The 53,287-nt window shown below is 50.4% G+C and overlaps 3 protein-coding genes across 5 annotated transcripts; 1 reads left to right on the top strand and 2 right to left on the bottom strand.

The window, feature by feature from the left end:
* Window positions 1-3,008: 3,008 nt before the first annotated feature.
* PPCS (phosphopantothenoylcysteine synthetase) lies at window positions 3,009-6,961 on the bottom strand. 2 transcript variants are annotated; one of them, XM_066563937.1, is made up of 3 exons: window positions 6,418-6,961; window positions 5,419-5,522; window positions 3,009-3,615 (listed from the first exon to the last, which is right to left on the bottom strand). In XM_066563937.1, the coding sequence occupies exons 1-3, from the start codon at window positions 6,938-6,940 to the stop codon at window positions 3,292-3,294; spliced, it is 951 nt and encodes a 316-aa protein (XP_066420034.1). In that variant the 5' UTR covers window positions 6,941-6,961; the 3' UTR covers window positions 3,009-3,291. The 2 variants fall into 2 exon arrangements, with proteins under 2 accessions (XP_066420034.1, XP_066420035.1); XM_066563938.1 differs by having other exon boundaries at window positions 6,857-6,957.
* Window positions 6,962-7,081: 120 nt separating this feature from the next.
* ZMYND12 (zinc finger MYND-type containing 12) lies at window positions 7,082-25,343 on the top strand. Its single transcript, XM_066564089.1, has 8 exons — window positions 7,082-7,187; window positions 9,107-9,248; window positions 16,573-16,744; window positions 18,041-18,210; window positions 20,314-20,436; window positions 21,861-21,981; window positions 23,735-23,880; window positions 25,135-25,343. The coding sequence occupies exons 1-8, from the start codon at window positions 7,105-7,107 to the stop codon at window positions 25,252-25,254; spliced, it is 1,077 nt and encodes a 358-aa protein (XP_066420186.1). The 5' UTR covers window positions 7,082-7,104; the 3' UTR covers window positions 25,255-25,343.
* A 2,014-nt stretch (window positions 25,344-27,357) lies between these two features.
* On the bottom strand, window positions 27,358-41,540 carry SLC2A1 (solute carrier family 2 member 1). Of its 2 annotated transcripts, XM_066563942.1 has the most exons (11): window positions 41,423-41,540; window positions 36,118-36,210; window positions 32,096-32,256; window positions 31,702-31,942; window positions 31,201-31,363; window positions 30,934-31,121; window positions 30,738-30,842; window positions 30,540-30,641; window positions 30,108-30,311; window positions 28,916-29,107; window positions 27,358-28,180 (listed from the first exon to the last, which is right to left on the bottom strand). In XM_066563942.1, exons 1-11 carry the CDS (start codon window positions 41,438-41,440, stop codon window positions 28,178-28,180), a joined length of 1,470 nt encoding a protein of 489 aa, XP_066420039.1. In that variant the 5' UTR covers window positions 41,441-41,540; the 3' UTR covers window positions 27,358-28,177. The 2 variants fall into 2 exon arrangements, with proteins under 2 accessions (XP_066420039.1, XP_066420038.1); XM_066563941.1 differs by having other exon boundaries at window positions 27,358-29,107.
* Window positions 41,541-53,287: the final 11,747 nt, after the last annotated feature.

Raw genomic sequence — 53,287 nt, 5'->3', positions numbered from 1 at the left:
CAGCCGGCCCCGCCGCCCCCCGGGCCGGTCCCGGGTATAGACCCAGCCCCGCCGCTCCCCGGGCCGGTCCCGGGGACACACCCGGCCCCGCCGTCCCCGGGCACCCACCGGGGCCGCGTCCATGCGGCGGGACGGGCCCGCGGCGCCATGGCAACAGGCCACGCCCCCAGCAGCCGCCTACTGAATGGGCCATGAGGCCACGCCCCCAACGCGTCAGGTGGTGTTGGGGAGGCCGCGTCCCCGCCACGCCCCCTGTCCGCTCAGTGGCGCCCCCTTGTGGCCGAGAGTGGGCACAGCGCCCCCAGGGTCATCCGAAGGGAAGGGAAAAAAGGGAAAAAAGGGAAAAAAGGGAAAAAAGGGAAAAAAGGGAAAAAAGGGAAAAAAGGGAAAAAAGGGAAAAAAGGGAAAAAAGGGAAAAAAGGGAAAAAAGGGAAAAAAGGGAAAAAAGGGAAAAAAGGGAAAAAAGGGAAAGGGAGAGGAAAGGAGAGATCTTTAGGAAGACCTTAGAGAGGTCTCAGAATTCTTTAGGGAGACCTTAGAGACAATGTCAGTTCCTACAAGGGACTCCAAGAGAGCTGGAGATGGACTTTACATGAGGACATGGCGTGCCAGGACAAGATGGGATGGTTTCCCACTGCCAGGGGACAGGGTTAGGTGGGATATTGGGAAGAAATTCTTCTCGGTGAGGGGGGAGGCCCTGGCACAGGCTGCCCAGAGAAGCTGTGGCTGCCCCATCCCTGGAAGTGTCCAAGAACAGGCTGGACAGGGCTTGGAGCAACCTCGGCCAGTGGAAGGTAGAATGAGATGACCTTTAAAGCCCCTTGAAACCCAAAGGTGACTCCATGAGATTGAGGAACTGAAGAGCTAAGTAGGTCCACCCTGCAGAAGCAACTCCCTGGCTGAAGACAGCTCACAAGGGGATGGCAGAGAAAGGAGACCAGGACATGGCAGAGTGCAGGGAGGACCTTCCCCTGAGCCCTCTGAGATCCTCAGAAAGCAATGGACAGATCCTGGACTTGCAGGAGCCACTTCCAACTTGGGTACCACAGCCAGCATTCCCAGAGTGCTGGTGCCCAAACAGTGCCAGGGTGGGGGCACTGCTGGGCTGGGTTTAAGCTCCCACAGGAACAGGAGCATCCCTGATCCCATGGGATGGGGATGGCTGTGCCTCAGTTGGAGCCTGGGGAATCTCCCCACCCAGCACTTCACACAGAGGGGCAGACACAATGCTGGAAGCCCACAGTGTGCTCTCAAGTCCAATGAAACCCCAAGATTCTCTGGGCCCACTGCCCCAGTGTGCTCCTCAAAAAGCTCAGATTATTCCTCACCTTCCCAACCAGCTCTGAGGAACTCCAGGACACTCTGAAGACAGCGTTGGTGGCATTTCTCCCAACCCTTGTCCCAACTCCTGCAAGGCCATGTCCAACTTACACAAGTTTTATATTCCCACCCCTGCTGGCCCATCCATGCTGTCTACAGAGGCTCCAAACCAACACAAGAGAACTCCCAGACTGGACATTCCCTACTGGCAGATGAAGACAGGCACTTCTTGGAGCTTATTCACCTTCTTTAGCAGTCCTGGCCACAGGTAAGTTGTGCCTTCCTTCTCCTGACTCAGTTTCCAGCTGGATCTCTCCCCTCCTGACCAACCTGGATTTCTACCATCACTGATGGCATCACTGATCCCATCCTTGTGCTCTTTCCTTGCTCTTCTGGCTTTATTCTCCTTGTTTGCTGAGCACCACCCACTTCCAGAGCATTGGTGCCTCCTGAACACTCCATGGTTTTACCCAGAGCACAGCCTCACCTCTGGAAATATTTCCAGCATTCCCATGTGCTGCTGTCCTTTCCAGGACCCCAGAGAATTTATTTGGAGGACAGAGGGCAAATTTTATTTGTCTCTGCCCATGAGCAGACACACAGTGGACAGCAGAGGAGCTGCTGTTAAATTTCTTGCAGGCATGAGGAACACACACTTTGAAGTTGATAAATTGAAGTTGGTAACTTGAGCCTCGATTGGTTCAAAGGTTTAGATAAAATCAGGAACATTCCAGTTCTAAATTCCAGTTCTAAATCCACACAGCCAAGAGGAAGCTTCCCCTTCCAGGGGCAATCAGAGAATCATGGAATCACTAAGGCTGGAAAAGCCCTCCAAGATCATTGAGTCCAACCATTCCTCCAGCAGTGCCATGTTCACCCTACACCCTGTCCCCAGGTGCCACATCCACGCTTGTTTTGAACACTTCCAGGGATGGGGACTCCACCACCATCCTGCACAGCTGTGCCAACACTTGAACACCTTTCCATGAAGGATTTTCCCAATATCCAACCCTGAACCTCCCCTGGCACAGCCTGGGGCTGTTTCCTCATCATCTCCTTTTCTCCCTGAGAGCAAACTCCAATCCCCCCTGGCTGTCCCCTCCTGTCAGGAGCTGTGCAGAGCCAGAAGGGCCCCCCTGAGCCTCCTCTTCTCCAGGCTGAGCCCCTTCCCAGCTCCCTCAGCTGCTCCTGGTGCTCCAGGCCCTTCCTTCTCCAGCTCTGTTCCCTTGCCAGGACACCACCCTGCTCAGTGCCCACTCCCCCTCTCCAACCTTGGCCTCAAGCCTGGATCCATCCTCTGTGGCCTGTGCCAAATGAGGCCTTGCCTTTGTTTACAGAGCTCTGCAGTGACACTTGAGCCTTGGAACCAAACGCTGCCTTGGAAAACTTTCTGGTGTAAACAGAATATGAAGCAAAGCAACCTTCAAATACCTGGGATGGAAGGAAAACCTTTGGAACAGAAGCTTTAGGGACACTGCTGCAGCACCTGAAATGCAGGAACATGGGATCTCTCCCAGGATCTCTCCTGGCACAAGAGCTGCTTCCCCAAAGCTGCTGTCACCTCATTCTCCTCTTTGCTACCCTGGTTTCACAATCCACTCTCAACACCAGAGACTCCCCACTCCAGTCACAAAACCAGCACATCCCCATTCCTTCCTCCTGCCATTCTAAAAGAAAATTCAAAGAGGGAGATTCAAGAAATTCTTTATATACAGAGACTTTCACCATTTCTCGTCCTCCCAGCTCTCCCAGCCCACGGGACAGAAACAAGCTTCTTTCCTCTTTGGAATGGTTTCACTTCCTTGCATTTCTCTTTTAAAAAGCCACAACAGCTGTGGCCAAGCTGTGTGAAGGTGACAGAGTTGGATGGGCCTCCTTGTGCTCGGCGGGGATCGCTTTATTCACCTGCACAGGCTCCAGCCCCACTCCCTCTGCAGCACCACTCCCTCCTTTCCTCCCAGATTCTCCTCCTCAGCCTTTCCTCTCTATAAAGGCTGTGTGCTGGCCCTGCAGGTAACTCACAATCTTCTCCTCTATTTCCATGCCTTGTGCTATCTCCTGGTCAGACAGGGACAAGGGAGTCTGTGAGTCCCTGGTGACAATGATGACAGAGGTTCTGCGGGACTCCAGGACGTTGGCCACCACCACCTGGTGCCGGTACTTCTCCAGAGCCTGCCGAGATTTATCCAGCAGGATCTGGGCATCTGTCTCCAGTTTGAAGGAAATCACAAAGGCCTCAGGGGCCCAGTCTCTGACCAGGGGTGACAGCATTTTTGGCACCATCTTCATTGTGATCTGCAGTGGGGAAAGAGAAATAGAAAAAAAAAAATCAGTCAAAACATTGCAGGGATGTCACGGACATGTTTTATGAAAAAATCCTTTCCTTAGGATTTGTCCTTCTGAGAAGCTGAGAGGCCTCAGGAACAAAATGCAAACAATGGTTATCTGCTGCTGTGGAATGCAACAGGTGCATCTGGGATTGGGCTCATGTGGTTGTTTCTAATTAATAACGAATCACAGTCAGCTGGCTCAGACTCTGTCCGAGCCACAAACCTTTGTTATCATTCTTCTTCTTCTATTCTTAGCCAGCCTTCTGATGAAATCCTTTCTTCTATTCTTTTAGTATAGTTTTAATGTAATATATATCATAAAATAATAAATCCTTCTGAGACATGGAGTCAGATCCTCATCTCTTCCCTCATCCTCAGACCCCTGTGAACACGGTCACACAGGGAGTTGTAATAAGAGATGGGATGGGAAAGAGGGAAATTCCAGCTTTGTTTCATATTCCATTTGCTGCAGGAAGTTTTTCAAGGCAGCGCTCACCAAACAAGGTTCAAATGACACCAAGTTTAAATTAAATGATCCATGTGGTGCTCACAGTCAAGGGGTTCTGAGGCCAGGCCACAGGAACCTTGCATTCCCAGAGCCAACCACACTGGGGGAATACAAACATGAGGAGAAGAGATTTAAAAGAGCATTGTAACTGCACAAATCTGAATTTCCACCTCTCCAGAATTTGAGTAGTTTATCCCATCTTCACCATATAAAAGTGCTAAAGCATAGAGAAAAACAGTGGGAGTCTGTTCTCCAGCTTCCCAACCTCTGGATCCACCACTGGCAATCAGGCCAGGTCTCACCTTTCCAATGTTTATGTTAAAGAATGAAGCCCAGCAACTTCTTAGAAAGTAATTAATGAAATAAATGTGGTATTTGTTATAGAAAGAATTCCAGAGACACCTGCTCTGAGAGGGCAGCACCTCAGTGTTGTTCTGTCATTCGTACAAGCAAGATGGATCCCAGAGTCATGGAATGGTTTGGGGTTGGGAGGAACCTTAAATCCCATCTCATTCCACCCCTGCCATGGCAGGGACACCTTCCACTGTCCCAGGTTGCTCCCAGCCCTGTCCAGCCTGGCCTTGGACACTGCCAGGGATCCAGGGGCAGCCCCAGCTGCTCTGGGCACCTGTGCCAGGGCCTGCCCACCCTCACAGGGAGCAATTCCTGCCCAATATCCAACCTAAATCCATTCTGTCAGTTTGAAACCATTCCCCCCTAGTCCCAGCACTCCAGGCCCTTCTCCAAAGCCTCTCTCCAGACAAAAGGCAGCAACTCAAGCACTCCAGGAGCTATTCTTGGAGCACTTCAGCTCTCTGAGACCCACCCTCTCCTCATCTCCATGGAAGCATGGGCAGCTTTAAAGGACAAAGCCAGAAAGGCAGGAGGCACCTCAGGGGGCCCTCTTCATGTGCCACACCACAAGTGCAGACGTGTTGAAGCTGCTCCATATCAGACAGAGCAGCACTGACCTCCCTGCAGATAACCCATGGGACCCCTCACCCCTTCATCCCAGCCTAAAAATAAACCTGGATCAAAGGAGAGCAGGGCTGATCCTGCCCTGCCCTCTTATCTGGGCCCCTCAGTGCAAGATAAAACAATGCAACTCCAGGATTTCCAGAGGGTTCTGTCCCTGCGGGATCTCACCCTCTCACAACACAGCTTTTATCCACAGCCAGCTCTCAGGAGAAGGACCCTGGAAGCAAGGAGGGCATGGCTGAGGGGGCTGGCACAGGGGGCCATGCCCAGGGGGGGCCTCACCTGCAGGGGTCCCTCTGAGGACTGGATCTTGTGCTCTGGCATCTCAGAGACCGGGATGTAGAAATCCGACACGGCGGCTGCCAGGTAGAACATGGCACTGGAGCCTGTGGGAGGGAACACAGCTGCTGTCCCCTGCTGCCACCCCAGAGCCAGCTGAGCTGCCACCACCCACACCCAACAGGGGACACCATGGGGGATCCCCCAGCACAACCCTGAGCAGGGCAGCACTGCCCCCAACACCCAACAGGGGACACCAGGGGGATCCCCCAGCACAACCCTGAGCAGGGCAGCACTGCCCCCACCCTGGGCTCTGTGCTGTGCCCTCCTCCTCCTGTCCCTGGAGCCCCAGCAGCCTCCAGGGACAGCCCAGACCCTCATGGCAGGATGCAGGAGCCCTCCAAGCAAGGAGGCCTCCTTGTACCCTCACAACAGAGCCCCCCAGGTCCCGGGATCACCTCACACCTGGGGCCACCGTGAGGGGGTTCTATCATCTACCCCATGCTGGGGACCCCACAACATCTCCTCGTTCCTGCTCTGCCTGTCCCCTCATGCTGGAGACCCCCACGAGAGCCTCATCCCTTCTCACCCCGAACCTTCACACAGGACCACCCTGTCCCCTCACACTGGAGACTTCAACGAGGGGCTCCATCCTCCCTCACCCCAAAGCTTGCACAGGACCACCCCATTCCCTCACACTGGAGCCCCCACGAGAGCCTCATCCTCTCTCATCCCGAACCTTGGCACAGGATCACCTGAGACACCCCGGGAGGCTCCATCTTTCCTCACCCCGACCCTTCACCCAGGACCACCCCGTTCCCTCACACTGAGACACCCTGGGGGGCTCTATCCCCTCTCACCCCGAACCTTGGCCCAGGACCACCCTGTCCCCTCACACCCCAGGGGGGCTCCATCCTCTCCTGCCTTGTGCCCCACGAGCCGGTGCCCGTCTCGTCCCTCACTCCCGATCCTCCGTTTCCCCCCATCCCCTCACGGCCGTACCGAGGGGCGCCAGCGCTCTGGCGGCGGCGCGCAGCAGCGCCAGGTACTCCACGAGCCCGGTGAACTCGATGGCGAGCAGCGCTCCCTCCTCGGTGGCGCGCTGGTAGTCGCGGAGCGCGGGCAGCAGCGCGGGCAGCGCGGCGGGGGCGGCGGCCACGCCGGGCGGCGGCCCCGGGGTGAGGCGGAGCGCGTCCAGCAGCGCGGGCCCGTGCGGCGGCAGGGCGCGGGCCCAGGGGAAGGCGGAGCGGGCGCGGTGCAGGAAGCAGACCCCGTAGCCGGCCCGCACCAGCCGCTCGGCCGAGGCCGCCCCGCGCCGCCCGCTGCTGAAGTTCTCCAGGAAGCGCACGGCGCGCGCCTCCAGCGGCACCTGCGTCCCGCCCGACGTCACCAGCGCCACGCGCCGCCCGCGCGCCGCCTGCGCCGCCGCCCAAGCCCGCACCCGGTCCTCGGTCGCCGCCGTATCCACAGCGTTGTCCTCCTCATCGTCCTTGTCCTTCTCCTCCTCCTTCACCGCCGCCGCCATGACCGGCACCGGCCCGCCGGAAATCACGTGTGGCGCCTTCTCCGCGCCGGAAGTGTTGTCTCGGCAACAGAACGGCCGTTAGTGCCGGCCGGAAGTGATGGCACCGGTCCCACCGGAAGTGTCGCCCCGGCAACCGGGAACGCGTCGAGGGTTCAGGGCCCGGCATGGCGGGGCTGCCGCGCTGCGAACTGTGCGGGGCCCGATCGGCGCCGCTGCGCTGCCCCGGCTGCCGCCTCACCTACTACTGGTGAGACTGCCCGGGAGGAGGCCCGGGGCACCGGGACAGGGCAGGAGGAGGCAGGGATTAGCTCCAGGGTGAGGCTGAGGCACGGGCAGAAAGCTTGGGATGAGGATTCAGGATGAGGCCCAGGAAGGAGGAGGCAGGGATTACCTCCAGGGTGAGGCTGAGGCACAGGCAGCAAGCTTGGGATGAGGCTTGGCGTTCAGGATGAGGCAAGGACAGACTCGGGGCACGACGAGAGGCACAAAAAGCTCAGGACACGAGGCCCAGGGCATGGGAAGAAGGGCCAGGGTGAAACATCAACTTTAAGGAATTTAGAGAGTTTAGAGGAGCCGAGGTTTTTGGTTAGAGATAAGCTTTATTGGAGTTAATCAAAATAAATGGGTAGGCCTTGATGAAGTTAAGAGTTAATAGTTAACTAATAATTGATTGCTTGTCAACATATTGTTTGGTTAGCTGGGTTTATAATGATTTTTCATTATAGAAACTGATAAATAGCTTTTAGGAACATAAGATAATTGTTTTTAGGAACATGAGACAATTGTTTTTAGGAGCATAAGACAATTATAGGCCTCCTCTGTTCTGAAACCAAGAAGATGGGGAATGGGAGTTCTACCAAGGGTTCATTTGTCATATTTGCATTGAAAAGGCAGAAAGGTCAGAACGAGGAAGACTTCATTTACTTCCTCATTTTGGGACCCCTCTCCATGAAAGGGACCACCAACTCCTTTCGAGGAACAAACTACTCATGCTTAATAGCTTTTGAACTAATTATCATACAAAGTGGGGAATGGCATGTACCAAAGTTATGAATATGCATTTGTATTTTGGGTATTCAATACTTGTATAGATAAAAGGACTCTGTGATCACCTGTAAATCACAGTGTGTATCCGGGAGTTATCTCACAATAAACACACACTTTCTAACTTTAAACTGTCTGAGAGTTTTTGGATATTGGTACTAGATCAATATCCATATTGGTAATGGGATGTACCAAAGTTATGAATATGTATTTTGTATAGCTAAAAGGACTCTGTAATCACCTGTAAATTGCAGTGTGAATTTGGGAGTTATCCCACAATAAACATAAACATTCACTTTCTAACTTTAAACTGTTAGAGAGGCTTTGTCCGTCACAGTTGGATATCGGTACTAGATCAATATCCATATTAAATAATGGATAAATAATAAATAAATCAAGGGTGAGGCCCAGGAAGCAGGAACCAGCCACAGGATGAGTCTGAGGACATGTGGAGAAGGCCCAGGGTGAAATGTAGGAGGCAGGAACAGGCCCAGAAAAGGACAGAGAGGCAGGGACAAAGCCTGGGGTGTGGTCTGGGACACAAGGAAGAGGCAGAGATTGTTCCTGGGATGAGGCTCAGAACACACAGACACAGGGATGACATGTGGGACAAGGCTCAGCAGGCAGGGAGCAGAGCCAGGATGGAGCCTGGAGCTCAGGCAGCAGGAGCTGGAGCAGGCACACTCACCTGAAGTGCTCCTGCTGCCTCCAGCAGCTCCTGCACCAGGCAGGGAGCAGAGCTCAGGGAGTTCTGGAGTGTCACACAAACATCCCTCACACGCCCTCAGAGCAGCCACTGAGCTCCAGAACATTCCCTGTTCCCACAGGCGTGGGTTGGTTTGGTGGTTTTTGTTTTTCCAGTGTTGGATTTGTTCAAACTCAGCTGTATCAGGAGTTCAGGAGTGATGTAAATAAAGATTTTAGCACAGAGAGCTGTGGGGATGGGGCAGGAGGGTGCTGTGAAATGCAGACTTTTGGGAATATCATGTTTTGGATACCCTGCAGGCAGCCCAGGGGCTCTGGGTAAATGTTGTGGAGAAATCCTGAAAGACAGCAGGGAATAATCTCCCTTTACATCAAATCCCAGCAAATCCCAGCATCTTTCTCCCCTCCTTTTGCCAGTGATGTCTCCCACCAGAAAACTGACTGGGTCAGCATCCACAGCCAAATCTGCCACCTGCTCAGCCCAGTCCTCAGGCCCCAGCCCTGTTTCCATTCTGAAAAGGACAGAAAACAAGGCAAGGAGCAGCTGCTGAGGAAGCAGGTGGGTGCAGGAGCAACAAGCACAACTCCAAAGGGCTTCCAGGGATGGAATTGCAGCTCCTCTCCCCACCCTGGCTGTCCATGGTGGGACACAGCTGGGGCAGACTGGGCTCACCTGGAATTTTCAGCCACCCTGGAGTCTCCAAAGAAGACTTGGCTGTCACTGCTCAATCCCTATAAAACAGAAAGGAGTTTCTTGCCTCAAACCAAGCAAGGCTTTTGCCTTCACAGGATTCACCCCTTTAGAATTCCTCCCTCTGGATGCTCCCAAGGGAGAGGATGGCACCTCCTTGGTTGATCTGGGACTTGGTTGCAGAGGTTTGGGGGTTGTTTTTGTAAACAAAACCTCAAAAATAAGGGGAGTGGGAGCATCCTCTCTGTCATTCCTTGTGGCATTCACATTCTCTGGAAAAATCCCTTTGCCCAGGATTTTTCTCTTGGGAAGCTGAGAAGCCTCAGAGAAAAAGGAAAACAATTCTTATCTCATTTGCTTCTCCTGTGTTGTGCTCATGTGGAATGTGTTTGGAAATTGTTTATCCACAGGTGATTGTTTCATTGGATTCTGTGAATTGTTTTGACTTTTTGGCCAATTGGGGCCAATCTGTGTGAAGACTCTGGAAAGAGTCACAAGTTTTCATTATTATCTTTTTAGCCTTCTGTAAGTATCCATTCTGTATTCTTTAGTACAGTTAGTGTATCATAATATAATATAATATAATATAATATAATATAATATAATATAATATAATATAATATAATATAATATAATATAATATAATATAATATAATATAATATAATATAATATAATATAATATAATATAATATAATATAATATAATATAATATAATATAATATAATGCCTTCTGAGAACATGGAGTCAGATTCATCTTTCCTCCTTGCCAGGGGGTTGCTCCATCAACCCCTATTCTGGGATCCAGCTGAGATTTCTTCTTTCAGGCTGTTTGATGGGAGGGTATCCCCTTTTCTAGAGTAAAGAAAACAAGTCCCCTCCCTTTGTTTTCCTAGCCAGCTTGGAGCACACTTTCCCACTAAATGCAGCCTTTTTTCTCCACCAGGCCTCAGGGACTTGCAGATGTGCAGCTCCTTTCCAGCCCCAGTGGTTTGCAGCTCCTTCTGTTTCTGTTTATGGAGTGCAGGAGCTGCTGTTCCACACTGTTGCTAAAATAACCCACCCAGGTGCATCTGCTCCTGAAAATCCTCCCTGTGGAAATAAATTTTCCCTCTATAACAGCTCCCAGACACAGAATAATAGGGCAGCACACAGTGGGTTTAGAACAATGCAATGGTTCCACTGAGGAGAACATCCCTAATCTTTTGAATTTTCCATGAATTATTATTTCATGAATTTTCCATGAATTATTATTTCTAAGGTGTTTCTGGCCCAGCTCATTGCTGTTCACCTTTCCTGGGAGCTTCCAGAAAGGTGAAGTCCAAAGGTAAAAGTCCTGTTTGGTGAGAGCTTGTGACAGGCTTCAGGCAGCAGATTCCTTTTGGTTTTACAGGAACTGGGCAATGACATCACAGGCTGGTTTGGAAACTCCTGTCTGGCTGAAAATTCCAGGTGAGACTGTTGAGCAAAGTCCACAGAAGGTGTGTCAGGCCAGTGTGTCCCAAAGGGAAAATGCAAAACTTCCTTAACTCCGGGTTCTGTTTAAGTTTGTTCTTTATAAAACCTGCAAGGAAGGTTAAAATGGGTGTCATGGGGGTGTGGCAGGATTCTGCATCTAGCAGTGCTTGAAGCTGTTCCAAGAAACTCCCCTGCTATTGAACACTGGTGTTGACACTGATTACATCACTGACTTTATTGTAACTAAAATTATGCCCATACATTCCAGCAGGCCACGTGGCTGCCAGCTGAGGGAAGTGCTCCTTCATTAGCTGGAAGTTAATCTGCTGGTTTAATTAGGTGAAGGGAAAGACAGCAGGAAGGCTGGTGGAGAGAAAGTCACTCTTGATTGGGGTTCACACTGGGTGAGCAAACAGCAGTGTGGAGCTGGGAATGGGCAAGGCAGGGAGAGAAGACTCTGGGGTTGTTGTTTTTTTTGAAATGGAGATATTTATAAACTCCTTAACAACCCTTAACATCATCTGCTCTCTGACCTTTGTCTCCAGCCTATTTAAATGAAATAGATTTTGAGACTGGTCTGTGCTGGGACACTTTGCTTTCCTTCTCTCCAAAGAAAGGAGGGAGACAGTGGAAATCCCTCAGTTACCTGCAAGAGGGAAAAGTTTCTTTGTGTCCAGCAGGATTTGGAGCAGCCAAGTTGGGCCTGGGCTGGCTCAGAGGTGTTGGGAGAGGGGGAGGTTATTTAGTGCATCACATTCCTATTCCAGATCCAACAAAAGTGCTTAAAAAGTTCTTCCCTGTGAGGGTGGGGAGGCTCTGGAATGCTTGCCCAGAGCAGCTGTGGCTGCCCCTGGATCCTGGGAAGTGTCCCAGGCCAGGCTGGACAGGCTTTGGAGCAGCCTGGGATAATGGAAGGTGTCCCTGTCCATGGCAGGAGGCAGAATGAGCTGGGCCTAGGCTTCCTTCAACCCAAACCAGTCTGGGATTTGATGCAAAAAAGTCCTTTGGAGTCGAAGGAAAAGCTCTGCAGACTCATGATAACCAGAGAAAAAAACCTTCTGCCCAAAGCCTGCCTTGGTTTTGGTGCTTTTTGAACATTTCTGCTGTACTTCACCCACTCCTGCCCTGTGTTTGTTTAGCAAACACAGAGCTGCAGCCTCAGTCAGGACACAGGGAAAGCTGGGCACATCCAAATGCCCTGTGGTCCAAGGAGCAGGGAGCTGGGAGCCAGGAGGTTTTATGAGTTTCATTCCTTGTCTGTGCTCCAAAGCTTTGTTGATAGAAATCTGCTTCTGTCAACATAGCCAGGGGGGTGCCTGCAGACAGCACCTCCAAACCAACAGAACTCCAAGTTTCTGTTTGGAGATGAGCTTCACCTGCCTGTGTGATGTCAGCTCCCCACAGCTCCTGGGCATGGGAAAAGATCCAGCCCTGCTCTGCTGCAGCTCACTGGAGCCTTCCCTCTCCCCGAAATCCTCATTTCTCCATCCACACCATAGATTTTGGTGCCTGACAGTGAATAAAGGATGTGGCACTGAGCCCTGAGTGTGTTCCCACCCCCTGCTCCCACCTGGAGCACAGCTGGGGTCCTCAGCCCCCTCAAACCCCAAAAACTGTGTGGGGGCATCTTCAGAGAAACCTCAAATTGCAACACACATGGAGAGAGAGCCCAGAGTGGCAGGGCCAGGGGCGAGGGGGAAACCAGGGCAGGGCCAAAGGGAACCATCCCCCCAGGGCTCTTCAGGGCCAAAGGGAGCCTTGCTCCAAGGCTTGCAACTGTGGGTGGAAATATTCACTGCTCCAGGGCTCCTCCTGCTCTTCCTTCTCCTCCTGGAAGCTGTGCCAGGGTCCAACCCCCAGCTTTGTCCTCGCTGCAGATGTTTCAGGCCATGGGAAGCAGTGATGATAGCATTGACAAGGAGTAAAAAAAGAATGATCCCAATCTCCAGCACCTCCCAGATGCCAATCTGGGCCATGCCCACGCACACTGGGGCCTGCACTGGTTGCACCAGACTGGCACAGACAGAAAAAGCAGCCTGAGAAACAACCAGCTTTTCCTGCTGCTGCCCCAAGCTTGTGCTGGTTTTCTCCTGGGCACCACCTGCTCCCTGGACACAGTTTGTGTTTCACAGAATCCCAAACTGGTTTGGCGTGGAAGAAACCCTAAAGTCCATTTCATTCCACCCTCTGCCATGGGCAGGAGCACTTTCCACTATCCCAGGTTGCTTCAAGCCCTGTCCAACCCTTCCAGGGATGCCAGAGCTGCTCTGGAGAACCTGCCTTTGCCCTCTCCATGTTCTGCTAGCTCAGGAATGGGTGCTGTGTTTTCTGGCTCTTGGCTCTCCTCACTGGAGCAGGGGCTGTTGCTCTGGGCTGTGTTCTTTGGTGATCTCATTTATCCCAAATTGTCTCTTTACCTCAGCCAGGATCTCCAGGAAACATTCCCAGGCTATCCTGGAGCTCTCTATCCTGGAGCTGCTCCTTCAATGGCACAACTCTGCCTCACCCCAAGCAGTTCAAGCTCAGCAAAATGCCCAAGCCTGGCCTCCAGGAGCTCTGAGATTGGTGTCTGTGCCCAGCTCAGCCCCAGCTGGAGGCAGAGGGTGATAAAGGGGTGAACTGGTGTTTCCTCAGTGTCTCACTGAGAAAACCAGGGTAGAACCAGCAGTTCTGTGCTCTCCAGCAGCACCACTGATTCCCAGGCAGCTTTCCTGCTGCACCACTGCTGGGAAAAGCTGATGGACGAGTGTTAGTATGGCTGGATGGGCTCTGAGCAACCTGGTCTAGAGGAATGTGTCCCTTCCCATGACAGGGAGTGAAAAAGATGAGCTTTAAGGCCCCTCCCAACCCAAACCTTTCTGGAATTCTGTCATTCTGCAAGGACCCTGGTGCTTTTTCCTTGGCATCCCTGTAAGGACACAGTATGCACAGCTCCTGGCAGGGAGCAGGAATTGGGATGGAGAGCTCTTTGTGGAGCTGGGGGTGACATCAGCTGCTGCTAACGTTGGAGAGGCCAAATGCTGTGGACTGGTAGGAGCAGCAAAAGGCAGGGAGCAGCTATATATGGATAAGTACAGGATAAGTTTTGGATTCTGACAAACCCAAACACTGCAGGAGCTGCTGCACCACCAACCCTGGCTAGGGATGGATTTACTAAGTGAAACACATTCTGATTCTGACCAGTTTTCAGACTCTGCACACCAAATCCCAGTGCAGGAGCAGCCAGGAGAGGGTGGATGAAGCTGCAGTTCCCTGTGAGGAGCTCTCTCCTCACTCCCTGGCCGTGTCTCCAGCAGCTGGAGCTGTGCCATGGATATATGGATAAGTACAGGATAAGTTTTGGATTCTGACAAACCCAAACACTGCAGCATCCCCAGCTGGGGATGGATTTGCTAAGTGTAACACATTCTGATTCTGACCAGTTTTCAGACCCTGCACACCAAATCCCAGTCCAGGAGAGCCAGGAAGAACAATACATTCTGATTTGGACCAGTTTTCAGACTCTGCACACCAAATCCCAGTGCAGGAGCAGCCAGGAGAGGGTGGGATGAAGCTGCAGTTCCCTGTGAGGAGCTCTCTCCAGCAGCTGGAGCTGTGCCATGCTGGCACCACGGGGCTTGGCTGGCTCTGAGTCACACCAGAGCCCCTGGCTCTAATCTCCTTTCTGGTCTTGTGATGATCATTTTCTGTGCTTCACAGCTTTTATTGCTGCAGCCTTATGAGACCTTGTCAGGAGGCGTAAAGGATTCTTCATCCAGGAAGACACCACATGACCAAAGCTGTTCCTGCTCAGAGCAGGAATGGAGCCAGACTCTAATACCTTCTAATATGAAAGCTTTAATGTCTGCCTATTAATTACAGCCACAAACTACATTACAATTGCTGCTTTTTCATTTGAAAACCCAATTTTAAAAAGAGCCTGTGCATCTGTAACCACCTGTGTGGGGGTGTTTGCAGGGGTCCCAGCACAAGAGAAGAGATGAGAATCTTGACTCCATGTTTCAGAAGGCTGATTTATTATTTTATTATATATATTATATTAAAATAAAATGCTATATTAAAACTCTACTAAAAGAATAGAAGAAAGGATTTCATCAGAAGGCTTGAAAGGAATAGAAAGGAATGATGATAAAATCTTGTGTCTGCTCACAGCCTCGACACAGGTGGCTGTCATTGGTCATCAAGTAAAAACAATTTCACATGCTGGGTAAACAATTCTCCAAATCACATTCCAAAGCAGCAAAATGTGGAGAAGCTGAAGCTTCTCAGCTTCTCAGGAGAAAAGATCCTGGCAAAAGGATTTTTCATAAAATGTCTGTGACACACCTGGTCTAGTGAAAGGTGTCCCATGGCAGGGGATGTGATGAGATGGGCTTTAAGGTCTCTCCAACCCAAACCATTGTGGGGTTCTGTTGGGAAGGATGAAAGTTTGACAAGAAAGTCTCACAGATATGTGTGCTTGCCAGAAAGATTTTTAAATGTAGAGGCTGATGAAGGACTAGAGATGGAAGCAAGTTTTGATAGAGAAGAAAAGAATTGCTGAGCCAGTCTCACTGGATAACTAAGAAGGCAAAGGATATGTTACTTAGAAGGGGTTTTTATGGCTTAGAGCAAAGGATAAACCCACCCCAAACAAGAAAATGTTTTTACCAAGCAGAAAGAGAGCACAGGCAAACAAGTCAGCAAATGTTGCAAGTAGAAAAAAGGTCTCAGAATTTTCCACTGCAAGAAAACTGAAAAACAACTTCTAGCTTAAACTGTAATGCACTAACTTTCAGTGATTGGAGAACAGTAACATGAATATGGTAATTATAGTAGTTATGATGAGCTATAGATAATAGTTAAAGTATAGATTGGTTCTACTGTATTAAGATGCTCAGCAAAGAAAAGTATATAATGCAATGTAACCAAAAAGAAAAGTCTAGAATGCATTGTAACCTAAACCAAAGGGTCTCCAGGCCTGCCTGCAGCTGGAGCTGATTGCTGTAGGCAGAGGCTTTGTCACTGTAACACCTTGGATGTAATAAACTGCATTTTGAAGAGCCTCCTGGAGTCCCACATCTCTCATTCAGGCTCTCACAGTGGTGCCCAACGTGGGGCACCATTAGTAAGAGCCTCAACGAGGGATGCAGGACTCCTGGCCTGCCTGCAGCTGGAGCTGAGAGCTGTAGGCACAGGCTCTGTCACCCACGGCCCTGGGCTGCTGTAACATCTTGGACACAATAAACTGCATTTTGGAGAGCCCCTGGAGTCCCACATCCCTCATTCAGGCTCTTACAGTGGCGCCCAACATGGAGCCCCATTAGTAAGAGAGATTAATAAGACCCTGAATGAGGGATGTGGGTCTCCAGGCCTGCAGCTGGAGCTGACAGCTGTAGGCACAGGCTCTGTCACCCACGGCCCTGGGCTGCTGTAACACCTTGGATACAATAAACTGCATTTTGAAGAGCCTCCTGGAGCCCCACATCTCTCATTCAGGCTCTTACAGTGGTGCCCAACGTGGGGCACCATTAGTAGGAGCCTCAATGAGGAATGCAGGACTCCCAGCCTGCCTGCAGCTGGAGCTGACACAGGCTCTGTCATCCATGACCCTGGACCGCTGTAACTCTTGGATACAATAAACTGCATTTTGTATACAATAAACTGCATTTTGGAGAGCTGCTGGGTAATCCCACATCCCTCATTTCAGCTCTCACAGGGTTCTGTGATATCTTTCTCCCTGTTTCTCCCCTGCAGGAGTCCCTGATTGCGGTGGCGCTGAGCAGGGCGCAGGGGTTTGTGTGGGCAGGGCAGCCCCTGGAAGCCATTCCTGCGGCACTGCAGGCCCTGCGCTCCAGCTCCCGCCTGCTGGGCCCGGCCTCCCTGCAGCTCCTGCCCATCTGTCTGCTCCTGGCCGAGGCCTCCACGGGTGAGCATTGTCAACACGGGAATGCTGGCAAGGGCAGGGCCTCCCGGCTCAGGTTTCTGCTTTCCTTTTGCCGTTTATCTGGGCAGGAGCAGTTGTGGGCCCTGCTGTGCCTCAAGGGCATTGCAGAGATGTGAGCTGTCACACACACACACCCCCCTCACACCCCCTTTTCTGAATCCCTCAGCACTCGGGAGATCAATGAAATCAAATGAAATGTTTTCAAATGAAATGTTTTCAAATGAAATGTTTTCTCCCTCTCCACCAATTCCCCCAGGAGAAGCTGTATGAAAGCCTGTTCTTTACCTCCATAGCCTCGGATGACTCCCCAAAGCATTAAATTCCAGAGAGTGCTTAGTTGTGCTCTTATCTCAGCAAACATTTCAGAGGCCATTGCACCCAAAGAACTCCCGGTTCATTCACAAATCTTGGTCTGCCTGAGCAGAGCTTTTTCTCATTGTTTGCTTTGGAAAACATGGCAAATAAGGGCGTGGGAGCTGCTCTCCCTGTAAATCACTGCCATTCCAGGAGCTCACACAATGCTCTCCTGGCACAGTGGGGCTGACTCAGGGCTGTGGTGAGAGCAGGGAGAAAAAAACCCTGTGAGTAATTCCAGTGTGATAAAGTGAGAGACAGCAGTGCCTGCCTGCAGTGAACCTGTTTAGGCCACGTGTTCCAGAGAGGTTGTGTGCAGTGTGTCCTCTGCCATGGAGCCAGGCTGGGAGAGCTGGGGGTGCTCACCTGGAGAAGGCTCCAGGGAAACCTCAGAGCCCCTTTCAGTGCCTAAAGAGACTCCAGGAGAGCTGGAGAGGGACTTTGGACAAGGTTCTGGAGTGCCAGGACAAGAGGGCAGATATTGGGATGGGATATTGGGAAGAAATCCTTCCCTGTGAGAGTGCTGAGGCCCTGGCACAGTTTCCCCAGAGCAGCTGTGGCTGCCCCATCCCTAGAAGTGTCCAAGACCAGGTTGGATGGGGCTTGGAGCAGCCTGGGATAGAGGAAGGTGTCCCTGCCCATGGCAGGGGCTGGAACTAGATGAGCTTGAAGGTCCCCTTCAATCCAAATCAGTCTGGAATTCTGTGGTTTCTGGCTCCTTTTGGAGCTCTCTACACATTCACCTGTCTGTAAATGAGTTACCAGGGTAACTCAGAAGCACTTGGGAAAGAAGTGGGGAATCCCCAAAATGCATCTCCATATGAAGCTCCCTCAGGCCAGCCAGTAGTATTCTCTGACTTTCCAGATTAAAAAATGCTCCTTTATCTCCCTTATTCCCCTGATTATCCCTCCATGTCACTCCAGGTGCTGGCCGTCCCCGACAGGCAGCCAAATACCTCTCCCAAGCCCAGTGGATCGTCCTCCAAAGCCCAGACTGCAGTGCTGCTCTCCAGTCCAAGCTACACCGAGGGCTGGGGCTTTTCTCTATTGCTGAAGGAAACCTGGACCAGGCTTTGTATCACCTGGCCAATGATGTAAGTCCTTTGGAACACAGGACTTTTCCATTTTAATTCATTCTCTCCTCCCAGATCAATACGGAAATGGCAACAGGCAGATTTGGGATCTTGAGAGGGCTCACATCACAGACACCCAAACTGGAGAGATCTGAGACACCTGGGGAGCTAAAGATGTGTTTTGCCAGTTATCCCTAGTGCTGTGAAGTGACAGAGAATCATGGAATCACCAGGGCTGGAAAAGCCCTCCATGACCATCAAGTTCTAATCATCCCCCCAGCACTGCCAGCTCCACCACTAACCCAGGTCTTGTTTCCTGAACACCTCCAGGGATGGTGATTCCACCACTGCCCTGTGCAGCCTGTTCCAATCCTTGAACACCCTTCCCATGAAGGATTTTCCCCAATATCCAATCTAAATCTCCCCTGACCCAGCCTGAGGCCGTTCCCTCTCCTCCTGTCCCTGTTCCCTGGGAGCAGAGCCTGTCCCCTCCTGTCAGGAGCTGTGCAGAGCCACAAGGGCCCCCCTGAGCCTCCTTTGCTCCAGGCTGAGCCTCCCTCAGACACTCCTCATATGTTCCTCACATTCCTTGTCTCTATGGCTTCTCCCTATACATTTCTCCATCAGCTTCATTTCAGTGCAGAGATGCCCAGACATTCCTGCCCCAAGCTGATGGAGTTGCCTTTATTCCACAGATAATTTAAATTTTGGCTGTTATTTCCCTCAATACTTTCCCAGATCTCTCACCCATTATTTAATTAATGCCTTATTTCCCTATTTCAGTATTGGTTCAATGACATTTTCTCAAATTCCACCTCTTCAGCCATGAAAACTGTTTGGAATTGTCCATTGCCACCTGTGTTCCTGTGGATGCTTTGCCTGTCATTTGATCCTCCAAAGTCAGATGAACTTCTCCACCTCCTATTTCTGTCCCATGTGGACTAAATTTATCCAGTGACCCGGTGCTGAGTGATGTATTCCCACTCCTGTGGAATTTGATAGTGGCTTTGTGTGGGTGTAAATGATGACATAAAGGGAGAAGAGTTAGACCCTTTCTATTATAACACACAACCATGTCTCTGCTTGGTCTAGAAGCCCTTTGGGCATTTGAGAGTCCCACAAAGGAATCTCCCAAAACTCTTTGGAGACTTCCAAAATCCTCCCTTTCTTTTCTTTTGTTGTTAATTCCCTAAATGTGGTGCCTGCAAAGGCACCAGGTAAGAAGTTTTTAGCTCTTAGCAAGTTCAGGACCTGCCTGGACCTTGGCTGCGTGTCTAGGATCTGCTGAGAGTCACACAGCAGCTCAGAATAGCTGGAATGCTGCTCTGGGGGAGAGCAGGATTGCCTGGGAGCTGGGAAAGCAGCAGCAGGATGGGCTCTGGGAGAGGTGGGACAGATGGACAGGGGCCACAGGGACAGGGGGACAGGTGAGAAACCTGCCCTGGACTTTATAGGATCAACCAAGAGGTGCCTCTGCCCCAGCCAGGGGGGGTTTAGGGTGTTGCATTCCCATGGATCAAGCCCAAAATACAGATTTTTAGTATGTTCCTATGGATAAACTCTGTGAACTAGGTATATTCCTATGGACAACCCCCAAAATACAATTCTTTAGTACCTCATTCCCATGAATTACCACAAAATATAGAGGTTTTACACCTTATACCTTTACATAAGCCTAAAATACAGCTTTTTAGTAGGTTCCTATGGATAAACTCTGTGAACTGGGTATATTCCTATGGATCCAATGGAAAACCCCCAAAATACAATTCTTTAGTACCTCATTCCCATGGATAACCACAAAATATAGAGAGTTTATACATTATTCCTTTACATAACCCCCCAAAATACAGCTTAATACCTCATTCCTATGGATAACCCCCCAAAATACAGCTTAATACCTCATTTCTATGGATAACCCCCAAACAGAGATTTTAGTGTGTCATTCCTTTACATAACCCCCGAAAACAACTTTTAAGTACCACATTTTCCAAACACTGTCAGGCATAATTTACACATAAACCCCCCCCCAAGCATTTGCAATATTCATCCACAATGAAAAACTCCCCAGGTTTGACGTGAACATGAACCTTCTGGGGCTTATTTTTTATTTAATATTGATTTCAGGTTTACTTGGCAACTGCTGAGTTTGGACTAAATTCTGTTGAGGTCTCTGGAGGGTACTTCCACATGGCCAATATTTTCTTCCATCAGAATAAAATGGATGCAGCAAACTCACTCTATACTGAGGTTGGTAGAACCAAAACTTATCCTCTGAGTTTTTCTCAGCTTTTTTTGATGCTCTTTTCAAAGTTTTTTTCCATTTCCTTTCAATGGGATGGTGACCATATCAAGTATCAGTGTTGCCTTTTAGGATCAGTCCCAGAAACTAAATAATTATCTGAGTTAATAAAAAATAAAATAAAATAAAATAAAAATAATAAATTATATAAATAATAGAATAATAAAATTATAAAATGTAATATGAATATAAAATATGAATATAAAATATAAATTATATAATGATATAAATTATAATATTGATAATATAAATATAAATAATAATATATAAATAATATATAAATATATAAATAATATATAAATAATATATAAATAATAATAATAGATAATGTAATAATAAATATAAATAATATATAAATAACAATAAAATAAATAATTATCTGAGTTAAAACCATGAGATATTGTTCCTGTAATCAGTTCAAAATTCTTCAGTTTGAGCAGCCAAACCTTGTTAAAAAACAGCTTTGCTACCAAATTTCCTGTGTCAGGGGTTAGAGTCCCACCAGTACAGAGGAGTTCCTAAATCCAGGGAAGAGTGGGATACAAACAAACCACCTGGAATTTACATTGAGAACCAGTAAAAAGCCACACTGATAAAAGATTTTCAGAATGGATTGATCAAGCAAGGAAAGTAATAATTATCTAATTTATTTAATAACTGAAAAAAATGAACTTTTATTTGTTTAAGTCAATTTTTGTGGAAATAAGGTGCTGGTAGCTGCAAATTCCAGTCCCAAACTTCAACTCCACTAGCTTTTGGTGAAGATTTTGGTTAGATTTGTTGAAATTGGGTGAAAATCAGCTGGAGAAGGGAGGGATCCTGTGACTGTCCACAGGGGTTCTTGGATGAGGGAAGAGACGAGGATCTGACTCCATGTTTCAGAAGGCTTGATTTATTATTTTATGATATATATTATATTAAAACTATACTAAAAGAATAGAAGAAAAGGTTTCATCAGAAGGCTGGCTAAGAATAGAATAGCCAAGAAGAATGATAACAAAGGTTTGTGGCTCAGGCTCTGTGTCTGAGCCAGCTGGGCTGTGATTGGCCATTAATTAGAAACAACCACATGAGCCCAATCCCAGATGCACCTGTTGCATTCCACAGCAGCAGATAACCATTGGTTACATTTTGTTCCTGAGGCCTCTCAGCTTCTCAGGAGGCCAAATCCTAAGGAAAGGATTTCTCATAAAAGATGCCAGTGCCAGGATCCCAGCTGGGGCTGTGTGGGAGAGGAGCGGGGCGATCCCTTTGGGAACACCCAGCCCCGCTCAGTGACCCGCAGGGGACGGGCTGTGCAGGGGCATTGTCTGGAGAACAAGTGAATACCAGGGATCCACAGGAGTGCAATAATTGCCGTGCTTCCTGCCAGGTGAGCAGCCTGTGGCATGCCTGGCTGCTGAGCTCCCTGCAGCGGCACCAGCGAGCGCTCCAGGCGCGGGCAGAGGCGTCGCCGTTCTCCGAAGAGGAGGAAGGCAGCGAGGATGGCACGAGTAAGAGCTGCTGTTGCTCCTAAACCTTTGGCAAGGGGGGGTTTGAGAGTCCCTGCACCCTACAGATCATGTTGGCGTGGTGTTTCCAGAGGCTGGGTTGAATGGCAATGCCAATTCTTCAGGAATGAGGGTGTTCCGTGGAATCCCAGCTTTGCATTCTCCGTTTCACGGCTCCCTTGGCACTGACTGGAGCAAAGCAAAATTTGATTCATGAACTCGTGGAATCATCACTTTAAAATCAAGTCCAGCCATTCCTCCAGCACTGTCCTGTTCACCACTAACCCGCATCCCAAATGCCACATCCATGTGCTTCCTGAACACTTCCAGGCATGGGGACTCCACCATCTCCCTAGGCAGCCTGTTCCAATGCCTTTCAGCAAAAAAAATCTTCCTAATATTGCAAGTAAACCTCCCCTGGTGCAATTTGATACTCAAATATTCTCAAATATTCTCTTTAATAATGGATGTGACATCTCAGCTCACTGAGGTGGGGGCACAGCTCCCTCCTGGAGCAGCAGGACATGATGGAATAGCCTGTACAGATAATTGGATGTATTAATCAGGAGAGCACTCTTGGCAGAAAGGCTGGGGAGTCTCTCATTGGCACATAAAGGTGCAGGAAGCATCAGTGTGCCCCTGGTACCACCTCAGGCTTCCCTGGAACCAGACCAGACTCTGGTTCTTGGCTCCTTTCTACCATCTGTGCTAATAAGGACATTGTCAGAAAAGGGAATAAAAATTTCTCTCCCTGAAATGTTCAAGGTCAGGTTGGACAGGGTTTGGAGCAACTTGGTCTAGTGGAAGGTGTCCCTGCCCATTGCCAGGGATTGGAATGAGATGGTCTTTAAGATCCTTCCAAACCAAAGCAGTCTGGGATTCTGTGATTTGAAGAGAAACATTTCTGAAAATCCCATTTCCTGGCACAACCTGCATCAGGAGTTCCCAGAGTAGGAAGAACACTAAGGCAGAGCTACAGGAGACCATCTTTGCTGTGACAGGAGTAGAAAAACAGTTCTTTTCCTGCAGCTGTTGTGACTCCACATCCTGCCTGAAGGCTGATAACACAAGCACTTGTCACTCTTGCACTGGGGTTGGGGCAGGAACAGGTGAGAGGCAGGATCATAGAAAAGGCAAAGAAGGATTTATTCAAAAGAACCATGAGGTTTTTATAGAGTGCTACAACAGATTCTATTCTATTGGCTAACTAACAGAAACATCTTTCTCATGCACTGTTCTTGAGAGGAACGGAAAAATAAAGTAGAAAAACATTACCTGCAATTTGTTTATAGTCAACAAGTTATCACATCTTTCTAGCTCCCTAAAACTTCTCCCAAGCCACTGTGAGAAGCGCTGGCTGTTTCTCTCTCTCTGTCCCATGGCACCCACAAGCACTGACTGGATGAAAGGAGTCCTGTTCATGGGCATGGAATTTGCATGAAGCTGGGATCATAGACACCCACACTGGTTTGGATGGGAAGGACCTTGAAGTTCACCTAATTCCACCCCCTGCCATGGCAGGGACACCTTCCCCTATCCCAGGTTTCTCCAAGCCCTGTCCAGCCTGGCCTTGGGCACTGCCAGGGATGGAGCAGCCACAGCTGCTCTGGGCACCTGTGCCAGGGCCTGCCCACCCTCAGACCACGTTGATATTTGTAATAGAAATTCTTTGCTGTCTAGAAGAGCCCCTTGGGCAGTTTTGAATCTCCTCCCTTGCACAAATGCACCCCTCAGGCCCGTTTGTGTCTCTGTGCAGCCGAGGCGCAGCGCGAGAGGGGAGTGCGGATGCTGAGCGCGGTGCTGGAGCTCCGGGAGCAGGGACCCCTGCAGCACCCGGGGGAAACAGCCCAAATCCTGCACTCCCTGGCCATCATCCACTACCTGGGCCTGGATTTAGCCAAGGTAGGTTGGCTCTGAAAGGGTTCAGGAGGACTGGCCAGCTGCTCTGGGGTCATCCTGGTCCTCTTGTTCCCCAGCGCCTCTCCTGAGCCCACAGTGCTGGTGACCAGGAGCAAAGTGCCTCATAGTGCTCAAACCAAGGGCTTGGGTGGGACAGTGGGATAAATCCTTCCCTGGGAGGGTGGGGAGGCCCTGGATCCCTGGAATTGTCCAAGGTTGGATGGGGCTTGGAGCAGCCTGGTCTTGTAGAAGATGTCCCTGCCATGGGGTCTGAGATCACCTTTAAAGTCCCTTGCTAGCCAAACTATTCCATGATTCTGTGATCTGCACTCTGTAAAGGGTGACAGTCCTGGGGGATGTGTTTTGGTCTCTGCCAGGCCAGGAGATCCTGCAGTTTTCCACACTTTCTGGGTTCTTCCTTTATCTGGACTATCTTGGCAGTGCAGCTGCCTTTAGACCTGAGCTCAAGGGTTACACAGAGCAAGATCTGGGGCTCACAGACCTATCCTTGAGCCAGACTCTTCTGAGTTCAAGGTTCAGTCTATTGGGGTCTGTAATTCCGGTTTGGAATCTGCACTCCTGTGTCTTTATGGCTTAAAAATTCAGGTGATTAGTAATTTCTGTGCTTTACCAAGAATTGATTTTGAGGAAGTGCTGAGCAGATACCATCTGGAAATCAGGCCCTTGTGTTTGGGATCAGAGCTCAAAACCCTGAGTTTCTTCAGCCTGGGTTTTGAGGAGTGAAAATACAGAAGTTGAAAAATACTGCATTGAAATATTAATGGTCTCTTCATTGTATTATAGAAAGCCATAACTTGGGAGTGTTTGGGACACACAAACAAATTTGAATTTGTCTGAAAAATTAAAAAGACAAAGCTTTATAATTGTGAGAGTTTCTAACCCCTGCAAGAGCTACCAAGGGAGATTATTTTGTTCCTTATCAAGAGAAATGAAGAGTCAGTACAGCTGTTTTTTTTTTCCCTGACATGGCTTTGGGATTGTTCAGAGGAGCTGTGCTAGACAGGAGGTGATGTCCAGCACGGGGGGCTGGGGTCAGTAATCTTCTGTCTGCACCACTGGATCCTAAATATGGGATCTGCTGGCAGCTTTAGGCTCTCCTGTAAAGCAGCTTGTACAGGTCACCTCGGAAAGAGAGCCTGGATCTGCTCCAGGCTGAGCCTCAGCAGGTATTTAACTATCCCATGAGAAAATCCAGATTCCTGACCATTGCTGGGCGTTTCTTCTGTCCCATTCCAGGCCCAGGAGCTGGGGATGAAAGCCTTCGACCTGGCCAAGCAGCTGCCCCAGCAAGACTCTCTAGAAACCATTGGTCACCTGCTGGAGCTGATTAATGCCCAGTTTTCCCACACCACATGAAAACTGGCTCTGCCAGACCCAGTTTGTTTGGCCAGGTTCTCTCTTATCCAGGTTCCTGGACACCACCAGCGTCACAAGCCCTTGGTCCTTCCTGTTGCTGCCTCTTTCCAGCTGCATCTGTGGCTGTCTCAAACTGTTTGGAAAATAAACATTTTGGTCTGAGTTAGTCTTCATGTGCTGCTCCACTTCTGTAACCTCTCAGGGAGGGTGAGAAACAAAAGCACCATGAACAAACTGAATAAATCATTTATTGGCCAGGTTGGGAGTGAGCAAACAGCCTCTCACAGCCTCATGGTGGTTGTCCAGGAGCCAAGACGAGCTCAGGTGTGTTTCTTACTGGCTTTGCTTGCCAGTTTGGTGAGGGAGATCCCATGGAGGGATAGGAGAGGGACACAGGGAAGGGCAAGGGTGGTGGACCTGGTTGGGCTTGACAAAGTGTTGCAGCTCCCTACAGAGCCCCTCCATCTCCAAACCAATTTCCAGAAAATCCCAGCCTGGTTTGGAAAACCAGCCTGGTTTAGAGGTCACCCCCCTGTGGGCAGAGACACCTTCCACCATGGCAGATGCTCAGAATTTTCTCTTTCTGCAGAGCTTCTCATAGCTCTGGGCACTGAGGGACTCATTTGTTCCACTTCCAGGGGTGGAAGCTCCATGGGAAGAACTTCCATGCAGGAGGGACCATGGGAGGCATGAGGGACTCTAAGCAGTCTTGAGGGAAGGAATGAAAAGGCTCCAAGTGGGGATTCTAAGCTAAAGGAGATGCAGTTCCCTCCTGGCAGAGAGCTGGCATCCCCCTGGATCTGCCACCACCTCCATTCCCAGCTGGCTCCTGCCCCAGGGGACAGAGTGACCCTGCTGTGGGGAGGGACAGGGACACCAGAGTGGGGCCAGAAGGCTCCAGAGGCCATGGGGAGCACGGGGCAGCCACCGTGGTCGTGATCCCTCACGGCTGGGAAAGGGGAGAAGGGAATCTGGGGCTGAGCCCTGAGCTCCCATTAAGGCTCATTTACTGCAGGAGGATTTATGAGGGTGTTTAATTGCCTTGCCGAGTTGGGCTGGAGTCAAGTGAGCTTTGTAAACGCTTCATCAAGCTGGGGCCTGAGCAATTAGCAGGGATTGCTGCTGCTGGGGAAGGGAAAACCGCAGGTTCAGCCACGTTCCATTCCAGGGGGTGGGAGAAGCTGCTCAGGGTGCACGGCCCGGGCCTGGGGAAGGGCCAGGAGACCTCCCAACACTGCTGAGGGAGATGCTGGTGGTGTCTCCACCCCAGCAGGTGTGGAATAACCACCTCCGTGGGGTGGGAGGTGCTGGAAGGGCCTGGAACGATCGGTGCCGTGGGGTGGGGGATGCTGGGGAGCTGCGCCTGCTGGCACAGTGCCCCGGGGCACCAGGATTTGGGTCAGCAGGGATTTGGAGCTTGGTCGTGGCTGTAATCCCTCCAGTGCTCCCAGGCTGAGCCTGCAGGGCCGTGGGGCTGCTCGGAACGTTCAACAAAACAAAGCCAGCCTGGAAATGAAGGTTGTGCAGGGCTGAGCATCTCCTGGAGCCAGGAATGAAAGAGCAGAGTGAGGAGAGGAGCCCTGGGCACAGAAAGAACATTCTGGGGAGCTCTTAAAGACACTACAAGAGCAATTCCTACAACAGCCGTGCCCTGCAGGGCAAAGTGCAGCTTCAATAAATAGAAAAAAGCCTGAAGTGACCAAGATCAGCATTTCTTTGCCTGAAAGTGTTCAGGCTTGCAGCTCTTGGCACCTTCTCAGCTGGAGGGGAAAAAAACCAAATGCACAGAGCAGCAGCAACCTCCTCCCTGCCTTGCCTTGCTCAGGTGCTCATGGCATGACCAAGGCTCTGTGCTGGGCAAGGGGAGCAGGTTTGGGATCCATGGGGCAGGACAGCTCCAGCCAGGTGCCCCCGTGATCCCAGCCCAGGCTGCTCCAGGCAATTAAAAGCTGGTTGTGCACCCAGAGCAGGTATTTTGCAAGCAGGTGAGTCGTGCCCGTGGTGGAAAAGCTTTGCAGGGACACGCACTCCCAGCCACCCCCCCAGCCCTGCCAGGGCAGGGAAAGTTTGGCTGTGAGAAATAAAGGCACAGGACACCAGGGCTGGGTGGCTGCTCACATTCTCCTTTATTGTTCACACCACACACCTTCCCCTTGGCACTTCACTGCAGGGATTTGCTTAAAAAACCACACACACACCCCCAGAGCTTGGTGAGGCCGTGCCACAACCAGCTGAGAACAGGCATTTTTTTAAAAGATTTATTTTATTCCCCCCCTCCCCTTTATTTTCTTTCACGTGTGGTCAAGTGTCATCACTTCCAAACCAAACAAATACATTTTAAAAAAGATACTATTAAAAAAAAAAAAAACAACAAAAAAACCAACACAAACAAAAAAAAACAAAACCAACCTTCCCTGTGGCTTTGGGAATGTGCCAGGAGCTCCCACACCAACTGCACTCAGGGAAATGTTTCGGTTTTTTTTTGTGTGTGTTTTCAGTTTTGTTTGAAAAGGACAGTATTTCTCATGTGTATTTTTAATATACTACAGCCTGAAATTCAGTGCAATAGATACAACTACAGTGCAGAACTATACAAAAGTCATCCTAACCATGTACAAGCTTTTTTTTGTTTTCTTAGTTGCTATAGAAACTATAACCTTTTTCTGTACCTTTTGTATGCAATTATACAGTGTGAATATACTCCAAGAATATTTACAGTACTTGGCTTGTCAAATCAGAAACGCTATAACTTAAATGTCTACTATTAACAACCATTGAACAAAAATATATATAATATAAATATCTTCCAGTCTATACACAGAGCAGGAAACAGCTGTATCCATGCGGTGCTGGATTTTGGTGAGTCCTGGGATGGGGGTGGTGATGGAGGGGGATGTTGTCGTGTGCGGCTGCCGCTGGCGCTTCACTGTCGGGCAAATATTGCCAAGATTAATCCCAAAAAATTCAACAGCAAGAACGCATCTCCCCCCCCTCTCCCATTTTTCCCCCTCCCAGCTGGAAATTCAGGTGAAAGGAGAAGAGGAGCCTGTGACAATGGATTGACCTTTCCAACCGATCCATCCGGACGGCTCCGTCCTCCGCGCTGCCCCGGGCGGGAGGTCCCCGTCCACGAACCCACCGCAGGGCTTGAAATCAAGGAGACTTTTAAAAAAAGGACTCATTTCCTTGGTAGGTTTTTTTTTTTTCTTTTAAAAAAATATTAGATTTAGTCAATTTATGTGATTTTTTTTTCCTCTATGATTAGAATGTTAAAAAATAAGTTTCCAGCTTTTTAAAAACTTCCTCTACGTGATTTTCCGTTAAATAACTATCGCGTCGTCGATAAAAAAAACAGGGAATTGCCCTCCTGTGCTGGGGGCTGCATGGCTGGGTTTTAAAACACCTATTGGCTTTGAAATCTTGGACGCGAAACAAACTAAAAAAATTAAATAAAATAAAATTCGTTCCTAGCAGGAAAAAAAAAATACAATAAAATAGCTCAGTCTGTCCCCAGTAAACCACTGGGGGAGGCTGGAGAGGGGGCATCAGAGCCAGATCCTCCCCCCACACTCCACTCCCTCCTGCCTGGGGTCTGTACAAAGTGTTTTAAAAAGTCCCCCCGGGCAGGGGGGCGGCGGCACAGCCGGGGTCCAGGTTACACCTGCGAGTCAGCGCCCAGGCTGTGGAACTCGTCCGGGGTCTTGTCGCTCTGGCCGCCCCCGCTCTGCCGGAAGCCCGAGGCGATCTCATCGAAGGTCCGGCCTTTGGTCTCCGGCACCTTGAAGTAGGTGAAGATGAAGAAGAGCACGAGCAGCACCGTGAAGATGATGAAGACGTAGGAGCCACAGAGTTGCTGGGATTGAAGGGAAAGGAGGAGGTGAGCGCGTGGATGGAGGTCACGGAATCGTGTGGAGTTGTTGAGGTTGGAAAAGCACACCAAGACTGAGTCCAACCACCAACCCAGCACTGCCAGGTCCACCCTAACCCATGCCCCAGGTGCCACATCCATGTGTTTTTGAGCACTTCCAAGGATGGTGATTTCACCACCTCCCTGACCCCCCTTTCCATGAAGTTTTCTCAATATCCAATCTAATCCTCCCCTGGCACAGTTTGGGGTGGGTCCTCTCATCCTGTCCCTGTTCCCTGGGAGCAGGGCTTGACCCCCCCACCCCAGCTGTCCCCTCCTGTCAGGAGTTGTGCAGAGCCAGAAGGTCCCCCCTGAGCCTCCTCTTCTCCAGGCTGAGCCTCCCCAGCAGCTCCTGGTGGCTCCAGACCTTCCCCAGCTCCATTCCCATCTCTGGACACAGAGTGATGGGCCATGGTTGAAGGACCAGCTGGTACCACCCTGCCCACACCGTGCCATGGCCATCCAAAACCCAGGTCCTCCTTTCAAGGAACATCTCGAGTTCCATAAGAAACAGAGTCAAGCTCCTGCTCCAGCCCCAAGTCCTTCCCAAGGGATCTTAACCACCAAACCACCTCAGCCTAGGTTTTAGGGCTGAAGAACGTGGCCCTGGAATTCAACACTGGATCCAGCAGCAGGATTTGGCACCAAGATCTGACACCAGGACTCCACATCAAAATCTGGTAATGAGATCCAGCACCAGGAACCAGCAACCAGACCTGGGGTTTGGATTTGGCAGGAGGATCCAACAATGGGATCCTGCACTAGAGTCTGGCACAGGGATCCAGCTGGACAGTTTCCATCCCTGATGCAGAACTGGGATCTGAACCAATGCAGTCTGACAGGCTGGGATTGAGACTCCCCTGGATTGCTGGGATCCTCGGGGACCTCCAGATCCCTGTGTCCCCAGTGCCACGCCCCACTCCCCCGGGGCTCCAGCCATCATTACCGCAATGTACTGGAAGCCCATTCCCACGATGAAGTTGGAGGTCCAGTTGGAGAGCCCGGCCACGGCGAAAGCAGCGGGACGGGGGCCTTGGCTGAACAGCTCGGCCACGATGAACCACGGGATGGGGCCTGGGCCGATCTCAAAGAAGGCCACAAACCCAAAGATGGCCACAATGCTGAGGTAGGACATCCAGGGCATTTGGTCCTAGAACAAGGGAGAAGGTTGGTGCCATGAAGGGGACGTGGCACCTGGACACCTCAGCTGGTGCTGGCACAGGAGCCATGAGCTGGAAGCTGGAATTCTAGGAGCTCAGGAGAGATGTGACAATGGGGACTGAGTGCTCAGCCATTACTTCATGGAGGAATAAGTCCTTCCTCCTCCCCAGCCATCCCTCAACCTCCTCCTCCTCCTCCCAGCCTCCCCAGCACTCACCAGCAGCGTGAGGGCGATGGTCATGAGAATGGCACATCCAGCCATCCCCGCCAGCCCAATGAGGTGCAGGGTCCTGCGTCCGGCTCTCTCCACCACGAAGAGCTGTGGGATGGACAAGATCCATCAGCACCTCCCAGCCTGCAGGAAAGGCCCCTCCTCCCACCTTCCCTGGAGAGACCCTGGAGGGGCCAAACTCACCGAGACCACCGTGAAGGCTGTGTTCACCACACCAGAGCCAATGGTGGCATAGACAGGCTGCTCCACCCCCGACTTCTCGAAGATGCTGGTGGAGTAGTAGAAGACCTACAAAGGGCAGGGAGGCACCACAAGTCAGGTCCTGGAGCTCTGGGTGAAGCAAGCTGACCCCTGGCATTGAGTCCCCACCCAAACTCACCGCGTTGATCCCTGAGAGCTGCTGGGAGAGCTGCAGGACAATGGCGATGAGGATGGGCTGGCGGTACATGGGCGAGCGGAACAGCTCCATGATGGTCACCTTCTTCTCCCTCATCATCTGCCGGCTCTCCTCCTTCATCTCCTGCAGGTCACTGCTCACATCTGTCGTGCCTCGCAGCTTCTTGAGGACTGAGAGGGAGAGGTGGGCTCAGGAGATGTCAAGGACCATGCAGAGTGCCAGGATGGGCCCTGCAGAGGGGTCACTCACCACTCTTGGCTTTGTTCTCCTCGTTGCGGTTGATGAGCAGGAAGCGGGGGCTCTCAGGGGCGAAGGGCAGGATGATGCACTGCAGCAGGGCAGGGACGAAGATGAAGCCCAGCAGCAGCGGCCAGAGAGACTCGTTTCCCATGATCAAGTCCAAACCAAACACCTGAAGAGGAGTAGAAAGGTTGAGCCACTCATCCCAGCTGGAAAAGTCCTGGTTGGACACAACTCTGCAACTCATGGCGTGCTCCAAGCTGGAACAGCCATTGGAGGGACTCCTGTGCTGCTTCCAGATGGCCAAGAGATGCTAATATCCTGATGCTACCCATCCCAAACCTTCAGATTCCACAGCATCCCTGCTCCTGCTGAGCTCCAGCTTCACCCCTCCCACTCCAGATCCACCTGAAAGGTTTTCAGATCCACATCACCTCATCCTTGCAAGCCCTGAGGGGTGTCAGGGTCAAAAAAAGGGGGAACCCCCCCAAAACATTCTGCAGTGCTCACCTGTGCGATGAGGATGCCCAGGACAATGCCAAGCTGGTGGAAGGTGCCCAGGGCCCCCCGCAGGGCAGTAGGGGACACCTCGCCCACATACATGGGCACGAAACCCGTGGTGAGGCCAGAGTAGAGGCCGATGATGAAGCGGCCCAGGATGAGCATCTCAAAGGAGAAAGCCATCTTGGAGAAGCCCATGAGCACAGCTGACACGAAGGCAAGGATGTTGGACATCAACATGGAATTGCGCCTGGAGAGAGACGGAGGAGAGAGGTGAGGAACACCGGGAGAGAACCCGGTGAGGAAAACCAGGAGAGAACCCCAAGGTCAGCCCTTGGAACACCAGGGTGGGGTGAGGCAGCAGAGCCTCCCCAGTGCAGGATCCACCAGGCTCAGAGCTCACCTTCCAAAGCGATTGACAAAGAGCCCCACGGAGAAGGAGCCGATCATGCCCCCGACAGAGAAGATGGCAACGGAGAGGGACCAGAGCGTGGTGAGGGTGGCGGGGCTGATGGGCTCCCCGTATCTGTACACCCACGTGACGTTGTAGAAGTCCTCAATCACCTGGAGAACAAGGAGGGAAACCAAAGCGCGCGTCAAGGCCGCGCCACCGGAGCGACGAGTCTCTCACGAGACAATGCGTCACCGGAGCCGCTGGCCAAGGGAGGAACTGCTGGGATCCACTGGGAAATGCAGCCCGACGGGTTCTGGGCTCGCCCTGCCCGAGAGAGACACAGGCAGGAGGGAGGGAGGAGGGAAGGAGGCCAAACTGGCCGGGCAGGCACGGGGAGGTCACGCTGCTCCCCAGGGCAGGGCAGGAGCCAGAGATGCGCCGGCCCTGCGGAGCAAAGGGAGGAACACGGGGCAGCTCCCATCCCCTTGGATACTCCTGCAGTTGGATTTCCAGGTTTTTTCCCCCCAGAGAATTCCATAGGACACGATCTCTGCCGTGGTTCTGCAGGACCGTGATGCCACCACCCAACACAGGCCTTGGTTTGACACACCAAGAACAGCCTGGTTTGTGAATTTCAGGTGGTTTCATATAAATTTTGCATCTTTCTACACACAAAACTTTTGTATACAAAAATTTTTGTATAGTGTCCTGGTCTGAAAAGAAAGTGAGTTTTTAGGGATGCTGTGCTCCCTGGGGGCACTGGCATTGCACCAGTGTCAAACCATGACATATATCTACACATATACAAAATAGATAAATTTTGTATACTTTTGCTGTATTTTTAAACCATGAAATATATCTACATATACAAAATATATACATTTTGTATACTTTTGCTGTATTTTTAAAGCTAGCCCATCAGTGGTAGCTTCCCCAAAAATTTTTGAATACAAAAATTTCGTTTAGTGTCCTGGTTTGAAAAGGAAGTTTTGAAAGTTGGAGTTTTTTGAGATGCTGGGGGGCACTGGCATTGCACCAGAGTCAAACCATGACATATATATATATATATATATATATATGTCATGGTTTGACTCTGGTGCAAACCATGCAAAATACAGCATATATATATATATATATATACACATATATCCAAATTTTACATTTTGTACACTTTTGATGTATTTTTAAAGCTAGCCCATCACTGGTAGCTTCACCAAGCTCCTGTCCTTGCCCATGGCTGGGAAAATGGCCTAAATGACCCTCTAAAGGTTCCTCCCAATCCAAATCCTTTATAACCCCATGACTGAAGGGTCACCCATCCCCAAACCACCACAGCAAAGGGCTCCATAAAACCCCACCAAGCCCAGCTGGAAGGAGCAGAAATTCCAGGGATTCCCTGCTTTGCTGGGCCTCAGGTGACTCCAAGATTTTGCTGCTCTGAATGGTTTCACTCCCAATTCACTGTTTACACCACTGTGCCTCACTTTCCACTTTTCCCATCAATCCAAGCCCAACCAGGAGCCCTGGCAGAGACTGCACAAGAAACATGCACTGGGCTGGGTACAAGTGCCAACAGTATCATTATTTTGCCAAGTTGTTCCTCTTCCAAAGCACAGAAATTGTTACAATTTCCATATTTAAGTGATTTTGCTCCCTCCTGTTTTCACCCAGGGGTTTGGATGCTTTTTCCCCTTTTACCAGTATTCCCAAAATAAATAATTGATTGGATTATTGGAGAGTAATTGGGCTGGCTCAGGCTCTCAGTAGGCCCAGGGGGTATCTGAATATAGCAGCCCCTCCTGTCTCTTCCTCCTGGAAAAAAGGGAGGATGCTTTATAGAACCCAGTGGTTTTTGGGAGAGGAAAAGGGGTGAAAAATGGGTTTGAAGGGTGAAGGACAAAAAAAATAATTGTTTTCCCCAAAACTGGGGCTTTCAGCTCAGTGCTGGGATTCATCCCCACCCTGCAGCTCCATGAATCTCAAACCAGTGCATCCCAAACCTGTGCCCTGATGCATCTGAGTGCATCCCCATCCCAACCCTTCACTCCAGTTTATCCCACTGCATCCCCATATCCTGTGCCTCAAAGCACCCCAAGGCATTCCTGTCCCAATCCTGCACTCCATGCATCCCAACTGTGCCCCAGTTTATCCCAGTGCCCCCACTCCATCCTGCACAGTGACGTGTCCCTACCCCAGTTCCACACTTGGTGTCCCCATCCTTAAGGCTGGGATGATCCCCTGTGTCCAGCACATCCTGCTGCCCCCCCATCCCACCTCCCTCCCCTTGTGCTCCCACATGGAGCATCCCAAATCCTTCCCCTCAACACTGGTGACTGGTCCTGCACCCTGTGCCTCCTCCTGGCCTGAGCCCAAGGGATTCATAGAAATAGTTGTCTCTTCAGGAGATAGCTCAGCTGTCTTTGGAGACACAGAAAATCACCAGGATGGCTTCTGTTGCAGCATTGGAAACAAAAAGTTTCAATAAAAGGCAAAGTAACAAACTCTTGGCAGGGAAAAACTGACCCAGGTGCAAGAGGTTCTTGCTCCTGGTAAAACACCTCACAAAAGTTTTGTTTCTTTGTTCTCTCCTTTTTCTAGTAAATTGTTCAGGTGGGACCTTTTGCCTCTTGTCCATCTATCCTTAAGTTTGAGTCCCCCAAGCCTATGAGATGCCTTTTTCACCTAATCAAGGAGAGAAACTTCTGGGCTTCTTTCCTTTTTAAGGGGACAAAAGATAGTTTTATCTCTCCATCAACAGAAGGCATATCCTATAATTCATCCCCAAAATCATGAGGAAAACTGTGGCAACACCCACCAGGAGTGTCTGGATTTGCAGGGGGGATCTGCAGAAGCTCAGAGCTGATCCCTGAGCACCCAGAGCAGCTGGGAGAGCATGGGGAGAGCCTCCAGTCCAGGGAACAAAGCTGCTCCTGGGATTTGGCTCTGAGCAGGGGGGTGGGCACAGCATTCCCTCCTCCCACACTGCCTGGGCTGGGGAAAGTGAGGGCAGGTGCTGGGGAGCAGCTCCTCAGTGCCATGCCAGGCATTTCCCAGCTCCAAGGCTGCTCCAGAGGCCATCCCCATGCTCACACCAGTGCACGTGGAGCAAGGAGGGATATTTGGGATATTTCAGGAGGCCTTCAGCAGGTTCTGGGTGGGGGGAAGGAACTGCAGCCTTCAGCCTCAGGAATTGAACCTGGGATTCAATCATGCAACACCTTGAACAAATCCCTGGCTTTTTTCCTCTTCCCACAGGGTCTTCTATCCCACAGGGAGTTTTCCCAGTGCTTGTGGTGACATTCCAGAAGCACTCACTGGGATGGGATTAAACCCTGGCAGCTGCATCCTGCCCCAGTGGGTTGCATTCTTTGGGGTGATGACACCTGGGGACAGCTTTGCTCCCACCAGAGCTCAGGCTGTGCCTCCTCACCTCATCCCAGCACAAGAGCTGTGCCCAGGGGACGCTGCAAGCACCACATTGCAACCCTGAGCTTATTTCCCAAGCATTTAACACCTCAAACAGCCACCAAATGTGGGAAAAGCCATGTTTCCCATGGACCACCAGTATCCAGCAGCAGCAGGAGGGTCCTGGCTGTACATGAGGGGAGGAACCAACACTTCCTGCACTCCCTCCTCTCCCAGCCCTTCCCAGCCAGCTCTCTCTCCTCACAAGCCATTGTCCTGCATGCAAAACCCCCAGCTCTGGTCAGAGCAGCCACTGGGGATGACTCAAACCTTAATTAACTCCCAGACCTTCACTAAGAGCGAGGTGAAAAGTTCCACTGGCCACACCCAGGCAATGCTGGGATATTTTTCCCCCCCCCCAACAAAAAAAAACACCAAGCAAGGAAGAGGAAACAAATTCTCCAGGGAAGGCTGGAGCTAAGTAACTCCCTCTCAAATCCCATTAGAGCCCTAAGCTGCCTAGTGGGATGTACTATTTTAGCCAGGCTGGCACAGAGGCTGGTTTGTTGTCAGACACAGGCTGGGGGGGCTGGAATTGCCCCGTGGAGGTTTCTGGGATCTCTCACCTTCTGCGGGGCGTTGATGACGCCGGTGTTGTATCCAAACTGGAGGGAGCCCAGCACTGCTCCTCCCACAGCCAGCATCAGGCGAGCCGTCATCTGCCAGAAAACGGGGAAAAAAGGGTTAAATTTGGGATCCTTCACAGCCCAGGGCACTGCAGGGGACAAAAACGAGGAAAAAGGGGTTAAATTTGGGATCCTGCACAGCCCAGGGCACTACATGGGATAAAAACAGGGAAAAAAGGGTTAAATTTGGGATCCTTCACAGTCCAGGGCACTGCACAGGACAAAAACAGGGGGAAAAGGGGTTAAATATGGGATCCCTGCAGTCCAGGGCACTGCAGGGGACAAAAACAGGGAAAAAGGGGTTAAATCTGGGATCTCTGCAGCCCAGGGCACTGCACAGGACAAAAACGGGGAAAAAGGGTTAAATCTGGGATCCCTGCAGGCCAGGACACTGCAGGGGACAAAAACAGGGAAAAAGGGGTTAAATCTGGGATCCCCAAAGCTCTGTCTCCCCCAGCAGAGCAATACCAAGGCACTGCACAGGACAAGAACAGGGAAAAATGGGTTAAATCTGGGATCCACACAGCCCAGGGCACTACATGGGACAAAAGCAGGGAAAAAAGGGTTAAATCTGGGATCCCTGCAGCCCAGGGCACTGCACAGGACAAAAACAGTGAAAAAGGTAAAATCTGGGATCCTGCAGACCCGACTCCTCACCAGAGCAATCCCAGGGCACTGCACAGGACAAAAACAGGGAAAAGGGGTTAAATCTGGGATCCCCACAGCCCTGTCTCCCCCAGCACAGCAATCCTAGGGCACTTCAGGGGACAAAAACAGGGAAAAAGGGTTAAATCCACAGCCCTGTCTCCACAGCAGAGCGATACCAGGGCACTGCACAGGCCACTGGGAAGGCGCGAGTACAAATATTCAGGATCAAAGAGAAAACACGCTATTTTTGGTGCTAAGGGGGGAAAAATAATGACCAAAAATGTCATTTTGAGGGGGTTAAAACCCCCGTGGCTTGGGGGATTCCAGCGCTGGAGGTGTTATGGGGGCTGCAAGGAGCTGACCCTGGGGCTCGGGGCCAGCAGGATGCTCCTGGAAGCTGCACCAACAACAGCTTCCCACCCCAGCCTAATTAAGAGTCACTGAGCAAAAGCCCGGTTAGCTGGCAAAGCCTTCCTTCCCCAGCCTCCTCTTCCTCCCGCCTGAGCCAGAGCAACAATCAGAGCCTTGTTTGGGAGCGGGGTCAGGGCAGGCCAGCGCTGCCTGGGCCACCTTCGTTAGCGGCCCAATTATCGCAGGCAGGAGATTTTCCCGGCACTGGAACCAGGATCCGACATTCCCACTTAATCAGCTTTTAATCAGCCACGTGAAATTGATAAACCCCTGCATTTGAGGGGGTTCTCCCTAAGTACCAACACGTCACCCCCAAGGATGCTCCCAGGGTGGTTTGGATGAATATTCCCAAAGGATGGATGCCTCAGATCCCAGCTAAATGAGGGGAGGTGACTCCAGCTCCCTCTCCAAAAAGGATTTTTTTTTAATATTTAAGAAGCAATCTCCTCTTTCTTTTCAGAAATAATGGGTTTAATGCTGCTCCCTGACCTTGCCACTCTGGCCACCGCCTCCCTCAGCGCGTGAAAGTTCCCAGGGGAAAAGCAGAGGGAATGAAGCCAGGCCCGTTAATGAAGCTCATTAATTAGGCTTGGCCCCAACACAACTAATCAGGGAGGTTTTGGCACTTGGATTTGCTCGGTGCTTTGGAGTAGAGGAGAAAACACCTCCGTGTTTGGGAGGGCACAACCAGGCTGGGAAGTTGGTGGTGTCTCCTCACCAAAAAAAAGAAAAACACAAAAAAAGCCCCAAAAAACCCACAATTTCTTTATCCATCCCCCAAAAAACTAGGATGCTAAAAGCACTTGTTGCTGGGGGAAACCTTATTTTAAAACAATGGGGGATTTGAGTGGGTTTGGAGGGAATTGGCAGGTTTGGGGGATGATGGGGTGATTTCCCTTCGCTTTTTGGGGGATCACCCAGGTGCGTTTGGGTGCAGATTTTGATTTTTTCCTGGCTAAAGGGCACCCCAGGAGCTGGCAGGGTAGGGCAAGCACAGGTGAGTCACGGCTCCAGGGATGGGGATGCGGCAGCCAGGTGAACTTTGCTCCAGGAAGGTGAGAGGTAACAACAGCTTGATGCACCCACACCAGCCACTACCCCAAAAAAAAAAAAAAAATTTACTTAATTTTTTTTTTTTTTTAAATTCATTTTTCAATTTTAACATTTAGAAAAAAAAAAAAAGGCAACTTCTCATGGCTAAAATAAAATAAAAATAGATTCAATTCTGGCCAAAAAAAAACCCCCAAAAACTTGGTATTTTCATGACATTCCAGCAGTTTGGAGATAGGAAAGGGAAAAGCTGGCAGGAAAATCGCTTTTTGGAGGCTCGTCCCGAGGAGGGTCAGGGTGAGTCAGCTCCTTCCCCTCCCTCCCCAGCCCAAACTCGCTGCCCTGCTCGGATCCCAGAGCCTTTCAGCTTGAACTTCGCCATTAAAGGCAAGTTTGGGGGGGGGGGGAAATAATTAAATAAAGGGAAAAGTCGATTTTTAAGGGCAGCTTTGCTCAAGCAGCTCCTGCCAAACCTCACGTGGGGCTGTGGGGAGGTTTGTTTTTTTTTTAACTCCTTGCAGGAAAAAAGCATCTTTATCAGGAATTTTGGGATAAATCCCCTCTTATTTCCATAAAATAAACTTATTTAAGCCTGGCTAGACCCCCAAACTCCTGGTTTTATGCCTTAAGAATTCCTCTATGTTACAGAAAAGACAGGTTTTTAATGAATTTTTAGCATTTGTTTTCTTTTTGGCTGCTTCCTGCTTCCTCTCCAGCTCCAACACGGAAGCCAGGACACTCTGAGGAGGATCTGGGGGGCCAACAGGGGCCCCCCAAACCCACAGCCTTTGGCTTTACAACTCTATATTTAACCTTTTTTTTTTTTTATCCTCCAGCCTGGAAGGACCTTGGGATCCACCTCATGGATCAAAGGAATGAATAATCCCTTTAAAAGCAAAATAATAATATCAAAATATTTATATAAAGATATTAAAATGAGTGGCCCGGTAGGGAATTCCAACTTTTTCTCATTCCAGCACGGAGGATTTTGGGATGCTGCTGCCACATGAAAAACAAGGAATTCATAATTCCTTCTAAATAATACTAAAAAAAAAAGTGTCCTGGAGGAGAATTTCAAGAGGATTTTGGCATGCTGAGTGTTTAATGGATCAAGTGAAATAAAAAATTCTCTAAAATCAAATTAGCAATAACAGGAAAAAAAAGGTCCCAGGAGCACATCCTGTTCTTTTTTTTTTTTTACTCCAGCGTGGAAGATTTTGGGATGCTATGGAACAAGAACAAATTAGTAATCCCTTAAAAATCCAAATAACAGTTAAAAAGGGGGGCCCAGGAGGGAATTTCGGGCAAACCCAGGTGACAAACACACAATTAAAATGATCCACGAGGATTTAGGGAGCAGCCACTGCTCCCGAGGGGATGCAAAGGGGACACAGAGGGGACGTGGGCACTCGCTGCGGCCGCTTGCACACTCATTTGCACACGGGTAACACGGCTGCAGCTGCCTCCCAATCCGGGAAAAGCTCACACCCCCACCAAAAGCCAGGAAAAATCCATTCCAAACCCACGGGAGGGCATTTAAAGGCAGAGAATTTGGGGGTCACAGCGGCCCCGTGGGGATCTGGGCTGCGGAGAGAACCGGGGAGGGGGTGGGAAGGGGCAGCAGAGCGGCGGAATTTGGGTTTTTGATTTGTTTTGCTTCCCTACTTAAAGGTCATCCAGGGACGGCGACACAATCGCTGCGAGTTTTGCAACTGCGACCAGGACGGGAGAGGTTTTTGCATGGAATGAGCTGGAAAAAACACACGGAATGTGCACAGACACACGACCCGGGTTAACCATAGTAATAATATTAATTATTAAATATAAAGGGGGGTTCGAGAGGGGAGTTTGTCTCCCCTCTCCCAACCTCCAGCTGCTTCCACGAAAAATCTCTTTTTTTATTCCATGCAAAACCACACTCTGGATGGAAGTGTCACCCATCAGCGCCCGGCAAATCATCCTTGAGATTAATTACCTTTCCAAAAATTAATCATTTCTAACCCAAATCCATCCAAGGCCGGCGGAGGGGGGAGGTTGCGGAGCTGGGAAAGCAGCGGGAACGCGGCTCCGGCTCCATTCGGGAAGCCGGGAGTTAAATGCGTCGGATTTCTTGGGTATGAGACCAAATTTGCGTTTAATTCCTGCCCCCATCACCGCGCTGCCGGCCGGCACGTTCCCGGCTCCCACCCCAACCCCACCGCCCGGCCTGCAAAACAGCCTGGAATCACCAAAAAACACAGGAGATTATATCGAGAGCTAGATATAGATCCTTAAATTTAAGAAAATTGCGTATTTCATGGTCAAAAGCCGGAGGAGGGGGGGTAGAGGGAGTTGTTTTGCAGGGGGGGGGAAATAAATACCGAGAGGGATCGCTCTCCCGTCGCATCTTTAATTAGGATAAAATCACGATTTTGGGGATTAATTACGCTTCGTGCCGCCACGCGGCCAGTTTCCCAATACATCCGCCCCCCAAATAAGAAAACCCCAAACCATTTGGAATTATTCCAGCTACTCCCGGTCGGGAGTATTGGCGGGGACGGAAATACTTCGGTGGTTGGAATGAAGCAAGTGGGGGTTGAGGTCAGTGACCTGTTAGAATCAACCACCGGCATGGTTCTGGGCTTTTACCCCCTTAAATTAAATCTAAATTAATTAATTTAGCACGGGGAGGGTGTTGGTGGATCCCGGCGGCTGCCGAGCGGCCGGGAGAGCTCCGAGCATTTAATAACTCCACAGTCTGGGATAAATTAATAGGAACTGGGTCAGAAGCTCCGGGCGGGATGTGCCCGGCCGAGCCCCAGCCCTGCGGGGATCGGGGGGTCCCGGCGGGCTCACCCCAACCCCGCAGCCCCCCAAAGCCGCCCCGGCCCTCGCTGGGCTCTGGGGCCGCCCTCACTCCGAAACAGGGTCAAAAGGGACAGCACTGGGTCTGCCCGCCGCGTTTCCGCCTTCCGGGGACAGCGGGGAGCCCGGGAGCGGCGGCCGGGCGCGCTGCGAGGCGCGGAGCCGGCACCGGCCGCTCTGCGGGGAGGGCTCCGCTGGGGCTGAGGGGACAAAATAAAGCAAAACGCGGCGATCGCGCGTGTGCGGGGGCGGGCGGGGGTTGCGTAACGCAGGGCCGGGGGCGCGGGCTCACCTTGCTGCCGGTGTCCATGGTGGGGCCGGGGCCGGAGCCGGGGCCGTGAGGGCGGGCGGGCGGGCGTTCGGCGGGGCCGGGGCGCTAAGGCGCGGGGCGCGCGGTGCGCTGAGCAGCGGGGCGGAGGCGCGGCCGCCGCCCGGGCATTGGAGCCGCTTAAAGCGCGGGCGGGGGCGGCGCGAGGCCGCGGCGCCCATTGGGCGGTGGGAGGCGGGGGGCGGGGCCGGGGCGGGGGTTGTACGAGGGGACGGCGCCCATTGGGCGGCGTGAAGTAGGGGGCGGGGCCAGCGCTGGGGGGCGGGGCCGAGGGGCCGCGGATGGGGGGCGTGGGAGGGGGCGCGCGGGGGCCGGCGGCGCGTGCGGGGCTGCACGTGGGCGGCGGGGGAGGGGACGGGACCGGGAGGGTCCGACAGAGACAGAGTGGCCGCGTGTCCGTCTGTCCGTGTGTCTGTCTGTCTGCGTGTCTGTCTGTCTGCGTCAGCGTGAGAGTGAGAGTCTGTGTGACACAGTGTGAGAGTGTCCGTGTGAGCGTGAGTGTGTGTGTGTGTGCCTGTGTGAGAGTGTCCGTGCGTCTGTCCGTGACACAGCGTGAGACTGTCCGTGTGTCTGTGTCCGTGTGTCATAGAGTGGGAGAGAGTGAGTGTGCCTGAGACAGTGTCCGTGTGAGATAGTGTGAGTGTGTCCGTGTGTCTGTGTGTCCGTGTGTGTGTCCGTGTGTGTGTCCGTGAGTGTGAGTGTCCGTGTGTCTATGTGAGAGTGTGTGTCCGTGAGAATGTCCGTGTGTCCGTGAGAGTGAGGGTGAGAGAGTGTGTGTCCATGTGAGTGTCCGTGTGTCCGAGAGAGTGTGTGTCCATGTGTCTGTGTATGTCTGTCCACGTGTGTGTGTCTGTGTCTCTGTGTGTCCGTGTGTCTGTGTCTCTGTGTCCGTGTGTCTGTGTTTGTGTGTGTCTGTCTGTCCTTGTGCCTGTGTGAGCGTGTCTGTCTGTGTGTCTGTGTTTGTATCTGTGTGTGTGTGTGTCCCCTGTGCACGTGTGAGTGTCTGTCTGTGTGTCCTTGTGTCCGTGTGTGTGTCCGTGTCACCGTGCACACACGTGTGTCAGTGTGCATGCAAACACAGGCCCGCGCGCAGTTGCACACGTGGCGGGTGTGACACTCGCGGTGTCACTGTGAGTGTGAGTGCAGGTGAGTGTGAGTGTGCACAGCTCTGTGTGTGTCACTGTGAGTGTGAGCACGGAGTGTGTGCACAGCTCCACGTATGTCAGTGGCGTGTTCGTGTCCCTGTGAGTGTGCAAGGCCGTGCACTCCTGCCCGCGTGTGAGCGTGCAAGGGGCTCTGAGCCTCTGTCCGTGCTGCAAGGCTCTGCACACCTGCTGAGTGTGCAATGGGTGTGTCTGTGTGCACACCGGTGCGCTGCACGTCACTGCACACCTGCACGTGCCCACCCAAAACTCCCATTTTCCCCCCAAATTCGTATTAAAAAATCCCTAAAAATCACTAAAATCCTAAAAAGTGGATGGAGAAAGCAATTCCCCTTGTTGTTCCTGTAAAAAAAAAAAAAAGTACTGGGAAAATGTTGGGAAAAGTGATCAAAAAAATGGAAACAAAGTCCTCAATATGAAAAAATGTACAAAAGTACACAAAAATTGAAGAAAATGGGGGGGGGGGGACTTTAAAAAGAAAAAAGAAAGGAAAGATAAAGCATGTAATGTACAAAAAAATTTTAAAAGCCTGGGGAAAAAAAAGCAAAGAAAAGCCACCAAAAGAGCAAATCCCAAAAGCACTAGAAAGTCAAAAACAGAAGTTGCACTAAAAAAACAACATAAATATTAATTTTTTTTCCTAAATCTGTTGGATTTTGCCCCAAATTTGGCCAGTGCAGGCAATTCCTCCCCTGTGAATTCCCCTAAATATCCATGGGATTCCCCCCCACCCCTTTTTCCCCTTTTTTTCGCCCATCCCATGGATCCGGAGGGGTTTTGCCGACTCGGCGGGACCCCTCCGGCGCCGCGGGAATGCTGATGGAGGGAAACGGGATAATCCCGGCGGGGCCGAGGGGCTGGAGGGGATTTAGGGGGATTTGCTCCCGGGAAAAGGGTTAAAAAAACACCGGGGGAGGGCGGGGGGGAGCGGCCGGGATGGGCTGAGCCCTCCCGAGGGTCCGGGATCGGCTGGGGACAGAGGGGACAGGGCGGGTAAGAGGGGGGCACCTGTGCCCAGGTGGGATCGGCCGCTCCAGGGGCTGCAGATCTGGTGGAGAACAGAGGGGTGGGCTCAGGGGGTCTCCACCTGTGCCCAGGACAGGTGATGGGGTGGGATCAGCCTCCTCAGGGCCTGGAGACCCACAGGGATGGGCTCAGGGTGTCCATCTGTGCCCAGGTGGGATCAGCTGCTCCATGGGCTGCAGCTCTGATGGAGAACACAGGGATGGGCTCAGGAGGTCTCACCCTGTGCCCAGGACAGGTGTCCAGGTGGGACAACCTCTCCATGGGTTGGAGACCCCCAGGGATGGGCTCAGGGTGTCCATCTGTGCCCAGGTGGGATCAGCTGCTCACAGGGATGGGTTCAGGGGGTCACCTGTGCCCAGGACAGGTGTCCAGGTGGGATCAGCCTCTCCATGGGCTGCAGTTCAGGTGGAGACTCACAGGAATGGGCTCAGGGGATCCACCTGAGGGCCAGGTGGGATCAGCCTCTCCATGGGCTGGAGACCCACAGGGTCTCTTCTCTCCACCAGCCTCTTGTGGTGGAGAACACAGGGATGGGCTCAGGGGGTCTCCTGTGGCACCAGGACAGGTGATGGGGTGGGATCAGCCTCTCCAGGGGCTGGAGACCCCCAGGGATGGGCTCAGGGTGTCCATCTGTGCCCAGGTGGGATCAGCTGCTCCAGGGGCTGCAGTTCTGGTGGAAACCCACAGGGATGGGCTCAGGGGGTCTCACCCTGTGCCCAGGACAGGTACAGGGGTGGGATCAGCCTCTCCAGGGGCTGCAGTTCTGATGGAGAACAGAGGGATGGGCTCAGGGGGTCTCACCCTGTGCCCAGGACAGGTGTCCAGGTGGGATCAGCCCCTCCAGGGGCTGGAGACCCCCAGGGATGGGCTCAGGGAGCCCAGCAGCGCTGGAGGACCCTCACAAAGGGACGGGCTCAGCCTCTCCAAGGGACCAGGGCTGTGTTGGGAGAGACAAGGGATCACAGAGGATGGAATCAGCTTTTCCATGGATCCGGGCCGTGTGGAGAGCAGGAACAAAGGGATGGGCTCAGCTCTCCATCATTGCCCCCTTCCTCTCCATCACTGCCCCCTTCCCCAGCAGAGATTTGGGCTCTGACGCCCCCTGCCCACCCCGGGGCTGTGTCCATGAGCTCCCACTGCCGGCAGAGGAGGAAATCCGGGCTCTGGTCCCCTCCTCACACCCCATCCCTTCCTCACACCCCATCATCATCACCCATGACGGGCTCTTATCTCCCGGCCTCTCCCATCCCGGCCCGGTGCCACCCTCAGGAGCATCGGGGACACGCAATCCTGGTGACACACGGGCTTTGGGGAGGGGATTTAGGCACCACTCCCGTTTTTCAGGCTGGAATCGCCTTTCCAGGGATGTTTTTTAGGGAAATAAAGCTGGCCTGGCAGGGTGGGTTATGACAGAAAATTTGGCTTTGCTGGGACTTGATGGTGTAAACAAAAAGTCCTGGATTGTCCCTTGGAATAGAGGGAAACAAAAGAATTCGTCCCCCAACACTGGACATCCTTGAGATAGAGTTAATCCACCCCAGGGGGGAATTTATTTCTAAATTCCCTTTATTTCTTTCAATTTATATTCCCAATCAAATATTCCCAATTTATTTCAATATTCCCAGTGTCCTCCAACATGTTTGAGCCTCGAGAAGCTTTAAAACATTTCCTTGAGCCAAAAAGTTGGGGTTTATCCTTTTAAAGTCCAGCTAAAAATCCTCAAAAAAAAGGGGATTTTTGGACCTCCACCATCCGAATTCCTCCAAATCCCCCCCAAAAAATTACAGAAAAAAAAATACATAATTCTGGTCCAACAGCTGGACCAGCTGCCAACATCTGCCCAGTGATCCCACCATGAATTCCATGGATTGGGAGTTTTTCCCAATACGGGGAATATGGGATATGGGATGGAATATGGGGAAACAAAAGAATTTGTCCCCCAACACTGAGCATCCTTGGGATAGAGTCAATCCACTCCAGGGGGGAATTTATTTCAATATTCAGTGTCCTCCAACATGTTTGAACCTCGAGAAGCTTTAAAATATTTCCTTGAGCCAAAAAGTTGGGGGTTTATCCTTTTAAAATCCTCAAAAAAATGGGGATTTCTGGACCTCCGCCATCCCAATTCCTCCAAATCCCCCCAAAAAATTACAGAAAAAAAAAATACATAATTCTGGTCCAACAGCTGGACCAACATCTGCCCAGTGATCCCACCATGAATTCCATGGATTGGGAGTTTTTTCCTGGCTCTTGGAAGGGGAGGGTTGAGCTGGGGTTGGGTCACCTGGGAAGCCTCGGCCCGGGTGAGCGCACTGAGGATAAAGTCCATCCGGAAATAGGATTTGTCATAAAATTGGGTTGGGTAACGTGGACACAACTCCCACAGGGATCTCAGCCTCGCTCAGAACACCCTGCCTTGGCTTCTCTTTGGCATTTTGAGCTGCTCCCAACAGATTTTTTTTGGGCTCCTTATCTGGGGGATGTTCCCTGCTCCAGCTCTAGGGATGCCACAGAGCTCCTGAAGATCCTCAATGTTTGGATTTAACAGCTGGAGCTCCTTGGATTTCACTTTTTATCCTTAAACCTGGATTGGTTAAACGCCAGGATTAGTAAAACTGGGATTAAAGTGTGTTAAACCCTCCAGTCCTTGGGTTAGAGTGGAATGGGGAAAAGTTCCATGTCTGAAAAAGCAGGAATCATATAAAACCAATTATTATAATTTAATGCATCCCAATCAATAAATAAAAAGTTTTCCAGCCCCAGCAGCGACTTCCTTGTCCTAAACTGACCCGGTTTTGTTGGCTTTTCACTCAACAAACACAATAAAGATGGGAAAATAAAGATAATTCCTCAATTATCCACAAAAAGGGCAAAGTTGCCCCCCCAGCTCTGGCTCTTCCAAAGGCGGGGTTTCCATTTTATCCCTTATTTTGCATTTTTAGGGCACCACAACGTGGATGAAAACATGGGGAGAAAAGAGGTCAGGGCTAAAAATAACCTTGTGAGTCACGGCCAGCACCAGGAGTGTTGTGCCAGAGCCCAAACCCATGGGAGGAGGAGAGGGAAAAATCCATTTTCCCTTCAGCTTCACATGCCCACACATGAGGATCCCGAGTCCTTCCCCAAGAATAAAGAAAAATTGGTTATATTTTTATCTATATGGTTATTTTTATAAATATATATATATCTATTTAATTCCACTTTTCCCCATTCCATAAAACTGCCTCGGATTTCCCAGAGAACCCCCAAAACAGCAGAAAAAGGGGATTTCCCCCCTCTTCCGTGATATTATGATGAATTAATTCTGATTTGCCCATGATTTTCCCCTTGGGGAGCTGTTTCTGAAGTCAAAGGCTGTTAATGACAATAATTAATCATTAATGTTAATAAGATAATGGCCACTCCTGTGCCTTCATTTACAGGCATCTTCATTTTTTATTTTTTTAATTTTGGATTAATGATTTGATTTTATTTCATCCCATTGCCGTGATGTACAGGATGGTATGGGGGAATTTTTGGGGGAGAGCTGCTGAAGTTTTGGGATCCAATCACTGGGATTTTCTCCACCTGGGGAGAAAAGGGTGAAACAGGAAAAAAAGGGAAAAAAAGCAGATGGATTACAAAAAAAAAGGGTGGAACAGGGAGAAAATTTGGTGGAATAGGGAGAAAACACAGAAGAAAAGGTGGAATAGTGAGGAAAAAAAAAGCGGGGCAGGGATAAGAAAAGGTGGAATAGGGAGAAGAGGTGGAACACAAACTTTTGAAAAAGGTGGAATGGAAGGAAAATAGGAGTGGAATGGAAGGAAAATAAGAGTGGAATGAAGAAAATAAGTGGAAGAGGGAGAAAAAAGTGGAAAAGTGAGAAAATGGGTGGAAGAGATTGCAAAAAGGGTGGAATCGGGAGAAAATTAGGGGATTAGAGACGAAAAAGAGTGGAACGGAGAGTAAAGAAAAGGGTGGGACTGAGAAAAAACGTTGGATCAGAGAGAAAAAAGGTGGGATAAGGAGAAACAAAAGGTGTAATTATGGGGAGAAAATGAGCGTAAATAGGTGAAAATGGGTTGGAATAGAAAAATAATAAAAAAGGTGGAACCGGCAGATTTTGCTCTTCCCATCCCATATTCCCTGCCAGGCTTGGAAAACACCAAAATCCTGATGATTTTTTTTTTTTCCACTCAAAATAGCCAAATTTGCCAAATACAAGGCATTCTGAGAACCCAATGAAAAACTCCTAAATCCTGATTTTTTTTTTCCACTCAATTTGCCGAATGTGAGGCATCCTAACAATCCAGCGAAAACCCCCTAAATCCTGATTTTTCACTCAAAATTTCAGAGGCATTCCGAGGGCCCCGGAGCTGAGGGATCCTCCTCCCAGCCCTTGGCACCCCCGATCATTGCTGAGGAGCCTGGGAAAGGGCTGGAGGCGAACTTTGGGGTGAATTTTGGGGGATTTGGGGTCCATCGGTGTTGGGTGAGAGGGTGGGAAGGTTGTTGGGCTGCGAGCCTCAGGTGTTCCGCACTTCCCGCTGCGGATGGAGAAGGAGAAGCCGCTTTTTGGGATGCTGCATTTTCAATTAATGAATGAATTAATTGATTTAATCACGATTTTCCTCTTGCTGCGCAAGGCACATTTCACCCCCTGGACCCACCAACAGCGCGTGGGTGCAGGTGGCTTTGGCATCCCGAGCTGGAAAACGTGAGGAAGGGAAAGAAAAGCCCCAAAAATCCGAATTTCTTGCCATTCCAAGTCCCTGGGGCTGCAGCCAAGGCTGGGAAGCGCCGGGTTTGAGCGGGGAATGGGTCGGAGCAGGCTCCATGGGCAATTCCCGCCCCGCAGGAAGGAGGATTAATGCCCATTACCTAATTAACTGCCTGAATAATAATGAGTCAGGTATTTGTGTGTCATCAGCCCTCGGCTGCAGGGACATGTCGGAGGCAGAGAAGGCGGCTCAGCAAATCCGGGAGCTGTGAAAAATCCCTCGGATCCCAATTTTCCCGGCTAGGGAGCAGCCCCTCCGTCCTCCAGGATGCTGCAGCTCAACTTTTTGGGGTCGTTTTCCTCCCAGGGTGGTGCGGTTTTATTTGGGGGATATCGTATGTCCAGGAAAATGAAATTCAAATTTTTGAGGACGGTCGTTCTCCCAGAGTGACACAATTTGGTTTTTGGGGGATATCGCTCACCCAGGATGAGTAGATTTGATTTTTGTGGGGCTCCCATCCTCCCAGAATGATCCAGCTTGGGGTTTTTTTGAGGAACATTGCCCTCCCAATGTGCTGTAATTTAAATTTGTGTGGGCAATGTGAATTTTTGGGGAGCGTCGCTCTCCCAGCACCGGGCAATTTGAATTCTGAGTGGGTCATAACCCAGCCAGGACAACACAATTTGATAATTTGGAGGGATAACACCCAGCCAGGCTTACAGAATTTGATTTTGGGGGGGTCATTATCCTCCCAGCATAACGCAATTCCGTTTTGGGGGGCATCACCCGTCCAGGATAATGGAATCCGAATTGTGGGGGATTATCCTCATTCCATGCAAATTGGTTTGGGGATGGGGAAAGGGGCAGCGTTGACCTCCCAGGGGGACGAACTTCAGTTTTTGCAGGGATATATTCCAGCCAGGACAATCCAAAGGGATTTCTGGGGGGGTCATCACCCTCCCACAATGGGGAACACTGATTTTTGGGGGGCTCTAGTGGATTCACACCAGGACAGTGTGATCCACTTCTGTGGGGATCGTTATCCTCCCAGGATGATAGAAATGGACCTTCTGGAGGGCTCCAGTCTCCCGGGATGGTGCAATTGGACATTTTGGGGATCACCACCCTCCCAGGACAGCACAGCTCGGTTCGGTGGGAGGGGGTTTGGGGGTTGATCACCGTTCCAGGATGGTGCAATTGGAATTTTTTGGGAATGCAACTCGATTTTCGTGAGGTTCTCCCAACACCCTTCCACCTTCCCCAGCCTCACCCGCCCTCTCCATAACCCCATTGCCCAAACTCATGATTCAGCAACTCCCAAAAAGCCCAGGAGGCAGATGACAAACTCCTTTTCAAGTGGGAGAAGAAGAAAAGCAACGCCGATGGCTCGCTTCCAAAAAGTCTCCAAACCTCCGCAAAAAATCTCCAAACCTCTCCAAAAATACTTTTATTATAAATAAAAAAAATCTCCAAACCTCCTTTTATTATAAATTGAAAAAAATCTCCAAACCTCCCCCAAAAATCTCCAAATCTCCCCCAAAAAATCTCCAAACCTCTCCAAAAATATTTTATTATAAATAAAAAAATCTCCAAACTTCCTTTTATTATAAATTTTAAAAATCTCCAAACCTCCCCAAAAATATTTTTATTATAAATAAAAAAAAATCTCCAAACTTCCTTTTATTATAAATTTTAAAAATCTCCAAACCTCTCCAAAAATATTTTATTATAAATAAAAAAAATCTCCAAACCTCAAAACCTCCTTTTATTATAAATAGAAAAAAATCTCCAAACCTCCCCCAAAATCTCCATACCTCTCCAAAAATATTTTATTATCAATAAAAAAAATCTCCAAGCCTCAAAACCTCCTGTTATTATAAATTAAAAAAATTTCCAAACCTCCCCCAAAAATCTCCAAACCTCCCCAAAAATATTTTTTTATAAATTAAAAAATCTCCAAACCTCCTTTTATTATAAATAAATTTTTAAAAAATCTCCAAACCTCCCCAAAAATATTTTTTTATAAATTTAAAAAAATCTCCAAACCTCCTTTTATTATAAATTTAAAAATCTCCAAACCTCCCCAAAAATATTTTTATTATAAATAATCTGAAATAAAAGGTTAGATAAACATTACTATTATTAATATTATTATAATTATTATTATTGCTGCTGTTGTTGTCAGCATCAATGGGAGTGACAACACAGCTCCTGCCACCCTTTCCTCGTGGATTTGGGGACATTCTCCCTATTTTTGGAGGTGCTACAAAGCTGTTAGATGGAAAATATTCCCAAAACCTCTGTCCTGGGTGGATTTTCCGGCGGTGCAGGGTCACCATCCCCCTGCTTCTCCCAATTAAAAGAATTAAGGGAAGGAAATTGGAAATGCAGCTCCTGCTGCCCCTGGTCAGGAGCAATTAAATGCCGTGGGTTAATGAGCAGGATTTAATGAGGAGAAGGGAAAGGCTCCACTCATTAGGTGGAAGTGGAGACAACAGAGTGGGGGGCTCAGACCCCCCAGAAATGGGGGTGATGGGGAGGGCCTGGCTGTGGAAAAGGGGGATCAATGCTGTTTGCTGTGAAATTCTCATTTTTGGGGTTTTTGCAAGAGACTTTCTGTGCCGTATCCCGGCCTCTTGCAGGTGTAAGCATTTGAAACCTAACCTTCTCGAAGGGGTCTGGAATTCACTGGTGGCCAAACTGGCTCTGGTATCTCTGCAGGTGGATTTTCCTTCTCCATTCCCCGGGATGTAAATGGGATGGGGGCAGGTAAAAGCCCCGGGGATGTGCCAAAGGGTGGCCAGCTCCATCCCAAATATCCCCTGCTGGAATCTGAAATGCAAAGAACTCTCAGAACTTTAAACCTATAAACCAAACCTTAGAAGTAAACAAAAGGTTTAATCTGAAAGCTTAGAAAATACTTCCAAATTTAAGGGCTAAAAGGGAAAATGTAGGTTTGTACTTTAAAGCAGAGGCATGTTAAGCTAAATAAAAGGAGAATAAAAGTTTAAAGTTTTAGAGTTTAAAATATAGAAAAAATAAAGTGGGCACAAAAGTAAACAAAGAGATTAAATACAGTACTGTAAGTTTTTATGTCATGACATAATTAACTAAGAAAACTTATAAGTCCATAAAACAAAATATTTAAAGATTAGTTCAAAAATGTAAATATCCTTATTAACAGAGTTTGTTACTCAATAACTCCTTACAAAGTCTTGTAACTAAAAGTCCTGTAACCTTCTAAACCATACTGCAACAGTGTAAACCAAACTCACCCTTCCCACCTCTGTAAAAAATGAGAAAATAAACCACATGGTCAGCACCAGCTCAAAAGTCCCTCCTCGAACTCATTCAAAACTCCTTCAAAAATCCCAACAAACCCCCTGCACCTGATCCCACACCCTCCAACCCACACCCACCCGTGTGAGCCCCTCCTGCCCTGCTCCCTTCCCATGCAATCCCAGTGGAATCCAGTGAAATCCCATGCGGTCCTGCGGATTCACCTGATGAAATCCTGGGCAATCCCATTAATGATCCCACTCGGTCATCCCAAGGAATCCCATTCAATCACTCTGTGGAATCCCATGCAATCCCATGGAATCCCATTAAATAACTTGCAACCATCCCATGCAGTCATCTCATGTTGCTCCTGTGCAATTCCCATGCAATTCCCATGCAATCCCATCCAATCACCCCATGCAATCCCATGGAATCCCAGGCAATCCCACCACAAGGCATCCCATTAAATGACTTGTAACCATCCCATGCAGTCATCCCATGCAATTCCCATGTCACCCACGCAATCCCGTGGAATCCCATACAATCACCACAAGGCATCCCATGCAATCCCATGCAATTCCCATGCAATCCCATCCAATCACCCCGTGGAATCCCATGCAATCCCATACAACCACCACAAGGAATCCCATTAAATAACTCGTAACCATCCCATGCAATTCGCCTGCCATCCACGCAATCCCATGCAAGATGATGAAATTGCATGCAGCCATCCCATGCAATCCCGTGTTGTTCCTGTGCAATTCCCATGCAATTCCCATGCAGTCCCAAAATCCAGCCCCCACAGGGCAGCAGCTCTGCAGCATCCTGGGATGGAGCCGGGGCAAAGCCCCCAGCACTTTTCAGCTGCATTTTAGCACCGAATTCCTTGCATAAGAAGGAGATAGGAAAATGCTGGAAAAGTGCTTCCCAGCACGTCCCGGCACGCCGGGGAACCGGCCCAGCTGCCGGCGTCCCAGTGGGATTGGGGGATGCCCAGAACATCCCATAAGCTCTGAAACGTCCCCCATCGGGGTTCCCTGGGGGCCTCAAGCTACAATTTTGGGAGTATTTTGAGCAGTGACAGCAGGATGGATCTACACTTTTGGGAATGTCAAAGCGAGGTCACCCCAGATCTTGTCGGGGCTCGCCCATTCCCACGCAGCCTCTTTGATCCCTTCTGCCCTTTTCAGTCTCTGAAATTCCTGTGGTTTCTGAATTTCACTCTGTGTTCCCCAACCTGGGATTTCAAATGGATTTTTCCCCCTCTTTTCCACATTTCCTGGTGCATTGAGTGGGATCAGCATTTTAGGGCTTCACCCCCGTTTCCCACGGACCTCCCAAAAACGTGGGTCAGCCAAAAAAAGTCTCCCTTCCCACATCCAAGGTCAAATCCTGGCAACACCCTCCCAAAACTGCTCCAGCCCAGAGCTGCTGGGACCTGCCCTGCTTGGCCACCAGAGCCCCAAAATCCGTGGGGTGGGGTCAGGTCAGGGCTTGTTGGCGCCTGTGGCAGGAGCCAAGGCTGGCTCAGGAAGCAATGCCCTGGATCCAAGTGGAAGATGAGTCCAGGGAAGATCGTGGCATGGATATGGAATATCACGGCATTTCCCAGTGGGAATGGGGCAGGGGCCATGGGGAATAAAGGAGATTGCAGGGTGAAG

The sequence above is a fragment of the Molothrus aeneus genome, chromosome 21 (genome assembly GCF_037042795.1).
Source record: "Molothrus aeneus isolate 106 chromosome 21, BPBGC_Maene_1.0, whole genome shotgun sequence".
Classification (NCBI taxonomy): Eukaryota; Metazoa; Chordata; class Aves; order Passeriformes; family Icteridae; genus Molothrus; species Molothrus aeneus.
The sequence above is the reverse complement of the archived record's forward strand: the minus strand, read 5'-3'. Positions and strand labels throughout refer to the sequence as shown.

Coding starts and splice junctions, on each gene's coding strand:
- PPCS (XM_066563937.1), bottom strand. CDS start 6,940: ATGGCGGCGGCGGTGAAGGAGGAGGAGAAGGACAAGGACGATGAGGAG. Junction 5,523..6,417: donor CAGAGCGCTGGCGCCCCTCG/GTACGGCCGTGA, acceptor TCCCTCCCACAG/GCTCCAGTGCCATGTTCTAC. Junction 3,616..5,418: donor CCTCAGAGGGACCCCTGCAG/GTGAGGCCCCCC, acceptor TCCCCACTGCAG/ATCACAATGAAGATGGTGCC.
- ZMYND12 (XM_066564089.1), top strand. CDS start 7,105: ATGGCGGGGCTGCCGCGCTGCGAACTGTGCGGGGCCCGATCGGCGCCG. Junction 7,188..9,106: donor TGCCGCCTCACCTACTACTG/GTGAGACTGCCC, acceptor TCCTTTTGCCAG/TGATGTCTCCCACCAGAAAA. Junction 9,249..16,572: donor AGCAGCTGCTGAGGAAGCAG/GTGGGTGCAGGA, acceptor TCTCCCCTGCAG/GAGTCCCTGATTGCGGTGGC.
- SLC2A1 (XM_066563941.1), bottom strand. Junction 31,943..32,095: donor TTTGTCAATCGCTTTGGAAG/GTGAGCTCTGAG, acceptor GTCTCTCTCCAG/GCGCAATTCCATGTTGATGT. Junction 31,122..31,200: donor GGAGAACAAAGCCAAGAGTG/GTGAGTGACCCC, acceptor TCTCCCTCTCAG/TCCTCAAGAAGCTGCGAGGC.